The sequence below is a fragment of the Muscardinus avellanarius genome (genome assembly GCF_963383645.1).
Source record: "Muscardinus avellanarius genome assembly, chromosome: 9".
NCBI classification, from domain to species: Eukaryota; Metazoa; Chordata; class Mammalia; order Rodentia; family Gliridae; genus Muscardinus; species Muscardinus avellanarius.
The window spans coordinates 15,271,680-15,343,287 of NC_137795.1; the positions used below are offsets into that span (position 1 = coordinate 15,271,680).

The 71,608-nt window shown below is 46.4% G+C and overlaps 1 protein-coding gene across 1 annotated transcript; it reads right to left on the reverse strand.

Moving 5' to 3' along the window:
* Nucleotides 1-22,433: 22,433 nt before the first annotated feature.
* Nucleotides 22,434-48,502, reverse strand: LOC308266751 (protein cordon-bleu-like; the record flags this gene model as incomplete). The annotated part of the gene is made up of 12 exons (XM_080701167.1): nucleotides 22,434-22,707; nucleotides 22,798-22,991; nucleotides 26,541-26,792; nucleotides 28,393-28,512; nucleotides 31,034-32,910; nucleotides 37,494-37,591; nucleotides 37,872-38,106; nucleotides 38,224-38,475; nucleotides 38,775-38,959; nucleotides 43,777-43,975; nucleotides 46,744-46,829; nucleotides 48,180-48,502. 12 exons carry the CDS (start codon nucleotides 48,500-48,502, stop codon nucleotides 22,434-22,436), a joined length of 4,095 nt encoding a protein of 1,364 aa, XP_080557293.1.
* Nucleotides 48,503-71,608: the final 23,106 nt, after the last annotated feature.

A 71,608-nucleotide genomic window follows, 5' to 3' on the forward strand; every position in this document is an offset into this window, starting at 1 on the left:
GGACAGAGAGTTGAACCTTCATTCTGTGTTATCCTCAGTCCAAGGGGAAAACCCTGGTGGTTTTTTTTTTTTTTTTTTTTTTTTTGGTGTGTGTGTGTGTGTGTGTGTGTGTGTGTGTGTGTGGTACTTGGATAGAACCCAGGGGAATTCTACCTCTGAGCTACACCTCCAGCCCTATTTTTATTCTTTATTTGAAACAGGATCTCACTGGGTTGCGGAGGGTCTCAGTAAGTAGCTTAGGCTGGCTTTGAACCTGCAATCCTCCTTCACACACACTTTTTTTTATAGGAGTCTTAATAGTAGTGTATTAGTTTCCTAGTGCACTGCAACAAATATCTATGAACAAAGTGACTTAAAATAAATAGACCATGCAAAGTTATGATCTCAAATTGGGAAGATAGAATAGCCTAATTGAATGTGGGCAGGAAGGTGCTCCTCCTCTAGTGTGTTGGACAAGACTCCTCTTGGCCTCTTCTGGCTTTCAGTGGTACCAGGTGTTTTTTGGTTTAGGTGAGTCCAGTCTCTGCCTTCAATGTCGCAAGACCTTCTTTGGGTCTCTGAGTCTCAAATCACCCGTCGCTTTTCATTTTTTATTTTTAAAAGACATTTATCATTGGATTTAGGTATACCTCTTAATCCAGGATGATCAGATACCAGCAGTGCTATTAGCTAGCTGCATAAATGGGCTAAACGTGGCCCACTGCCTGCATTTGTAAGTAAAGTTTATGAGAAATCAGCCATGGCCATATGCTGTCAAATTGCTCATGGCTCTCTTGGTACCATGGTAGCACCGAGTCATTACAACAGGCCATATATCCTACAAAGCCCCAGAGAGTTACTGTCTGGCCTTTCTCAGGAAAAGTCTGCCCATCTCTTTTTTCAATAATTGAGCTCAGTTGATGGAGAGACTCATGAATAGCCATGGTAATCAGGGCTCAAGCCATAGCCTGCACAGAGATGCGGTGGCCTAACTAGCCAGCTGGAGCCCTTGAAGTGGAGAGGATAGAGCAAGGACTTAACGATCTGACTGGGGCCACTTGAAGCAGGATGCTAGTGGTTTTTTGCAGGGAAATAGGATGTTATTAGCGGAATAAACAAAACAGAGACAATGGACTGTATATTCTTAACATAACAGAAAACCAAGAGAAAGTATAGTTAAACAAATGAAAAACAGGAAGCAATTATATTCTTAATAGAAGTACCTATTATCCATATGATCAAGTCTTTGAAATGGAAGAAAACAGAATGAACACTACACTTGAACTGCATTCTTTAAACATCCCTAGAACAGGTGTAAAATCAGAGACGATAAAAGTCCCCAGCCCTCCAACAAGCCAGAGTGAATGACGCCCGAATTTAAAAACATTGTTAAACTTCTGGAATCCACTTTCACCTTCTCCTCCAGTCAATCACATTGGTCAATATATGATTAATAGGATTCGGCTAAGATTTCTGCACCCTTTGAGTCTTAAAAAAAATACCAAGAGTCCCTCCACCCTTACCACTGCCGCTTGTGTTTGCTGAAGCTGACAATGTGCTTTTTGAAGTCTTTCAGCGCAAAACCCTGCTGAGATCAAAGAATTTTCAAAAGGAATCCAGACACACAAATGGCACTAACATGCACACTTACTTTTGCTTGTTCTTTGCACGTTATACGAATCCAGACACTCTATACATGATCCAAGTGTCCCACAGAGTAATAAACATGTTTTTTGGAGACAAAGAAAAATGTGAAAAGTAATTTATCATTTATTTTGATATCACCCCTTGCTAAACATCCATGTTTTCTTCAGTGCTAAGTAATTAGTAGTTGCAAATGCTTAGCCAAAGAGGGATTAGGAGGAGGGGACTTGAGTGTTACAGAGCTGACAGAATGAATTACTCATTCCTCCCAGTGTTATGTGTGTTAAAATATTTATGGAATTTTTACCTACTTGTTATGGTGCCCCGTACCCTAATATAATAGGATATTGAGTTCAATTGCAATGCAGCCAGGTTTTAAAGACAATTTAGCCCAACTGAAGTCCTTTGAAATTGCTTTTTCCTTGTAGGCTGGTTGGTGACCATTTTCTATTCCTGGCCATGGTCAATATTGCTGACACTCTCTCTCGTATGGGTCTCCTGTGGACCGGGAGTTCTAAGCCACCTAGAATCAGTATCACCAAAGCCCTTGGATTCTGCACGCTCAATGCCTGACCTAAAGCCAAACAAAAGTAAAGGTCAACAAACTCAAGGGAATGTCTGGATCTGTGTCTAGGATCAAATCCTAAACTGTCCCTGGGAACCTAGGGCACAACCTCGGGGCTCCCGTGATATAGAAGGGTCATGTGGAAGCTCCTCATGTCTCCCGCAGATGTTCTGGGCTGAGCCCTGTCAATGGAAGTCACTATTCTATGGAAGACCTAAAACCATAGCAGAAGCGATTGCCATATTTAGGTATTGCTAATTGGTAAAAACAAATTTACTGAGGAAAATATTTACTCAGAAAACAACTGTAGCATAGTATTATATAAGTTGTTCTACTATCCCCTTTGCACTTAATATTTCGTACTTTTCCCTTTAAATAAACATTTCAGCAACATTTTCAGTGCCTAAACCATAATTTGTTTTATCAATTTTCTTAGTGAACATTTCATACATCTTTGCCTTTATTTCTTCACTTCTACAGATTTCTGAGAATAAAAGAAATATGGAATCAAAGGTATGCCTATTTTAAGGTTGAAATATATTATCAAACTCTCCAATAGAAGCATTGTAATAATTTACATTTCACCAGAAGTTACATGAGGTACTTGTTTCTCAATACCCTCAGTATTGTACTATTATTTTGCCTCTGATAATTTTATTTTTATTTCTATTATTATTATTTGCAGTACTGGGGATGAAACCCAGGGGTATTCTACCTCTGAGCTACACCCTCAGACTAATTTTTTATTCTTTATTTTTTTAAACAGGGTCTCACTGAGTTGTAGAGGGTCTTACTAAGTAGCTGAGGCTGTCCATGAACCACGATCCTCCTGTCTCACCCTCCAAATGCTGGGATTACAAGCGTGTGCCAACAAACCTGTCAATTTATGTTATTATTTTTTAGACAGGGCCTTAATATGTGGTCAGGGCTGATCTAGAGCTCTTAGGTTCAAGTTATATTTGGCAGTAGTGTCTGACCTGTGTAGACCAGAAAAAAGAGAGACAGCAAGTGACTCTGCTTCACCCAGGTATTCATGCACAACCATACACCCTGCTGGTGACTGTGAGGATCAATTCCAGGTGTCACTTTGACTGGGCTACGCAGTGCCCAGATAGCCAATGGGCCATTATTTCTGGGTGTGTTGGTGAGCAAGTTTGCAGATGATGTTAAACATCTGGATGGGCAGACTGAGAAGAGCAGATGGCTTTCCCAGTGTGGGTGAGCATTCTCCAACCCAACATGGGTCTGGACAGAATAAAAGACTGGGCAGGAAAGAGTGCTTTCTCTTGCCTGTCTTTGGCCTGGGGTATCAATCTTCTGCCTTCAAAATGAGACTTAGATTAGAATTTGAACCATTGATTCTCTTGGGTCTGTAACTCTGTCTCCATGATTACATGGGCCAATTCCTTATAACAGATCTCTTTATATTTTTATGTAGACACACACACACACACACACACACACACACACACTTGAATCTGCTGCTTCTCTGGAACACCCTAATGCATATCATCTTAAAAACGGAAAGTCTGTGGGATTTTTTGTAAGAAACTTACTTATCCTCCCTAAGCCTCAGCCTCCTCTTCTGTAGAGTGTGAATATAATACTTACCTCGCATGTGCAAAGACTGGAGGATTAGGGCTGATTAGTACTTGGTGTTAGTTTCCTGGTAAGAGTTTAATAAGCTGCAGCTTTTGACAGGAGGCTCCCAGCGCACACTTGATGTTCCAAGCATCCTCTCCAGGATCTGACCTGCAGGAAACCTTCTAATGCTCCTACTGGAGGCTCGCCATGGGCCAGGCTGATGGGGGAGCTGCTGGAAACGTTCCCAACACGCGGGGCTCTTGCTCTGTCCTATTTTGTTTCTCTCCTTGCTAAGTCAGCGCCTCTCCAAGTGCTCTCACTACACAAATGTACTGGAGGCACCTGTAGATACCCACACAGACCAGACATGCAGATTCTGGAATCCCATCCAGACCCCGGAGTCAGAATACCTGGCCAGGTGCCAGGGAATTTGCATTTTTAACAGGCTCCCTGGGTGACTCTAATGCAATTAAAGTTTGATAGCCTCTGCCTTGTGCCCTGCGGAGTCCCCTCGCTCTGCACACACATAATTAAGCCTCTTAATTACACTTTTTGCCAAGAATTAACAGAGTCTTAATTATCTGAGGAGCCAAGTGACAATAAAAGGCAAGAGATAGCTTGGTTTTTGTTCCAAGGGAAGGCGACCGGGATGGTGGCCATCTCCTGGTGGGGCCAGGCCCCCTGGTGAGGACATGGAGACTTCTGGACTGCCCCCGCTCGCCAGGTAGAGCCACGCTAGCACAATAGATTCCCGTGACAATTCCACAGAGCTCTCAGTGACTCACCGTCCAACAAGACAGCTCACCCCTGAAATAGCGCTCACTGCTGTGTGCCTACAGTTCTACTTAAGAGCCTGCCGCCTCCCGTTGTCCCCCCGTGGGTCAGCCTGACCACTAAGTATATGACAGCTGCCCCGGTGGAGGAAGGCCCATTTCAATGCTCTGTACAGGTCTTTTATCCAGTGCACGGCTGTCTCCAGGGGGCAGCCGCCATGACCCTGGTGTGTCAACAGAGGCACAGAGAAGAGGTATTGATTAGGGCCACGGCTGAACATCAGGTGCAGGTGCTGACTACAGGCTCACAGGGCATTGCTGCTCCTCCATAGACGAGTCTCCACAACTGCCAAGAACTGTTCTTTGGCCCAGATACTGAGGCACGAGGGTGGGAATGTGGTCCATGGGCCCTGCTCTAATAGGGCTCTGGCCCTGCCAGACTCAAGTGCCTCGTGCTTCCCAGCCAACCCCGACCTGGCTCTCACCCTTTTATCCCATCATGATGGAGACCTGGGCCTGGAGCAGGCTGCAGAGGCCCTGGGTACAAGTGCACAGGCATCTGTATTTTGAAGAAGCCCTGGAAGGTCCTTGGCCCTTTGAGGTTACTTACTCCTGTGGATCTGGTTTGCATAAAAGGGGGTCAAGCATGCCTTGCCCGGGAGAGAGGTGGCCCCTGTCTGCAGCCTCCTCTGTGGGGCTGATAATGCCACAGGGGTCTGGGAGAACCTCAGGGCTCAGGGGACCTTTAAATCCACCCGGTCAGCACTTTGAGACATGTGTATGTGGATCACAGCCACCATGTAACACAGTTGCTCCTTTACCCTGGACCTAGCCTGGAGGGACTTGGAGTGGCAAAGGTCATCACCCAGCGTGGGCGGACACTGGGTGTGTGAAGGGGGCTCACTTGCTATGGGGTACACACAGTTTGGGATGAAAACTTTTATGTGGGCTCTAGGCCAGAGTTTTCCTTCCTTCCTTCCTTCCTTCCTTCCTTCCTTCCTTCCTTCCTTCCTTCCTTCCTTCCTTCCTTCCTTCCTCCTTTCTTTCTCTTCTTCCTCTCTTTTTTCCTTTTTCTTTCTTCTTCCTTTTTCCAATAACTTAATAGTGTAAGTCAACAATATTACAAATATTTAAAAATTACTTAATATAGTTGGTATCAAGCTATTCCATTACAGAATTAAATTACCAGTACAAAAGAGACAGGAGATTTAGAGCCCTGGAAGGTAACAATAAAATAAACCAAAATATTTAACAAAAATCTGAAACCTAGGCATTTAGTGTCCATAAAGCCTGTGTTCTCTTTTTATTTAGAAAAATATTGTAAAGGGTTTTACAGCTCATGAGGAGCATGCCAGGTGGACATCTTCCGCAGTCCCCAGGCAGGGAGCTTAGGGGACAGGGCTGGTCACGCTGACCCCACGCTGACCTTCAGCAGGGTCTAGTGGCTGCTGGTGGAGAAGAATTTGATGCAGGGCCAGATAATGGCTGGCCCTGCATCTCCTTCCTTGGTCCCCAGGAAATAGGATATACCATCTCTACTCCCAAACAGGGAAGCTTATAAGGTGGGGGCGCCTCATCTCGACCCCACAGTACATATGGGGGGAGCCCTTCCAGTATGTTGTGTGGTGATTTGTGGGGCCCACATCTGGCAGCTGTCAGTGGAGGCCAGCTTGCTGCAGGGCTAGAAGGCTGCTCAGCTCGGACCTCATCTCTGGCTCCTGTGAGGATGGAGATGGGCAGGTGGTGGGTGGTCCTTCCCCCATCCCTCCTGAGACTTTGCTGGGGCCTTCACCTCTATTTCCTCTGGACAAGAAAGAGGGAGGTGACTGGCTGGCAAGGGGCTCCAGCTTGGTCTACCTGCTGGGGTGGTGAAGGTTTGCTTCTGCCCTGGAGAGGCATCCTGAGGGGTTCAGGGGGCCTCCAAGGGGAGGCGTTGCCGGTGGACCCCTAAGGCTGTATTGGCGGGATCTCTAAGCATGAATCCCAGAGAGCAGTGTGTAGCCGGCAGGAGAGGGTCTCTGCAGAGGCCAGATGGTGTAGCCACAAGGCAGAAGATGTCCAGAAACAAGCGGGTTCAGTGAGGTGTTCCCACTGGGCAGTGGGGTGCTTCTGCCCAGCAGGGGAGCAGGGTGGGACAGGGGACAGGGCAGGGCCTGGGAAATTGCCCACCAAGAAATTGGCCAATCAGAGTGGCGCAGTGGGTCAATCTAAGGAGAGGAAAAAATGGAGAGAGCTCTCCCTGATCCCCTTCCTGGACACCAAGTGTACTGTGTGCAGCTGGCCCTTTGTGACATTATTGGAATGTGTGGCGCAGGCAGCAGAAGGAGCCTCTGGCAGGCCACTGCAGCTCCTTGGGATGTTTCAGGAACTCTTGGGGCTGCTGGTGGGCGGGACCCATGGGGCTCCAGGGTTCCACGTGCTGGTCCTGATGTCTTCTGGGCGCCTAGTGCTTACTGGTCCCCAGCTCTCTCCTCAGGGTCTCCAGGTGTGCCATGGGGCTGGATCATGCCTTAAGCCTACTAAGAGGGCAACTGGGTTTGCCAGTGTCTCTTGGGAGCTCTACCATCCCCGAGCCTTCTGGATCGCTACGAACCTTTGCCTTCAACCCCTGATGCCACCAGCTGTGCCTGGGCATCCAAGGAGATGGATTGTATGGCATCCTCAGTTGACTGGCTCCTCCAACAATCCATCACATCCCTCCCTGGAAAACAGGATCTGTCTCCTCCTTCTCTTCCTCCTCTGATTCTCCAGGATCCAGAGATCTGGACAGATCCTGGATCTGTCTCCTCCTCCTCTCTTCCTCCTCCTATCCTCCAGGATCTGGAGATCTAGACAGATCCCAGATCTGTCTCCTCTCCCTCCTCCTCCTCCTCCTCCTCCTCCTCCTCCTCCTCCTCCTCTTCCTCCTCCTCCTCTCACTCCTCCTCCTCCTCTCACTCCTCCTCCTTCCTCTCTCCTCCTCCTCTTCCTCTTCCTCCACTTCCTCCTACTCTTCCTCTTTCACCTCCTCTTCCGCTTCCTCCTCTGCTTCCTCCTCCTCCACTTTATGCTCCTCCTCCACTTCCTCCTCCTCCTCCCCCTCCTCTTCCTCTTCCTTCTCAGATCTTCCTGGAGATCTGGACAGATCCTGAATCTGTCTCTTCCTTCTCTTCCTCCTCTACTCCTCTTCTTCCTCATCTTCTTCCTCCTCTTCCTTCTTATTCTTCTCTTCCTCCTCCTCCTTTATGTATTTGTTAAGAGCACTGAAGGTCAACACCCTTTCTTTCTTTTTGCTATACTGGGGATGGAACCCAGGGGCATGTGCCTCTACACCTCCAGCTCTATATTTTTATTCTTTATTTTGAAACAGGGTCTCACTGAGTTGCAAAGGGCCTCGCCAAGTAGCCGAAGCTGTCCACGAACTGCAATCCTTGGGTCCCACCTCCCGAATGTTGGGATTACAAGTGTGTGCCACCACACCCAGCTCAACACCCCTTCTGAGGTCACTGTCATGGTAGTGGCCCAAAAGACATAGGGCTCTTGCCTTCAACAGACCTCCATCCCTCCTTCTCTCTTCCAGTGGAGCCCTGCAGCCCAGGTTCCTTTCTGGTCTATTGTACAGGATCCAGGTGTGTCAAGTTAATAGTCTGGATTGATTCAGGTTTGTGCTGAATGAAATTTGGCATTTTTCCCTATATAAATAAGAAATATATTCCTGGAATATGTGTGGAACCCAAATATATTGTTGGTTAATAGGATAGTAATGTACTGGATTACAGTCAGATGATTGAAGCGTGGCCATCGTGTGCTTGCAGATGGTCCAGCTCCTCACCTCCACTTTACTAGGTTCCCTTCCATCCAAGGGTGGAGACATCCTCTTGGGCATCAGGACAAGGAAAGCACATATGGTTGTCCAGGAGTCAGGAGCTTCAGCATAGTAAGAAAGCTTTGAAAGCCCTATAGTAAGAAAGCCCATAGTAAGAAAGCCCTCCACATGACTTTATCATGTTTGATCTTATTTCTTTGACTTCCTTCACTGGAGTGTTTTTCTGTCTCACAGGGCTGGCATATATCAGCCATATTTGTAGGAGAAGTTTCAGAACCCAAACCCACATTGGTCAGTAAAATTTTTCTTGCATATATTTTAGTTTAAAAAAACTCTTAAAATGATATTGAGCATGTTTCATCTGCTGCAAAATTTGTTTCAGTTCTCCATTTATAAGTTTTCTTTAATATTTTGTAGGAGCTAATTTGGATTTTCATCTCTGACAGACTTTGGTATTGGTAGGATCCAAAAGGTTTGTTCAGGCTCAACTTCTGTTGAAAAAGTGGGAGGTCATTATATATCCATTTTAATCTCTCCAAGAAAAAATGATTTACAGTTTTGGCATGTAATGATTTACATGGATGGCTCTTTGATATCATTTCAATAGAGTTTAATATGAAACATGTTTTTTTTCCTTTAGTTTTTTTGAAAAGAAACAAGTTGTTATAAAATTATAACAAAAATTTCCTTCAGGAATCCTGAAAATGACAATTGTATGTCAGTTTATTTAAAACAAAAGTTAGTTTTTTTATTCCCATTATTTTTGTCAAAAATAAAAATTCATAACCATTTGACGAATAGAGGGCTCAGGACAATAAAAGGACATTTGGCCAGGCATGGTGGTGCACGCTTGTAATCCCAACATTTGGAAGCCTGAGACAGGAGGATCAGACAGCCTCAGCTACCGTATATTTAGTGAGGCCCTTTGCAACTCTGTGAGACTCTGTTTCAAAATAAAAAATTAAAAATAGGGCTGAGGGTATAGCTCAGCAGTAGAATAACCCTGGCTTCCATCCCCAGTACCACAAAAATAAATAAATAAATAAATAAATAAATAAATAAATAAATAGGCATTTAGACAAGTGTCCCAGAAAAATCCAACTTGAATTTTCTTGACAAATGGGGATAGATGGAAACAATTTTTTGTTTGCTTGTGATACAAAATATTCTCTTGTACTTGCAAAGCCAAATAATATTAGATGATATGTGATTATTCTCAGATAATTTGGCTTAGCAGAAGCAAAAATGTTGAGGTAAAATTTGTTAAGGCAAAATATTTTTAGTAGGTGGCAAAAATCTTCTCCTCTACTGTAGGTTATTTGTAGACTCTCGATGATTTCCTTTGCTGCATAGATGCTTTTTAAGTTAATGCTATCCTATTTATTAATTCTTGTTTTAATTTCCTGAGCTTTCAGGAAAATATTGTTTCTACCAGTACCTGTAAGTAGGAGTGTTGGTCCTATCCTCTCTTCTAGCAGTTTCAAAGTTTCTGGTCTCATTTCCAGGTCTTTGATCAACCATGAGTTGACTCTTGCACAGGGTGTGAGGTTAGGGTTTAATTCTATTCATATGGATAACCAGTCATCCCAGCACTATTTTTTGAAAAGGCTCTTTTCTCTAGTGTATGTTTTGGAAATCTTAACAAGAATAAACTGGATTTGCTTCTGAATCTTCCATCATTTTCCATTGGTCTATGTGTCTCTTTTGTGCCAATACCATTCTATTTTACTACTATTGCTTTGTAAGTGTTACTTTAAGGCAGGTATTACGATGCCTCTGGCATGTTCTTATTGGTAAGAGTTGCCTTGGCTATTCTGGGGCCTTTGCTTTTCCATATAACTTATGAATAAGGATTTTCTAGATCTGTGAAGAATGATCATGGTATTTTAGTACAGATTGCACTGAATATGTAGTCTCCTTTAGGTAGGATGGCCATTTTGATTATATTTATTCTTCCTATTGAAGAGCACGAGAGGTCTTTTCATCTTCTAATATCTTCAATTACTTTCTTTAGTGCTTTATAGAGTTCATTGTAGAAGTCTTTTAATTCCTTGGATAAATTTACTTTTAAGGAGTAAGTTACTCCCCTACACCCTCCCTTTGGGTATAGAGCTTTAATCTAATATCTGTTCCTTCTTTTTGCCTTTGTAATAATAAAATTGCTTAAGCTTACAGCAAAAAATATTGCTCAAGTTTACAGCAAAAAAATTTATGTATTTTTTTCAGGCCTTTGTGAATGGAATTGTTTTTCTGGATTTCTTTTTCAGTGGATTCATGATTGGGCATGTAAGAATTCTAATGATTTTTGTAAGTTCATTTTGTGTCTGGTTCCTTCTACACCTCTAGTAGTATTCTAGTTCATTTGTTTAGATCTAAGTAAAGGAGCATATCTTCATGTAGCAAAGATAATTTTAGTTCTCTTTTCATTTATTGTACTTTTATGTGTGTACTCTGAATAGAGTTCATAACTCTGTAACATCATAATGCAGTTCACGACGTGGTGCACATGCACACAGCACTTGGTGGGTTTTCTCCCAGTTCCCTCCCCAGTGCCCCGTTGCCCATATAGGCATTGAGGTTGGCAATGGTATCTCACATATGGACATAATGTCCATGGTAGTGATCTCTTCACTGATTTTCACTCTTCCATCTCCCTTCCCCTAAAGCACCTCCTTGCCTCCACTGCAGTTTCCCCTCCATTATCTGGAGTCCCTCTGGTATCCCAATTACTCTCTAGCTTCTGCATATTAGAGAAAACATATGACCCTTCACTGTCTGTGACTGGCTAATTTCACGTAACATAATGTCCTTCAGTCCATCCATTTTATGACAAGTGACATTATTTTATTCATCTTTATTGCTGGGTAGAATTCCATTGTGTGTATAATCCCATAATTTTGTAATCTATTCATCTGTTGATGGACACCTAGGTTGGTACTCTAATTTGGCTATTATGAGTTGTGCTGTTATAAAAGTGGATATTCATATATTACTATAATTTTCTGATTTCATCTCCTTTGGAAAGCTACCCAAGAGTGGTATGGTGGGGTCGTATGGTAGATCCAGTCCCAGTTTTCTATGGAATCTCCACACTGATCTCCATAGTATCTGCACTACTTGAATAACCATTTTGATAATTTTTATTCTCCTTATCCAAGAATAAGAAAGATCTTTCCATCATCTAAGATCTTCAATTTTTTTCTTTAGTGTTTTGTAATTTTCATTGTAGACATCTTTTACCTCCTTGGTTAGACTTATTCCTAGATATTTTATTGTTTATGAGGTTATCGTAAATTTGTTTTCTGGATTTCTTTTTAGTAGATTTATGGTTGGGATATAGAAAAGCTACTTATTTTTTTGGATTGATTTTGTGCCCCACTACTTTTCTAAATTTGTTATTCAGCTCTAAGTAGCCTTTGGTTGAGTTTTTGGGTATTCTAAAAATAGGATAAATGTAGGATCATGTCATCTGCAAATAGAGATAATTTCAGTTCTTATTTTCTATTTGAATTCCTTTGCTATCATTCTCTTACCTTATTGCTCTGGCAAGAGTCTCGAGGACTATATTAGCAAGGAGTGGTGAAAGTGGGCATCTTTGTCTTGTTCCTAATTTTAAAGGGAATTCCTGCAGTTTCCCCCTATTCAATATAATATTGGCTTTGGGTTTATTGCATCTTTTCTTAGTGGTGTTGAGGAAAGATCCTTCTATTTTGATTTTCTGTAGTGTTTTCAACATGAATGGGTGTTGTATTTTGTCAAATACTTTTTAAGCATCTAAGACGATCATGCGATTTTTGCCTTTAGTTCTATTTATGTGGTAAATAACATGTATCGGTTTGTCTATGTTTAACCAGCCTTGTATCTCTGAGATAAAACCAACTTGGTCATGGTGTACACTTTTCTTGATGTGGTTTTGAGTGAGTACTGCTAGCATTTTGTTTAGAATTTTTGTATTTATATTCATCAGTAATATTGGTCTGTAATTTTCTTTTTGTGAGATATCTTTACTTAATTTTGATATTAAGGTGATACTGGCCTCATAGAAGGAGTTTGGAAGAATTTTATTTCTTGTGATTTTAGGGAATAACTTGTGAAGTATTGGGTTTACATCTTCTGTAAAGGTCTTGACCTGGGCTTTTCTTTTTTTTCTTATTGTTCTTTGTATCTCTTTGCTTGTTATCGATCAGTTTATGTTTTTGTATCTTCATGGTTCAATTTAGGTAGATTGTGTGTAGATATGTGTCAATTTCGTCAATGTTTTTCAGTTTACTCAACTGTACATTTTAAAATAGTTTCTGATAAGCCTCTGGTGATATCTCCTTTTTATTTCTGATTTTCATAATTTGGGTTGATTCTCTCTTTTTGGTGAGGGGTTTTCAATCTTGTTAAACTTCAAAGAAACAGCTTTCTGTTTTGTTGATCTTTTGTGGGGTTTTGTTGTTGTTTCCTATTTCATCAATTTTGGCTCTTATTTTAAATATCTCCCACATTCTTCTGGCTTTGGGATTAGCCTGTTCCTATTCTTCCAGGTCCATGAGGTGTGCTCTTGAATTGTTTATTTGGTGACTTTGTTTTTCTTATGTGGACTCTCAGCACTATAACTTTTCTTCTTAAAACCACCTTCAAAATGCTCCAGAGGTTTTTGGCATGTTGTGTCTCTATTTATGTTTAATTCTAGGAAGTTTTTTATTTCTCTCCTCATTTCTTCTTGAATCCAATCCTCATTCAAAAGTGTATCATTCTGTCTCCATGTATTTATGTCATTTCTTTTGATCTTTTCTGTTGTTAATTTCTATTTTCATTCCATTATGATCTGAAAATATGCAGGGAAGTGTGTGTGTGTGTGTGTGTGTGTGTGTGTGTGTGTGTGTACACTACTGGGGATTAAACCCAGGGGCATTCAACCTCCAGGCCACACACTATTTTGCATTTAGTTTGAATTGGTCTCTTTAGGATAATGATGAGTCTCACTATTTGCTGAGGCTGTCCTCAACCCTGCAATCTTTCTGTCTTAGCCTTCCAAGTATTGTGATTATAAGTGTGTGCCACCATGTCTGGCTTTTATTACATTTTTTGAGTTTGCTGATACTTGCTTTTTGTCCCAGAATATGGTATATTTTGAAGAAGTAGATTCACAGTAGTCTTGACAAGGCGTATTTGCCTGTTAGCCACCGGAGTTTGTGCTCAGAAGTTGCTGCTAGGTTTCTGGAGTTTGTGCTCAGAACTTGCTGCCAGTCTTATTGACAGAAAACTGTGTTCCTTTCAGTCAACACAGATGACATTAGTCCTGTGTTCCCACCCTGAGGCTCCCACGTGAATAAGACATGGCCTGCAAAGCCCCGTCCCAAGCAGCATGGTCTATCTGGCAGTGGGTGCTTGTGGGAGGTTTCCCATGGGAGGCGGCTGGGTTTGGAGGGTGAATAGGAAGGAGTTCTGCATACAGCATAGAAGACTGAACCCACGTGGTGTGTTTGGGGAAACACAAGCAGTTCCGTGTTTTGGAGTGTGGGGAACGGTGGTCTTGAAGCCAAGCAAGAGCTGGAGCTTTGAGAGGCTGCAGCTGAGAGGAGAGAGCACCAGCCGCTGCCTTGCTGTGTGCCTGGGACATACCTTGCCTTCCCTGGGTGGGTCTTCCCTGCAGACAGCTCCATGCAGTCTGGAGAAAGCAAGATACAGGGGAGACCCAGGAGTCTGTGCATGATGTGGGGACAAACTGTGCCCTCTGGAGCCTGTTCCCTGGAATGGGCCCAGGGTGGTACATGGTCACTGCCACGCTGAGAATCTCACTTTTTACCTGCCTCTGGCTGCTCAAAAGCCTCGGCATCCACACATAGCCCAGGATGTGAGCTCGGAACTATATGCATCCCCACCCCAAACATTTGAAGAAAGGAGTGGACCGTGGCCAGGGCTGGCTTTCACCAACCGCTCTCACCTAGTGGGTGAGGCCAAACCACTCAAGAGCGGGGGCCAGTCAGGTGAGTCCTTTCTTGATCCTGGCAGCCTCAACTCATTTGCATCTCCAGGGAAACAGATTCAGAGGCAGCAGCCTCAGTGGAAACATCTCAGTAGAGGAAACAGCAGAATCTTCATGTCCAGAAGCACATCTCCCAGTGGCCCTGGCTTGTCCTGTTCTTGCTAAGCTTCATCCACCTGTGCTGCTCAGCTCAGGCACACACTCTAGCCTCATCTCTAGGACCGCCCCCCTGGCCTGGTGTCTCCCAGCCCAGGGACCCTTGTCATGCTCATTGTGATTGGCCATTCCCATGGGGGCCCTCTCCTTGGGGGCTTTTTGGAAGCCAGGGACTCTATTTAATTCACAGTTGTACTTAGAACCCAACACAGAGTATGGCTTAGAGAAGCTTTCTTAATGTTGGAAGGAGAGAGGGAAAAAGGAAGAAAAGAATTGAAAGAAGGAAGGAAGGAAGAGAAGAAAGAAGAAAGGGAAGAAAGGAAGGAGGGACTAATGAATTGAGAAAAGAAGGGAAAGAAGGAAGGGGAAAGGGAAGGAAGGGAGGGAGCATGGACTGAAATCTCTGATACCATAGGCCCAAACTAACCTTTCCTTTTTTTATGCCATTTATCCCAGGTACTTTGTCACAGTGATGGACAGCTGACTAATAAGGCAGCCAAACATATTTGTTGACTGAATAAATGAATCCTTCCCTCCCCTTCCACAGATGGGACATCCACACAAATTGCAGTACCAAATTCCCAACACAGCTATGATTTGATTTTTGTTTTATTTGTGGCACGAAGAGAAACAGTAGACAGTTGTGACTAAGAGCAATTGGCCGGTAGCTCTTGCTTTGCTGAGAAAGTTTAGCAACATGAATCAGATTGCAAAATTCCCATCCTGCCTGATACCTGGAGCTAAAACAGTTGTAAAACCTAAAGAGGATTTGCACATATGTGTGTTTTCACCAAGATATTTATTTCGTGAACTTCTCTGGATTTCTGCTACTCTCTTTTTTTATTTTTAAGTTTTAGAGATACAAATGAAAACCTACTGCTGTGGTTAAATATTTTTATAAATAGTGGTGACTGAGCACCGTGTGCTATGAGACAGTTCGATAATACAAAGGAGAGCTGGCAAGATGCCCAGAGCAAGTCCACATCATGAAACCTGAAGCATGACTTTGATGGCATCACCGTGACCTGTGGGCACCCAACTTCCCTTTGGGTGCTCCTTGGCACCCTGCGGGACTTCAGAAGGCTCCAGGCCCATGAATGGGCTCAGTACACAGGCTCCCTGGGGGGCCTGCTGCACGTCACAGCCATCTGGAGCTCAGCTCTCCACGTGAGAACCCAGAACCCACTGTTGTTCTGCTCTTGTCACCCACCACCTTTGGTGGATTTGGAAATGTCCCCGAGATAGAGATTGTTATTCTGGTCTGGTGTGGTGGCACACACCTGTTTTTCCAGCTATCCAGGAGGTTGAGGCAGGAAGATCATTGGTTAGAGCCCAGCCTGGGCAACTTAGCAAGACCCTGTCCCAAATTTAAAAAGTACAAAGGGTAGAGTGCCCCCGAGTCTAATCTCCAGGATTACCACACACACAGAGATTGTTATTCCGGGTGGTCGTTGTTAATTTTTAAAGGCCTGGTTAATCAGATCAAGGTCTGAGACCTTCTGTGAGGTATTAGCTTCAAATATTTGAGAAATAAGATCTAATAACGTTATAACCCAATGCATGTCATCTTTGAAAAAAGCCTCCTGAATCTCTTTTTAATCCCCAAACATACAGCCTCATGATACATGTGACATTCGGATTATTCCTGTTGATTTATATTTTTTCCCTTACAATTCAAAAAAATTTAAACAAGTATATATTATTAACCATCTACATGTGGCCAAAGTCTCAAAGGTCCAAAATCAATCTAAGGCATGATTCTTTTCCCTGTGCCCATGAAGACAATTTAGTGTGAGTGCTGGGCTCTGGTGTTTATATTCCCACGAATCTGCCAACAAGAATAGTTTATTGGCAACTGTAAGTATTCAGAGGCAAAACACATTTCCTTGGCACACAAAAACAAAGCAGCATTTCTCTGTCCTCTGAACCATCATTCAGGAACACTGAAACTCAACTGCATGGGTTTTGGCCTGTAGACAGGGAAGTAACCCAGATCTTGATGTTTCTTGCCACGTGGAGTCATCGAGTGGTGGTTATGGATGTCTTACAGGTGGTTTCTGCAGCTCTCTGATCCTTGATCGGCGATTCACACAAGCAGAGGCACCTGCAGTAAAGACAGATGGAGTCACTTGGTGCCTGTTGTTAAGCCCAGGCTCAGGTGGGCAGATGTGTATAGCCATGCTGAAAATGTCACTCGCGGAGCACACTGCGCTCCTGTAGACTGCTATCCAAGGAGTGATCTTTCTAAAATCAGAGTATGCTTAAAAGCTTCCAACAACTTGAATGGCATTCAAGAAAAAAAACAAACATGAAAACCATCAGGGAGTCTATGGATCATTCGTAGTTCTTGAAAGGCAAAAATTAACCCATGTTTAAGGAAAGAGAACAGACGTAGGTGAATTGGACACTGACCATCTCCTTGTTGCACTGGGGTCAGTGCATTCTGCCTGCTTTGGATCTGTGTTTGGTCCTGGGGGCAAGAAAGTCACAAGTAGGGGACAGGCATGCCTGTGTTGGCCAGTGCTGTGTGGGCGTGGGGACAAGGCACAAGTTGGAGCCCTGTGAGGAAGCTTAGGCCACCATCCTTGCCAGAGCTGGACTCTGAGCACTGTGGATGGCTAGGAAGCGGGAGGAGAGGCTCTCAGGAGCATAATGACCAGGGCCTTCTGTGTCCAGAGATGCCCAGCAAGGGTGCGGCATAAGGGCTCGTGGGCAGTGCCGGCCTTCACTGAGAAAGGAAGCTTGGGGTGGAGAGGATCTGAACCTACTGAGCCTGGGCTAGTACTTGGGAACTAAGCACAGTAGGAGCTTCTGGTGTGTGGGGATGAAGAATGTGGGGTCGTCCACTGCGGGCCAGCAGCAGGAGCCACAGAGGCAGGCGGGTCTTCTTGGGGGTGGGAGTAGACTCAGAAGATAGAGAAGCCAAAGGACTTGGCACGGTGGGGGTGGCACCCAGGTGGGGTGGCAGAGGGAGGCAGGGCCTGGAGGGGAAGGGACAGGGCGACATCCAGGTTATTTATGGGCGGGAGCTTAGAGGTTTTTTTTTGTGTGTGTGTGATACTGGGGATGGAACCCAGGGGCATTCTACCTCTGAGCTACATCCCCGGCCTTATTTTTTATTCTTTCCTTTGAAATAGGGTCTCACTGAGTTGCAGAGGGCCTAAGTACCTGAGGCTTCCTGAACCACTATCCTCCTCTCTCAGCCTCCCAAATGTTGGGATTATAAGCATGCGCCACTACACCTGGCTAAGGAAGCTCAGATTTTTAAAAATTACACTTACTGGGTTTAACAGTTTACTTGACATATGATACATTGAAGTATGATGCATATTTAGGGTGTGAATTTGCTGTGTTTTGATATTTGTACGTACCAAGGAAAACAGTACGGGGATCAAGAAAATTAGTGTATCTCTCAAGTTTCTCCTTCCTCTTTAGAATCCCTCGGCAGCTATGCGTAGCCTGTCGCTATTAATTCGGTGTGCATCCATACAACTGTGTAGAAATGGAACAACATGCGTGTGCTCTCTCTTTGGTCTGGCTTCTTTCTGTCAGCATAAGTACTCTGACATTTGTCCCCTGCTGCTGAAGGTATCAGCGCCCTCTTTAAATCACTAAGTCGTAAAAGATGGTATGGTCAGAGCTCCATTTCTGTGTTCATTCTGGATGCTGATGGAAACTTAAGTTGATGGAAACTTATCTCCTATTTTCGGGCAACTGTAAGCGAAACTGCTGTGAGCGTCGTATGTGAGCCCGTCTGTCCCGTCCCTTCCTTATCCCCTCCCTCCATCCCTCCCCTCCATGTTTCTTGCCTGCTTGTCTGGCACAGTGTCTAAACCTTCCCTGTCCACCCTGAGCAGGACCAGTGGGAACACGCCCGTTTTGCTGTGGGTCCGGGGAGTATCACTCATTGTTCGCTGGGACGGCAGCTGAGGGTTCTTCTTTGATATCCTTTATCACACTTGAGGAAGTTTCTTTCTCACTTTACAGAGTTTTAAAATCAGAAATGGCTGTTGGGTATTAGCGAAGGTTTTTTTTTAATGTTCTGTTGAGATGACCACACGACCTTTTCTTGTTTAGTTTGTTACTATGGGGAATGGTTATTTTTAAATGTTAACTAACCATACACTCTTGGGACAAGAGTCTCCTGGTCACCAGAAACTATCCTTCCTGTATTCTGCTTGCCTTCTTATAATAGCTTTGGTTTTGGAATCAGTAATTTTGGCTCCATAGAATGAACTGAGAAATCTTTTCTTCTCTTTGGTTTTGGGATTGGTTGATGGGGTAGTTTGGCTACATGTTTGTGGAACTTGTCATTGAAGTCATCTGTGTGTGTGTGTGTGTGTGTGTGTGTGTGTGTGTGTGTGTGTAAGGTTTTTGACTTAAAATTAAATACTTTAGCAGATATAGAGCTACTCAGGTCATCTGTTTCTCCTTCAGTGAGCTTTGTGTTCTGCAGTTTTTGCAGTTTGTGTGCTTAAAATAAACATGTGCATTGCAGAAGTTGTTCATGATAATACTCCCTTCCAATGCCTGTAGGATATAGAGTGATATCGTCTCCTTTCTGATTTTACCAAATTATCTTTTTTTTTTCCTGCTAGGTCTGACTAGAGGATTATTAATTTTATTGGTCTTGTTAAAGAACAAACTGTTGCTCTAATTGATTTTTTTTTATTACTTCTTTTTATTTCATTGATTTCTGCTCTGACCTTTACGGTTTGTTTATTATTTTTTTCTGCTTACTTTGGATCTTGCTTTTGCTTTTCATGTCTAGTTTCTGAAGGTAGAATTGCCCCCGTCCCACTGGACACCTTTTTTTTTTTTCGATACTGGGGATGGAACCCAGAGGCTATACACCCCAGGCCTATTTTTTATTCTTTATTTTGAAACAGGTCTCACTGAGTTGCAAAGGGCATCATTAAGTAGCTGAGGCTGACTGTGAGCCGTGATCCTCCTGTCTCAGCCTCCCGAGTGCTGGGATGACAAGCGCGCCCACCATGCCCGCTGACGCTTTTCTAACAACTCAATGTGGTTCTGGGCGCTCCGCCAAGCACTGCATTAGTGGCACCACACACAAATGCACATTGTGCTCAGGCTTGCGTTCACCTCAATGGACTTTTTCTAACTTCTTCTTGGTTTAGACCGTTCACTCGTTTGTGCTTGGGAGGTTATTTTCCTGAGGTTGTTTTGTTGTTATTTCTGATTTCACTCAGTGTCACTGCAGAACATCTTTGCTTTGTGTATACTTTATATCCAGTTATACAGTCTGACTGTTCTTTTGTGCCACATCTGAACACACCTGTGTTCATTTGAAGCCTGTATTTTATTTTATATTACCCTACAGTTGGCCTAAAAGCAGCCACCAGTTAAAAAAGTGCTCAAGCTCAGCACTAAAATCATTCTTAATCTGTAACTCCTTATTTAACTCCTATTTATTACACTGGGTTAATCTATTAAGTAATAGGAGAGAACATGTTAATATAAGTAACAAGAAAAAAATTTTCTCCTAACATAAGCTTATATCAGACTGAATAAGTCACTGATAGTTAACAGCCCAATAATATGAATTTAACCTAAATCCTTATTAGTTATCCCTATTAACCCAACACAGGTATGCATATCAAAGAAAGATGAAAAGAAGTAAAAGCAGCTCAGCAAACACTAACCCCGCCTATTTACCAAAAACATCACCTGTAGCATATCAAGTATTAGAGGCACTGCCTGCCAGGGACACGGGTTTAACGGCCGCGGTACCCCGACAAGCAAAGGTAGCAAAATTGTTTGTTCCTTAACTAGAGACTTGTATGAAGGGCTTAATGAGGACTTAACTGTCTCTTACTCCAATCAGTGACACTGACCTCCAGTGAAGAGGCTGGGATCCGAAAATAAGGCGAGGAGACCCCAGGGAGCTTAATTAGCCTTACACACAATTTATATTAGTACCCTATGGGGTACTCACCAATTACTATTCTAGACTAACAATTTCAGTTGGGGTGACCTCAGAGCAAAAATTAACCTCGGAGAGATAAAAGCTAGACAAGTCGAAATTGATTACATATCCCATTGACCCCAAACGACCATTCCATGGCAGAGCAAACCCAGAAGCCAAAGGAAAGCAGAAGCCTGGGGGCCCAATCTCCCTTTGCGTGTGTACCCCCAGACTGGAAGACCTCCCCCAAGGCCTCCTAATGTTCCACCTGCCCCCCAGGACCTTCATCACATGGGCCTCTGGGGGCCCTCCGTATCTGAACCACAGCGCAGAGCCGGGCTGGTTTAGTGAGGATCAGTGGAGGGCTGGGGGTGGGAGGCTGCAGGCAGCTGATGATACCTGGCTTATCTAACGCCCAGCCCATGGATAGCCTCCTTCGGGAGGCTGTCTCACCTTCCCAAGGCAAATCCCTCGGGCTCCTCCGTGGGAGAGTGACCAGCCAGGGAAGGGAAGGGCCGGACAGCGAAGGAAGTCTGGTCCGATCGTCCTTGTCTGATCTCACAGGTGCCCCAGGATGCTCTGCTGAGTCAGGCTCCAAATCTGTGCCTGGGCTAAAGCCCTGGGGAGTAGCTCACCCCCACCACTGTCAGTCTGATGGTGGAGGTTTAGAGAGTACTGAAAAGGGAAAGTCATCCTCTGGAAGTTGCGTATAAAAATGCAAGAGTATTGGGAGACAGTGAACCCCCACCAGAGCTGGGTCCTGTGCTGACACCCCGGCTCAAGCCATACCTCTGGGGGGACAGCCCTGCAGACGGGCGGCCAGGAGGGTTCTCTGCAGGAGCCTGCTTCTGTGACCAAGGGATCAGCACCAACACAGGGCCACGCAGGGACCAAACAGGGCCACAAGAAGAGGAGAGAGCCGTGCCTGTCCCAAGGGAGCCCCCGCTGCAAACTCAGCCAGGACATGAGGGTCAGGGGTCAGGCTCTATAGAAGAGTCTCTTGGGAAAAATAAATCCAAGTATGGTGGCACACCCCTATAATCCCAGTACTTGGGAGGCTGAGACAGGAAGATCGCAAGTTCAAGGACAGCTTCAGCAAGTTGTAAAACTAGTCATCAAGGCCGAGCAGCCCAGCGCATGGGCATCATCTGTGTCTGTTAAGTCCTACAGTGGGAAAACGGGCACCTGGGGCCCGCCCGGGGGCTGGAGCCTGGCGTGGCTCCACGGGGCATTTCCCAAGTCAGTCAGTAGCTGATAAGATGTCTGGGCTCACAGAGCACTGACCTCGGGAAGGGCAGGGATCAGCCACTGCGGACGTCTGCTCTTGTCGGTCCACCTGCCACCGGGAAGCTGCACCTTGAGGAGTTGGCTCACTGTGCTCCCTCGTGGGGTGCAGATTGAGCTTAGAGGAAAGGCACAGGCTTTATACCAGGCCCTTGCCCTCTTTTGAATAGTCCCCTGCACTCCTACCTTGAGCAGGCACCCCAGCAACCGGACCCTGGTAGGTCTCTGGCTTATGGAATGAAGTGCTAGACGCATGTCTGCTTTACGTGTAAACACAGGTTAAGAGGGTGCAGGGTATGTGCGCCAGGCGCTCTGAAATAATCTAAGGTGGAGTTGGGTGAAGGCTGACAGGTGCACACGGGCTTACCTTTCATGTAAACCGGGGGGACTGACGCAGGGAAAGAATTGGAGGTGTGGCTGTGTGTCGAGCGCTCTTTGGGAAGGCTGGGTGCTCCTTGATGGAGTGGGAGCAAGCCGCTGTGGGGCTGAAATGTCCTTGTGTGGAGCTGGAGGAAAACCCAGAGAGCTGGAGCTGTCCTGACAGCTTCACACGCAGAGAGGCCAGAGCACAGCGCCGTGGGCAGCGGGAAGGCGAACATCGCTGCCTGGCAAGGTCATTTCAAGGTTATGTTCCTTCTCCCTGTGGCTCACCACAGTAGCAGTACTGTGCTACAGGTGGGTGACCAGTTGTCCCCATGGCTCATCACGAGATCCCAGCATAGCATCCTGAGATGGTCAGCACCCTACCAAGGAGGAGGTCGCGCTGCTAAGGCCAGGAGGAGAGCCTGCAGGTGTGCACAGCAGGCCCTATCAGCCCCGGGGCCAGAGCCAGGCTGGCCCTGAGCCTGTGCAGGAGCCCCCACTAAACACCCAAGAGGAGAAGTGGAGTCTGCGTTGTCTGACTGCGTAGGGAGCTTGAGCCACACCAGGGGCCCCCATTCCCCAGCATCTACTGCATTTCTCCTCAAGGTCAGCTCTACTATCAAAGCCCAGAGGTGGAAGGAAGCTAACGGAATCCTACGAGGTGAAGTTCAAGTGATTTGATGTTCTGGGGCCATAAAGCTCACCACAGCCTATTTGCGGCCAAGAAGACACAAGCGCCCGTACGCCAAGTATGGCAGGGAAGCGCCTTTTAATTGGCTCCTTAGAAAAACGACAAATAGCTGCCTGGATTGCAAAGGCTTCCCAGAGGCTGCAGATCTCTGTGCAATGCAGTGAACAAACAAGGTGGGCCCTGAGAAAGGAGGCAGGTGGACGCCCCGAGAGCCATCCTGGGCTCTGCATGCAGGAGCTGTGCATCCCTGAGAGAGGCCATGGGGGGGCACTTCTGGGGGGGGCTGTCAACCTGTGGCTGGATAAGCCACTCTTTTTTCTTTTTTGTGCTTTTATTTATTTTATTTCTGTTTTGTGCTTTTTGTGGTACTGGGATTGGAGCCCAGGGGCTTTTCTACCTCCAGGCTACACTCCAAGATCTTTTTTATACTTTATTTGGAAACAGGGTCTCACTAAGTTGCTGAGAGCCTCACTAAGTAGCTGAGGCTGGCTTCTAACCTGCGCGATCCTCCTGTCTCAGCCTCCCAAGCGCGGGGATTACAAGCGTGCGCCACCACGCCCGGCTTATGGGTACATTATAGTCCCACATCCTAATGTAGATCATGTCGACAGTGACATACATGCACACACTCTTGGTGCCCCCCATTTCCTCCCTCCCAATAATACAGCATACCCAGATTGACGCTGGTGTATATTCACATGTACACACAAAGTCTGTGGTAGTATTTCTATTAATGAACCTAAGTTTTCCTCTACCCTTACACTTATATCTCTCCCTGGCTCCCTGAGGTTGCTCCTCTTCCTCTGGAGTGCCTCCTGTATCCCAGGTACTCCCTATCCTGTGCATATTAAAGAAAACATAGGACCCTTCACTCTCTGTGACTGACTAATCTCACTTAATATAATGTTCTCCAGGTCTGTCCATTTTCTGCAAATGATGCAATTTTATTTTTCTTCATAGCTAAGTAGAATTCCATCACGCGTGTTTCCCATAATTTTGAAATCCATTCATCTGTAGATGGACACTAGGTTGGCTCCATACTTTGGCTATTGTGAATTGTGCTGCTATGAACATGGGCTTGCAAATATTACCGTAGTTCTCTGGTTTCAACCCACTGGGTAAGATACCCAGTAGTGGTCTGGCCAGATCATACGGTAGATCCTTTCAGTTTTCTAAGGCCTCTCCACACATCTCCCTAGTGGCTGAATTAATTTTTAATACGACCAACAATGTAGAAAAGCTCCTATCTCCCCATAGCCTAACCAACATTCATTATTATTTGACTTCTCAATGTTTGCCATTCTGGTTAGGGTTAGATGGAATCTCAGTAGAGTTTTAATTTACATCTCCCTTATTACTAATGATATTAAACATTTTTTTCATGTATCTTTTGGCCATTTGTACCTCTTCTTTTTTGAAATGTCTATTCAATTCAGTTGCCCATTTCTTGATTGGGTTATTTGTTTTTCTAATGTAAAGTTTTTTTTTAAGTTCTTTGTATATTCTAGATATTAAGCCTCTGTCAGAGAGATAGCTGGTAAAGACCTTCTCCCATTCTGTAGGCTTCCTCTTGAGACTCTTGTTGATTTCCTTTGATGAACAGAAACTCGTTGGATGCCATCCCACTTGTTAATTCTCGTTTCAATTTCCTGATCTTTGGGGAGTCTTGTTAAGGAAGTTTCTGCCTGTGCCTATGTGTTGGAGTGTTGAACCTGTGCCCTCCTCTAACAGCTTCATAGACTCTGGTCTAACTTCCAGGTCTTTGATCCATCTCAAGTTGATCTCTGTGCAGGGTGAGAGGTAAGAATTTAGTTCCACTTTTCTGCAAGTGGGTAGCCCGTTTTCCCTGCACCATTTATTAAAAAGGCTGTCTTTTCTCCAGCATAGATAGCTAAGCCACTTTGCTTCCGCAGGTTTGCTGTGATGGATCATGCAGGCGGAGGGCTCTGGGTCACTCTGCACATTAGCGACAGAGTGGCCTACTTGATGTTCCCCTTGCCCCTGTAACTCAGGGCCCGACTTTCAGACTAACCGCATTCTGGAAGTTGCTCAGGGAACCAAAACCTCAGAAGAGCCAGGGCAGTATCTGTGAGCAGAACTTCGCAGGGTGGATGAGACTGGGTCACAACACTCAGACTCACTCCAGAAACAATCACAAACTGGGCTCCTGGATGCCACGTGGAAGCCAGGCCTTCCTAGCCCCGGCACCTTCGCTCCAAGCACACCCAGGGCTCCTGCCCTCTGCGTCCTCCTCGCCTAAGACGAGTGCCAACCTCGCCTAGCCCGGCCTATCATCTGCTCCCTCAACTCCTCATCTTTCTTTGTCATACCACAACTTCCTCTGTTTTTTTTTTTTTTTTTTTTTTTTTTTTGCGGTATTGGGGATGAAACCCAGGGTCATTTGACCTCCGAGGTACACGCCCTGCCCTATTTTTTATTCTTTATTTTGAAACTGGGTCTCACTGAGTTGCAGAGGGCCTCACTAAGTAGCTGAGGCTGTCTGCGAACTGCAATCCTCTGGTCTCAGCCTCCCGAATGCTGGGATTACAAGCGTGCGCCACCACGCCCAGCTCCCTCTGTTCTTTTAGACTGTTCCCACACTTAATGTTTTTTTGAAAAAGCAGATGAATACAATCTCAGGGAAAGAGTCCTCAGTTTAAATTCCTAGTGCAAGTGGTGATGCACGCTTGTAATCCCAGCATTCGGGAGGCTGAGACCAGAGGACCATGGTTTGTGGCCGGGCTCAGCTACTTAGTGAGGCCCTCCGCAACTTAGTGAGACCTGGTTTCAAAATAAAGAATAAAAAATAGAGCAGGGGGTGTAGCTTGGAGGTAGAATGCCCCTGGGTTCCATCCCCACCCTCCACCCCATTCCTAGCCCAATTCTTGACTCCCTAACCCCTAGAAGAGAGAAAAAGCTCCGAATGCTGGCCAATGAGATGTATGGGAAAGCAATGGGCAAGGCAATGCTTCTAGAAAGCGGAGGTCTGTCCCCAGCCTCCCGCCAGAGGCCTGGAGCCGTATCTGCTATGTTTTTTTCTATATCCACATACTGATGTTAACATTTAAGAGTAGGCAGTTAATGATAGCAACTAATAATGAAATAGAAGAGTTGTAGCGATATGCTATTAATACACGTTCTTTTAAACTTGTGCATTGCTTAAGGAGAAGGTGCCCAGGAGACTTCAGTTTCAATCATAGTCAACCATTACACTGACAGAGGGAAAAGGGGCAGGCAGAAAAGAGGGGAGGAAGGAAGGACGGACAGAAGGACAGACAGAGGAAGAAAGGAAAGAAAGGGAGGAAGGAGTCAGGTGTGTAGGTGTGTCTGTAACCGGTACTTGGGGAGGCTGAGACAGAAGCATCGTAGGTTTGAGGCCGTGCTTAGCAACTTAGCAAGGCCCTCAGCAACGCAGTATGACCTTGCTTCAAAATAAAACACAAAAAGGTTGGGCTGTATATCAAAGGTAGAAGCCCCTGGGTTCAATCCTGAGTACAAAGGAGGAGGAAGGGGGCAGGAGGAGGCAGGGAGAGGAGGCTGGCCAAGCTCAGCGGCTGAGGACCACGGTCTGTGAGTGAGCTCTGCAGGGCCGGACCAGGGCATCCCCCCACCAGAGCCCACCATGCGTCAAGGTGCAGCTGCTCTTGGGCGCTGACGTGAGGTGTGGGCCCATCTGCCATGTGTGCAGTGTCTGGCAGCTCACAGGCAGGCGCTGGCTCTTCCCTTGCCCCACCTGGCTGAGATGCTCTGGGCACATCTCAGTTTCTCTGCCCCCACCCTTCCCCTACAAGCTCACCTTTCTCAATCTTGCGGCCCCTGTGCCGGAGCGGATGGCATCCATCAAAGCTTGCCTGGCATCCACTGGGTTGCTATTGAGCGTGCCCTGGCTGAACCTAGCAGCTGCCTTGGATGCAGGGAGAGGCTGAGGGGCTGGAGGGGCTGGTGGGGGCAGAAGGCCAGGATCTTTCTGCTGAGGATTTTCCAAACTTGGATCTTGAAGCGTGGAATCTCGGAAGCCCCGGAGCTCCTCGGAGGCAGAGGAGGACACCTAGCAAGAGGAGAGTGAGGTGACCGTTGGAAAGAGAGCTCACATCCGCCCTTATCCAGATGTAGACCCTATAGATGTACTCTCAAGACCACAGTAGTAGGAGGAGCAGCCTTCGGAGGGTGATCAGGTCACAAAGGTGGATCCTCCATTATAGGATCATTACCCTTATAAAAGGGACCCCCCAGCCGGGTGTGGTGGCCCACGCTTGTAATCCTAGAACTTGGAAGGCTGAGGCAGGAGGATCACAGGTCCATGGCCATTTTCAGCTACTTAGTGAGGCCCTCTGCAACTCAGTGAAAACCTGTTTCAAAATAAAAATAATAAAACAAGCTGGGCATGGTGGCGGACAATTGTAATCCCAGCATTTGGTAGGCTGAGACAGGAGGATCTCAGATTTGTGGCCAGCCTCAGCTGCTTAGTGAGGCTCTTTGCAACTCAATGAGACCCTGTTTCAAAATAAAGACTAAAAAATAGGGCTGGAGGTATAGCTTGGAGGTAGGATGCCCCTGGGCTTCATCCTCAGCACCACATACATATAAAAAAATAATAAAAAATAAGGCTGAGCATGTAGCTTGGAAGTAGAATGTCCCTGGATTCCATCCCCAGTACAACACATGTACAAGAAAAAAAGAATAAAAAATAGGGCTAGAGATGTAGCTAGGAGGCAGAGTTAGAATGCCCCTGGGTTCCATCCCCAGTACTGAAAAAATTCATAAATACATAAATATAAATAAATAAGAGTCCCTGGGCCTCCAACCATGTGAAGACTCATGGAGCAGGTGTTATCAGAAAGTGACCCTCATCAGACTCCAAACCTACCAGTGTCTTGACCTTGGACTCCAGCCTCCCAAACTCTCATTGTTTATAAGCTGCCAGGTCCAGATCTTCTTTTAGCAGCTGGATGGACTCTGTGACAGTGTCCATAAAGGTCCTCTCCCAGAGGAATGCACACTGTCTCACCTTAGTCCTCTCTCAGCTCCTTGGTGGTGAGCCTGGACCTCCCTCCGCCCTGCACCTTAGATGCGGCCCCAGATCTGCTTCATCTGTGAGTCACAGATGACAAGGACCAGGACTGGCAGCGATGTCTAGCCGAGAGCTCTCTGATCTCAGAACTTGTCTTGGGAGGCTGTGTGCATCTGACCAAACACATTCCAAGGCCCACGAGGAGCCTGCAGGCCACGCTGCTCCTTGGATGCTGTGTGAGGAAGCCACGGGGACACTGTGCCCCTGAGGCTCAAGTCCGAGTTGGCCCGGCAATTGTGTGAAAGCCAGCACTTTGCTCACACAAACACCGAATTCCAAGAGCTGTGCAGTGGCTTATGTCCCAGTCGCCTAGTTATCTAAGTACTGAAGCCAGGCTGTCTGCCCTAAGGAATCTGGGCAGATGCAGGGAAGGTTGGGTGAGTCCTGGAGTGCTCGCCCTTTCTGGAGCAGGGTACCTGCCCAAATACCAGGGTGCCAGGGAGATGTGGTGGCTGTCCTGAAGATGGCTAGCTGTCCACTCAAAATGATAAGAGCTCCAGTAGCACCTGCCCAGGCTGCAGGCCAGAGCATGGGTGGACACCAGAACCTGCCCACCCACGGGAGGTGCCCAGCTCACCTTCCTCAGACTGCGGGTGCCACTGTGCCCCCGGATGGCTGCCAGGAGCGCGGATCGCTCACTCTCTGCCTCCGTGTAGGACGGTCTCTTTGGCCCTTCTTCTGAGCTGTGCTCTGCAGTCTAGAATATTAATAGTGTCAAAATATTTTGTTCTTATGATGGGAGAAATGCTAACAGTAAGGCAGCCTGAAAGAGAGCCAGCATGTTGGTCGGGCCCTATAGGATCAGGTCCCTGTGAAATCAATTCCCTCAAGACTACAGAAGGTCCCCGACTTCCCCGACTTGTCCTGGTTCAACTTCAGAGTTTCCCCCATGGCCAGGGACACACGCATCTGACCAGTGTGTTTTTTTGCTGCTCCATCAGGTATCTAACATACTTTATAAAACAGGCCTTGAGTTAGAAGATTTACCCAAATGTAGGCCAGCATGAGCATTCTGAACAGGCCTAAGGCAGGCTAACCCACATGGTGATATTTGCTGGCGTAGGTGCGCTAAAGGCTTTCTCAACTTGGGGCAATTCCAGTTTTCAATGGGTTGGTCAGGATGTAACCCATCGGAAATGGAGGGTAATCGGAACAAGAATAACGGGTTGTGTGTTCAGGCAGCACGAAGCGCCTCTCAGCGTCAGACCGCCCCGCTACCTAGCCTGGCTTTCCATGGCTGGGATGTGCACTGGAGCCGTGTAGACTGGATGGTGGTCCTGGCTCCAGCTAGTGAGTGGCAATAGGCCAGGCCGGGGCCCTCAATACCCCTGCTTACTTCTGTTTCCTCGTCTGCAGTATGAAGGAAGTAATTCCTAGTTGTTAGTACTGCCTTCACCCTTAAACAGCTGCTTTGGTGCATTAAATGCCTATATAATGGGGGAAGAGTCATGGACTTGTTCCTTTAGTTACTGGAGAGTGACAGTGTTCTGATGGATGGTACAGAGCAACTAACGTGGCACGTGATGATGTTGCAGTAGATGAAGGACCACCGACCCAATGCTGGCTCCATAGGCTGTGGTAGGGCTGAGACATTCCCATCCTCTAGCAACATGGCCATCCTCCATCCTCCCATCTGGTATCTGTCATCCTGTCCCACTGTGACTGCTCATATGGTACTGAGGTAAACACACTTAGGAGTTCCCAGTTCTACAGCACATGCAATTATGAGCAGCACCTGATTCTTTTTTTTTTTTTTTCCTGCAGTACTGGGGATGGAACCCAGGGACATTCTACCTCTGACCTATATTCTCAGACCTATTTTTTATTTTAATTTTGAAACAGGGTCTCACTGAGTTGCAAAGGGCCTCACTAAGTGGCTGAGGCTGTCTGTGAATTGTGATCCTCCTGTCTCAGCCTCTCAAATGCTGGGATTATAAGTGTTTGCCACCATGTCCAGCCATTACCTGATTCTTGATGCTGATAATAAAAGGCTATGTTACTGGTTTATTTATTTACCATACTATGAGATTATTTTATTTTTTAATACTGGAGATTGAACCCAAGGGCCTCCTACCTCAAAACTACACCCCCAGTCCTTTATTTTATTTTGAAACAGGATCTTGCCAAGTTGCTGAGGCTGGCCTTGAACCTATGAACCTCTCTTCTCAGCCTCTTAAGCACTGGGATTACAAGCATGCTCCACCATGCCCTGTTTAAGATGATCTTAGCCTAAAGTTGTACTTCTGAAATGAACCATTCATTGTTACACTGGCAGCAGCCTGAGGTCTCCTGTCTACCAGGCCTCTCCATCCCAATGAGAGGTCTTGTCGAGGCTGACCTATGTCACCTGGGTTTATGTGAGCACAGGCCACTGTGTTTGCACAGTGATGAAACTGGCTAGCAACCCAGTTCTCAGAATGGCCCCACTGTTAGGTGGTCTGTGACTATACAGGAAGGCAGTGGCCTTGGCCATTTCAATTTGCTATAGTTTGGATCTTGTGTATCCCAGAGGTCCACCTGTTAAAGGCTTGGTTCTTTGCTTGGTACTACGGGGAGTGGGGAAGTATAGGAGATGGGATGTCCAAGGGTGTGCCCTTGACAGACACTGTAGGACACTGCTTTCTCTCTCTCTGTCTCTCTCTCTCTCTCTTTTTCTCTCTCTCTCCCCTCCCTCTTCCTCTTCCTCTTCCTCTTCCTCTTCCTCTTCCTCTCTTCCTCTCCTTCTTGGTGTGCTGAGGTGAGTAGCTTTGCTCTGCCAAAAATTCCTGCCATGACAAACTGCCTGCCCAAGGTCCAAAATCCAGGGGCCAACTAACATGGACTGAAACCTCCATACTGTAAGCCAAAAGCCTTCCTTCTCTTTAAATTGATTGTCTTGGGAATTTTATTACAGTAATAGAAAGCTGACTCACACACAGCATTCAAAGACCAGTGTGTGTGTGTGTTGGCTCCTACCCGGTGGCTTCTCCACTTTAGCCCAGTGGCTGAACATTTATTGGCTGTCATCTTTTCCCCTGGCTGGTGAGACCCAATGAGCTGAAATCCACTAATCTTAGCATTTTTAGTGGGCCTATCCAAATATGCTGGAGGAAAGAGTGCAATAGAAATTGAACTAAAATCATCCCTCCTGCTTGTCCTCCAGCCCTAGTCTAAGAGCCAGGGCCAGGTGGGAGTGCTGGCCCAGGTCCCCTGTGCCTCCTCTGAGGCCACCCATTCACCTTGCGGAGGCTATCCTTCCCCCCTGCAGAGTGGATGGCTTCCATCAAGGCGCTGTGCAGGGATGTATCTTTGGGAACTGGCCTCTGGACAACAGGCTTGAATTTTTTCTTTGGCCCAAAAATGCTGGGTGGCAGAGTCCCATCTGTCTCCTGCACATCTGCAGAGGACGACTCGGGGGGCTTCTGCTCCGTTTCTAGGATGATGCAGCAGCGAGCGCTGGGCGCTTTGGGGGAGGGAGGAGGAGGCTCCCTGCTGCCTGGGGCCCGGGTACAGCCATTCACCAACACCCTGCTGCTGGTGCTCTGAGCATCTGCCAGGCGCTGAGAGGGAGCCAGCGCCCTGTCCACGGTATGCGTGGGCTCAGATGCTGAGCTGGTCTTTTGGTTACCAGTGACACTTTGCTTTTCGTGGGAGCCGTAGCCCTGGGTCACAGAAGCATGGCCCTTCTGGGCAGCTCTGACAAGAGGCCTGTAGGTGCTTCTGTGGGTGGCAGATGAGCGCTCCTGCAGGGCGCTGCCCTCTCCTCTCGGAAGGACTCCCACGGCCACCTCCCTGCCAGGCTCATGGGGAGGGCTCTGGCAGGGCGTCTGCCTTGCACCGTGCCTGTGTCCTTCCTCTGGATGTGGTTCAGGGCCTGGGTCCTCTTTCACAGCGAGGGGGTGTCCCGGAAGTTCCACGCTGGCTCTGCCTTTCTGGCCCTTCTCGGCATTATTGCTTTGCCTCAGCACATCTGCATGGACTCTGGGGGGCCCTATCCTCTTGGCAATGGCAGAGGCCACGTACTGGCTGGACGTTCTTCTCTGGGGCTTGAGGAACGTGGCTTCTGTGGTGTGAGCTGCTGGCACTTTCAGGGGACAAGTGGGCGCGGAGGGCGGCTGGCTTCCTCCCTCTTCTGTGAGCGTCCGGTGTCTTGGGGGGCCGCCTTGTTGCTGCGGCGCGGTCACCATGGGGGCTCCCTTGGGCCCAGCCTCCTCCTGCGGCTCTGCTAGCGTGGCGGTGGTGGTGGTGACGGTACAGGGGGTCCGCTTGGCCGAGTTCTCCATGGGCTGGTTCAGCTGCTTCTCGGTGGAGTTGCACCGCCAGAACTCCTTGACTTTCCCAAGGGGTTGAGTTTCTGCTTCGGCCACAGAGGATGAGGACAGGGCTATAGTCCTTCTGTGGTTACCCTGGGGATTCACCAGGTTTCCCAGCTCGTCGATCTTAATGGCGCCCGTGGAGAGTGATACACCCCGGTCGTAACACCTCATCTCTGACTTGGGAGGGACGATTTTGTAAGTGGTGAGGCCGCACCTAGGACCATAACTCCCTGCTGTGGGCTGGCCCCGCTGATACCATGCTGGTGCAGCTGGGACACCGTTTGTATCTTTGCCTTCCTTCTCGCTTGCTGGTTGTAGAGCTGCTCCCTGCAGGACGTGAATCTTGTTGCCATTAGCCGGACCATGTGCCTGGCCTTTCGCCTTTGTATTTAGGTCACCTGCATGAGGCTTGCCAGCAAAAGAAGTCACCTTGGGCCCTGCCTCAGTAGAACTCCCATCTTTACAGATGCCAGATAAGGGCGCTTGGATTCCCTCTCTGATGTCCTGGGAAGGGGTGCTGGGGTCGGGGGCTGGTTTCCCTGTCCTTCCGCAAGGCTGGCTGTGCTCAGCCTGAATGGAGGCCAGGCAGGCTCTGCCGCCGGCCACGCTCCCCAGGTCAAAAGAGCCAGCGTTGTTGTTGCTGTTGAAAAGTGGTCCCGGATCCCCGGGATCGTCCAGGACTTCGCCGATGAATGTGACGGGGATGGCTTCGGTGTCACTGTTGGGGACACCATGACTGGGCACGCCAGGCACGGAGCTAGTTAGCGAGCTGGTGTCTGTCTCATAACTCTCTTCTATCTCTACAAAGAAAAGCAAACACAAGTCACTGGGTGGCTGCTTCAGTGATGCCTACCATGATGACCTCGGGCAAGTGTGGTCATGCCTTTGCTTCCCTGAGGTACCTTTTGCGAATGTTACTTACACTTGTGTTGAATTATTACTTTGATCATAATCTGCATATACCTGGGACCAGAATCCCCATGTTCTTTTTTTTTTTTTTATTGGTGCACTGTATTCATACATCATAGTGGGATACAAACTTTTGTAGACATACGTGCACACATCACCCAGTCAGCCCCCACCCGATCCCCACCCCATTCCCTCCCCATCCCTCCTTCCCATGCTTGGCTTAGTGGTTGACATCTAGTATTATAGCAATTTATCCAAAATTAAAAATGATAATCTCACATAACAGTTTCATTTGTCTGATACCAAGCTTTTGATGACTTAAAGATAACATTTCACTATTTCTTTTTGCTTTCTTTCTTACCAGAGAATATTTTTCCCTATTTTTTTTAGGTGATACTATCATATATTTATATATTTATTTTTCAGAAAAAATCTATCCTAATACGGAATATGGATTCTAGATACCCAAAACAATCTTGAAAAAGAACAAAGCTAGAAGATAAATATTTTCTGATTTCAAACCATATAAAGCTACAATAATTGAAACAGTGTAGTACTGTTCTAAAGGCAGATATATAAACCACTAGAGTTAAATACAAGCCTAGAGCTAAATTCTTCCCTATATTATCAAGTTATTTTTGACAAGGTTTCCACAAACCTTTGGTGGTGGAAATAATAATATTTTAACTAAATATTGTTGAAAAATAATAATTACATGGAAAAGAATAAAATTGGACCCTTACCTATCTCATATACAAGTATTAACTCAAAATAGATAAAAGACCTAAATATAAATCTTAAGACTATAAACTTTTAGAAGAAAATCTGGGTCATAAAACCTCACAACATTGAAATTGGCAGTGATTTCTTGGATATGATTTCAATGGCACAGGCAACAGAAGAGTATACAAACTCCCTAAAAAATAAAAAAAAAATATTGTATATCCAAAGACAACGTAAACAGAGTTAAAAGTTACTAATAGAATGGGATAAAATATTTCCAAATGCTATATCTGAAGGTATATTAATATTCCAACTAGAAATCCTAGAAATTAACAACAATAAAGGCAAACAATACAATTTAGAGATAGGTAAAAGACTAACATTAGTAATGATTCTCCACAGATAACCAATCTTAGTTGACTGTTGGATGGAAAATCTTGTTTCTCTGGTTCTGGTGTTTGTTACCTATTTCTTCTTTGTAGTTTATCTCTTTGAGTATTTTCTCTAGTGCTGGTTTTGAAGACATAAATTCCTTCAGTTTCTGTTTGTCATGGAAGCTTCTTATTTCTCCATCTAATTTGATAGAAAGTTTTGCTGGGTAGGAAATTTTTGGCTGGAAATTGTTTTCTTTCAGAGTTTGGAATATGTTACTCCAAGCCCTTCTGGCTCTCATGACTTGGTTTGGGAAGTCTGGAGTGATTCTAATTGGTTTGCCTCTGAATGTCATTTGGCCCTTTGCTTTTGTTGCCTTTAAGATTCTCTGCTTGGCTTCCACATTGGTCATTTTGACAATTACGTGGCATGGGGATCCTCTTCTCCGATCCTGTCTAAAGGGAGTTCTATAAGTTTCCTAGACTTGTGTATCGACCTCTTGCTCTATGTTTGGAAAATTTTCTGCTATTACTTCCTTGAAGAGATTGTTGATCCCTTTGGTTTCACCTTCTTTTCCCTCCTCTATTCCAATTATTCTTAGGTTAGCTCTCTTAAAATGGGCCCATATTTCTTCAATGTCAGATTCCTGCTGTTGGATATTTTTTCCTAGATTAGAAACTATGCGTTCATTTTTGGAATGATCATCTTCTAAGAGCGAGATTCTGTTCTCCATGTGGTCTAATCGGTTGTTCGTGCTTTGAATTGAGGCCTTTACTTCATTAATTGCATCCTTTATCTCTTTTTGGCTCTCTGAGTTCTTTTCTAAGCACCTCTATTATTTCTACAGTTATTTTCCTGATTTGATCTTCTAGAAATCTCTAATTTCTGTTTTATCGGGTTCTGATGTTGTGGGGTTGTGGGCATTCATTGCTCCAGTGTTATTCCTCTTTCCCATGATTTCGGAAGTTTGTGCCTTCTCTGGGTTCTTCCCTTGGGTCACTATGACTTCACTTAAGGTGCTCTGGATCTCGAGTCTGTAGTATCTCAGACCCCACTACTCCTTTACTGGGTTGTATCACAGAGTCTCTGACCCAGGAAGTCGATAGAGGCTGCTTTAGACTGTGGGGGGTGCCAGGTTGCACGTTCTCCTATGGTGTGATATCTCTGCCACCACCACTCCCCCACTGGGTCAAGTCCCAGGAAGTACAGTACTGGGATTTCTCCTCTGTGGCCCGCAAGTTGACTCACTGTTCTTGAGTTCGCAGATGTAGCTGTACTGAACTCGGTGAATTCCCTGCTGCTGCTGCTGGTGGCAATATGGCGCCTCTGCTACGCCCTCGGCCGTGAAGCTGGCTTTTTTCTTCTTGGTTTTGAATTCCACTCTGAGTCCTCACAGCGTGTGCTGAGCTCAGCCACTGGGAGCTTTAGATGTTCCCTGTGCTGAAAAATCCTGCCTGGCTGTTCCGCAGCGGCTCACCTCGGCTTGCTGTAGCCATCCGGTGATTTCGCCGCTGCCGCAGGCAGTATGGCGCTGCTGCCGCGTCCTCGGGCGTGAGGCCGGTGTATCTCCTCTGTGGCTCTGAGCTCTGTTCTCAGTCCGCTTTCTCTCTGGAGCCTGGTGATTTTTTTGTTTCTCCGGTGATGTTGTTTTCTGGCTATGAAAGGCGCTGATTTTGTGGTAATGGAGATTGGTTGTTAGCGGGGCTCTTAAGCCCCGCTTTTCTCGGTCGCCATCTTCCCGGAAGTCTCCCCATGTTCTTAATGCAACACAAAGCCCGTTTGAGGATCCATGGTACTCCAAGGGGTGGGGCTCACCTACCATATTTTGCTGATACCCTAAGTTTAAGCCTCTGAGAAATCCATCCTTAGTAGAGAAAAGTAGAAATGAACTTGGGCTTTGACCTTCATGCTCCCGGACCCACCAGAAGTGAGGCCAAGCAGGGAGGGTGGCCCTCTCTACCTGTGGCTTCTCAAAGAAAGAATAACTCAGTTTCCAGCCCCTCAGAATCATCAGCCCGTTGGGGCACTGGATGACCAGTGGGTCAGGTCACAGGCTCTGGGGCACTGCGAGACTGCTGCAGGTCTCTCAGTCAAACACTCCAAACGAGAATCCAAAAAGTAAACGGGGGCAAACTACTGATGAATCTGATTTCCTTCTCTCTCTCTCTCTCTCTCTCTCTCTCTCTCTCTCTCTCTCCCCCTCCTCCCTCCCTCTCTCCCTCTTCCCCTCCCTCCCTTCCTTCCTTTACTCTTCTTTGTACTGTGGATTGAACCTAGGGGCATTCTGCCTCTGAACTACTTGTCCAACCCTTTTTAATTTTATTTTGAAATACAATCTCCCTGAGTTTCTGAGGGTCCTGGTATGTTTTTGAGAGGTTGGTCTCTAACCTTAGATCCTCTTGTCTCAGCCTCCCAAGTACTGAGATTACAGGCATATGCTGTAGTGCCCAGTTACAGATCAATTTTTTTTTTTTTTTTTGGTGGTGGTACTGGGGTTCCTGAAAACCCTTCTACCTCCGGGCTACACTCTCAGACACCTATTTTTTATATTTTTATTTGGAAACAGAGTCTCTTACGCTAGCGAGGCTGGCTTCAAACCTGCGTGATCCTCCTGTCTCCACCTCCCAAGCACGGGGATTACAAACATGCGGTATCACGCCCAGCTTTATAGATCAATTTTATTTTAATTTATTTTCTGATTTCTTAATATCTTTATTCCCCAATAAAATAGAACACAAAATTATTTCTTCATCTTTTATTTTAAGGCATGGCCGATACTTAAATTTTGACTTACTTTCAGTGTGTGCCTTAGAGAATATAACATAGCTGCTTTGTTTGAAAAATTTCCCACTTGTTTACTCAAATTATTTGCATCTGCCATTATAGTACTTTTTTCCCAAAAATATATAAATAGAAGAATAGTTCCACAGCACGTTCCATCGTAAATGGGTTATGTGGGCAAAAGGTTACGGATTTCCCGTTGAGAGATAAGCCATGTCTTAGCAAAGATTGGCAAAACTTAATAAAGATACCTACTTATTTCTGTGCACTCTGCTTCCCTGCTTATTTGGGTATTCTAGACCTCTTTTTGTTCTTTCATATGTGTGGGATATGGCTTTCTGTGTAAAGCTGGTTTCATCTGCAGCACACTTTGACCAGGGATGCAGAGGTCCCCGCAGTGCCGCCCAGAGCCCAACATCAATCCGCCTGCCAGGAGGCGCCCAGCCCACAGGCGCAGCCCTCAGGTTCTAGCTCCAAACCCAGCCGCCGCTTTCTCCAAGACTTCTTGCTCAGCTACAGAAGCATGCTCGGTAGAAGTGGCCAGCAGCATCCCAGCCACGCCAGCATCCTGAGAACAGTGGGCCGGGGGTCGTCTCACCTTCCAGGTCTAGATCCAGCTCTGCCAGGGTTCTGTGGAACTGCCCAGTCACGAAAAGGTCTTCATCAATATTGGAGGTTCTGGAGGCTTTCTCAGATCTAGGGACGACCAAAGAGAAAAGAATCACCTATTCATCTCCCTCACTGTCGATTTGACGAGCTAGAAAACATCTGAGGATGGCCCAGCTTATATTCCAAGTCAAGCAGGCACATACTCACTGGACTGTGGTCGTTGGGACCACTGAGGCACACACACTGTGCGTGTGTGTGCACACGCTGTGTGGTGCATGTGGTATGTGGTGTGAATGGGACGGTGTGTTAGGGGCTGTGCCCGTGGCCTCAAAGTGTCAGCAACGCCAAAGCCACACACAGCTCCCACTCATTCTGCAGCCTGAGGTCAAAGTTTGAATTCTGCTGCACAGAGACACCCAAGCCAGCGTGCAAGGCACCCTGGCTGAGCGCCTGTGCCGCCTGACAGCGTGCACCTACCCCTTGCACCACCTGGAAGTCAGAGTGGTATCTGGATCCGCGGCCTGCACATTGTGAGTGGCCGTGGGCAGGTCCACCCTGCTCGGCTGGGCTGTCGCTGAGCACTGGGCTTTCCCTCAGAGTCCCTTGAGGCCAGGGACAGGGCTGCAGCCTGTGCTATGAGGAGAACCTCGGGGAGGGCATCCCAGGCTGCCCTGGGGATGTCCAGAGCCTCTGCCTGAGCCATCCCTGGCAGTGAGCACCCACGGGGGCCTGAGGACAGACACAAGAGCCGCTCCCATCCTCTGCGATGCTCCCTCTCATACAGTCCCTCTGCCTTGGCCCTGGGCAGAAGACTGCGGAACAGGGCGGGGGCCTGATGGTGCCGCCTACACATCTGTGGTCCCTGTTCTTTTCACTGGGAACCAAAAGGCACTGGTAAAGTGACAGCAGCGTGATGACCGCTGTGGGCGTGATGGCAGCTTCTATTTCTGCCCTTTTCTCATAGGAGGAAACTAACAAGAAGCAGGGGCCTCCCCGTGCCTTGGTGCCGGAACATGCAGCTTGTGTGCCAGGCCCTGAGCGGGCCTCTCATGTACAGACTCTATTGTAATCCTCTGCAATGACTTAGGGAGTGTTATCATCAATGTACAGACATGAAACTACACAGAGATGACGAACCCGCTCCAGGTCATCCTAGCACTCGAAGCTACGGTCCTCTGTGTTTTGCTAAGCAGGTGGCCTGGTCATGCTGGGGCCAAAGAGGCGCAGCGTGGCCCCTGGTGGCATGGGGTCCCAGAAGATGTCAGCCTACCCTGCGTCACGGGGACAATGGCGTCCACAGGGCAACTCTGCCAAGACGATCCGGGAGCCGCCTTTGCAAGGGCAGCCGCCTCTATTTGCCTATTGTGCAGAAAACACAGGCACGTCGGCAGCAATTGTCTCTCCTCCGTGAACGCTGAAGGTTCTTTCTGCTGATTGTTAAAATTTCCATCACTGCTAATCAGGCCCAGATAATGATGCAGAAAATACGCCGTGCACAGTCCTCACTTACGTACTAAGTTTTTTATTCCGATAAATGAGTCTTTCTTAGTGACTATGTCCATTCAGGAGCCAAGAAGTGGCTTCAGGATTAGTGTCTGCTAATATCCCCTGACAAGCAGACAAAAGCGTTTGCTTGGAGATGTGTGCGCATGTGGACCAGTTAATAAGGACGGCGAGGGCGCATGATTGTCCTTCCTCCTGCGTCGGCTGTGGACTGCAGCTATTTGAGTGCATTTTACCAAAGCGTTTGCTCTTTCACAGGATGCGATGGCACAAATAAGCTTACATATTTAATAAAGTGCAGGGCAGAGGAAAATAAGAAAATTGAATGGAAAAGTAATATTTGTGATGGGCTTGCTCTTAGTTGAGGATGCTCGAAGCCCAGGCCAACAAAACTCTATACATGCCTTAAGGACTTGCCTTACTGTAGAGGACGGATGATCACGTCACTCTGGGAGACACTGAAAATAATAATATTAAGAAGATATAAAGACAAACTGAAGATAAGATTGCACTGATGTTTGTCACTGTTAAAACTATCAACAATAATAATAATAATAAAACACCTGAAACTGATGAAGATAAAATGAACCTGAGACACACATACTGCTACCATTAGCTATAACAAGAAAGCACTGTGGAAATCTACACCAATAAACAAAGACACAAAAATCACTTTCTCTTTGCAACAACGCCAGTACCTACATTAGCCTCGATTTCAACAATTTATCTTAAGGAAACAGTCCAATAAAAGGAAACAAACCAAAACACAACAGCATCCATCACAGCACGTGAAGAGCTCTGACGTGTCCGGCGGAGGGAGAGTGGCCTGCATCACAGCGCAGGTGTGCGGAGCTGAGGCTATTAAGGGTGACACCGTGACGCCGATGCCTCATCTTGCAGGGCCTGTGAGAACACCACGCCGTGGAACACTCTGTCAGCAACTGTGACGTAAAAATGGCCAGGCCTGTGGACGAGGGGGCCGAAGCCTCGATGGCAATAAGCAATGTGACGCATTGCAAAGGAAAAAACAGCAACTATTTTACCCTTTGACTTCAGAATTGTGCGTATTGTAGTACTAAACAGCGATAAAACTAATTTTTTTTTGGACTTCCGGGAAGATGGCGACCGAGAAAAGTGGGGCTTAAGAGCCCCGCTAACAACCAATCTCCATTACAACAAAAACAGTGCCTTTCATAGCCAGAAAACACCATCACCAGAGAAACAAAAAAAATCACCAGGCTCCAGAGAGAAAGCGGACTGAGAACAGAGCTCAGAGCCACAGAGGAGATACACCGGCCTCACGCCCGAGGACGCGGCAGCAGCGCCATACTGCCTGCGGCAGCGGCGAAATCACCGGATGGCTACAGCAAGCCGAGGTGAGCCGCTGCGGAACAGCCAGGCAGGATTTTTCAGCACAGGGAACATCTAAAGCTCCCAGTGGCTGAGCTCAGCACACGCTGTGAGGACTCAGAGTGGAATTCAAAACCAAGAAGAAAAAAGCCAGCTTCACGGCCGAGGGCGTAGCAGAGGCGCCATATTGCCACCAGCAGCAGCAGCAGGGAATTCACCGAGTTCAGTACAGCTACATCTGCGAACTCAAGAACAGTGAGTCAACTTGCGGGCCACAGAGGAGAAATCCCAGTACTGTACTTCCTGGGACTTGACCCAGTGGGGGAGTGGTGGTGGCAGAGATATCACACCATAGGAGAACGTGCAACCTGGCACCCCCCACAGTCTAAAGCAGCCTCTATCGACTTCCTGGGTCAGAGACTCTGTGATACAACCCAGTAAAGGAGTAGTGGGGTCTGAGATACTACAGACTCGAGATCCAGAGCACCTTAAGTGAAGTCATAGTGACCCAAGGGAAGAACCCAGAGAAGGCACAAACTTCCGAAATCATGGGAAAGAGGAATAACACTGGAGCAATGAATGCCCACAACCCCACAACATCAGAACCCGATAAAACAGAAATTAGAGATTTCTAGAAGATCAAATCAGGAAAATAACTGTAGAAATAATAGAGGTGCTTAGAAAAGAACTCAGAGAGCCAAAAAGAGATAAAGGATGCAATTAATGAAGTAAAGGCCTCAATTCAAAGCACGAACAACCGATTAGACCACATGGAGAACAGAATCTCGCTCTTAGAAGATGATCATTCCAAAAATGAACGCATAGTTTCTAATCTAGGAAAAAATATCCAACAGCAGGAATCTGACATTGAAGAAATATGGGCCCATTTTAAGAGAGCTAACCTAAGAATAATTGGAATAGAGGAGGGAAAAGAAGGTGAAACCAAAGGGATCAACAATCTCTTCAAGGAAGTAATAGCAGAAAATTTTCCAAACATAGAGCAAGAGGTCGATACACAAGTCTAGGAAACTTATAGAACTCCCTTTAGACAGGATCGGAGAAGAGGATCCCCATGCCACGTAATTGTCAAAATGACCAATGTGGAAGCCAAGCAGAGAATCTTAAAGGCAACAAAAGCAAAGGGCCAAATGACATTCAGAGGCAAACCAATTAGAATCACTCCAGACTTCCCAAACCAAGTCATGAGAGCCAGAAGGGCTTGGAGTAACATATTCCAAACTCTGAAAGAAAACAACTTCCAGCCAAAAATTTCCTACCCAGCAAAACTTTCTATCAAATTAGATGGAAAAATAAGAAGCTTCCATGACAAACAGAAACTGAAGGAATTTATGTCTTCAAAACCAGCGCAAGAGAAAATACTCAAAGAGATTAACTACAAAGAAGAAATAGGTAACACACACCAGAACCAGAGAAACAAGATTTTCCATCCAACAGTCAACTAAGATTGGTTATCTGTGGAGAATCATTACTTATGTTAGTCTTTTACCTATCTCTAAATGGTATTGTTTGCCTTTATTGTTGTTAATTTCTAGGATTTCTAGTTGGAATATTAATATACCTTCAGATATAGCATTTGGAAATATTTTATCCCATTCTATTAGTAACTTTTAACTCTGTTTACGTTGTCTTTGGATATACAATATTTTTTTATTTTTTAGGGAGTTTGTATACTCTTCTGTTGCCTGTGCCATTGAAATCATATCCAAGAAATCACTGCCAATTTCAGTGTTGTGAGGTTTATGACCCAGATTTTCTTCTAAAAGTTTATAGTCTTAAGATTTATATTTAGGTCTTTTATCTATTTTGAGTTAATACTTGTATATGAGATTAGGTAAGGGTCCAATTTTATTCTTTTCCATGTAATTATTATTTTTCAACAATATTTAGTTAAAAGATTATTATTTTACCACCAAAGGTTTGTGGAAACCTTGTCAAAAATAACTTGATAATATAGGGAAGAATTTAGCTCTAGGCTTGTATTTAACTCTAGTGGTTTATATATCTGCCTTTAGAACAGTACTACACTGTTTCAATTATTGTAGCTTTATATGGTTTGAAATCAGAAAATATATATCTTCTAGCTTTGTTCTTTTTCAAGATCGTTTTGGGTATCTAGAATCCATATTCCATATTAGGATAGATTTTTTTCTGAAAAATAAATATATAAATATATGATAGTATCACCTAAAAAAAAATAGGGAAAAATATTCTCTGGTAAGAAAGAAATAGTGAAATGTTATCTTTAAGTCATTAAAAGCTTGGTATCAGGCAAATGAAACTGTTATGTGAGATTATCATTTTTAATTTTGGATAAAATGCTATAATACTAGATGTCAACCACTAAGCCAAGCATGGGAAGGAGGGATGGGGAGGGAATGGGGTGGGGATCAGGTGGGGGCTGACTGGGTGATATGTGCATGTATGTCTACAAAAGTTTGTATCCCACTATGATGTATGAATACAGTGCACCAATTTAAAAAAAAAACTAATTTTTTTTTTTTTTAATTTTATAGTACCTGGGATGGAACCCATGGACCTTCTACTTCCAGGCTGCACTTCCAGAGCTATTTTATATTCTATTTGGAAACAGGGTCTCACTAAGTTGCTGAGAGTCTTACTAAGTACCCGAGGCTGGGTTTGAACCTGTGATCCTCCTGCCTCAGCCTCCCAAGATATAGGATTATAAACACGCACCACCATGCCCGGCTTTCAAGTTAACTTTTTAATGAGCCAAACTTAAAGTAATATTTCCTTCCTCTAGTTAACAGTGATTCTTTGGCTGGTCAGGAAGTTCACATTTTTCTTATACCAGGCACAGTAGGCAGGCCTTGCTTTCTTACCGAGAGCCCAATGATCCTGGAAAGTGGCTACTGGCCTGGCCACCATCAATGCAAAGGCTGCCTCAGACCCACGATGTCCCCTCCTACCCAGGCCCAGCTTCTCTGCACAGAACAGCAGTCGCTGAGACGGGGCAGCTAGTGCCAGCAGCCCTTATTTTGCAGATGGGTAGAGGGAGATATCGGTGATTTTCGCTTGTCTCCTCTTCCCACAGGGCTGGCTACCTCCCTGGCAGATCCTTACCACTCCTCCCTCTTTGCAACACCACCCGATTTTGTGCACTGAGTCACTGGGCTTGGAGCGCAGTTCCCATGGGCTCAGCAGGGGAACCCCCGGCACGTGTCTCCGAAGCCAAGAATGTGTAGGAAGTGTGTTCCCCACTGGTGGGTGGAGCGTGAATGGCCCAGAGGTTTCCCCCTGGGCCTCCTTTTTTATCCCCAACCTGCACCTAGCCATATTTTTATTATCAGTTTTTTTTTTTCCCCCATCAAAGAGGCATTTTGCTATCAGGCTTCCCTTGGTGACTAAACATGGTTGAGCTGCAGGGAATGGCCTCATACTTCATGCCACAACTGTAGGGAACCAGAGGCAGGAGAGGTGTGCTGGGGACTTGCAAACCAGTCTGCCCTGCTGCTTCCTGGGGTCCACCCTCTGGGGGCTCCCAGGTCCAGGCAGGGGGCAAACGATGGCCCCAGCTGAAGGGCACTGGCCCTGTAACACCAGCTATTGGGCCAAATGACCACAGAACACCATCCTGTCCTGTTAGCAATCAGGAGAAACTGGGGCTTTTAAAAGCCAATCTGAAAGGTATAAGATTGATAAGATGTGTCCATGTGTCCATGACACCTTAGATTATGCTTTTTGTGTGTGTGTGTGTTACTCGGGATGGAACCCAGGGACATTGTACCTTTGAGCTATACCCCTACCTTTTTTTTATTCTTTATTTTGAAAAAGGGTCTCACTGAGTTGCAGACGGCCTTACTAAGTAGCTGAGGCTGTCCGCGAACCACGATCCTCTTGTCTCAGCCTCCCGAATGCTGGGATTACAAGTGTGTAGCACCACACCCGGCTCATGCTTGTTTTTGATGTGGCTAAAAAGGTTTTCTTTAATAATGCACACATGGCAGATTTAATGGAAAAGAATGTTGGAGAATACAAGGCTTCCAGGGAGTAACTCAAGTTGCTGATGACAAGCAGACCCACCCTTGTGATGTCTAAGTGAGTACCAGAGGAACTGAAGCTGGGAAGCCAGAAGGCAGGGTGGCAGTCACGCGTACCGACCTCCCACTAAAACGGGGGCCACATATGCAATTTAAACTCTTCATGTACTCACACTGAAAAAGGGAAAAGGAATTGCTGAGGGTGACCTTCATTACACTCATCTAATTTAACTTTGCTTCCATATATAATTACTGTGATTTCTGTTTGTTTCTATACAAGATTTGTTGCCTATTTTACACTCAACGACACATCTTAATTTGGACTAGCCACTTGGCAACTGCCCAGGAGTCAAACACGGACAGTGGCTATGGTGCTGGACAGGATAGCTCTCCAACATCCTATTCATGTTTTAAATGCTCCTTTGGAAATGTAGTTACAAAGTTTCAGGTTTCTAAAAGTTATCTAGAATATGTAATGTGCCTCTAAATATTAACAAAGTCACCAGGTTCTATTATTTATGAGGTTCCGGGCTCTTAGAGGTATTAAATTTTTTTTTTTTTTTTTGTGTGTGTGTGTGTGTTTTACTGGGGATTGAACCCAGGAGCATTTTACCTCTGAGCTATAACTGCAGCCCTATTTTTTATTTTTTATTTTGAAACAGAATCTCACTAAATTGAGGAGGGCCTCGCTAAGTAGCTGAGGCTGGCTGAAAACCTGCTATCCTCCTGTCTCAGCCTCCCAAATACTGGGATTACAAGCATGTGCTACAATGTCCTATGCTCCTGTGGACCCCCAATTTTCTAGCTAAGGGTTTCAGAGTTCTAAATGATGCTTAATGTTTCAAAATGTTCCTGTGGTCACAAACTTTGTAAGTTACAAAGTTTCAGAGTTCTGGCTGGTGATAAATGTTTCTAAATGCTCCTAGGGCTGCTGAGTTCTGAAGGTTACAAAGTTTCAGGGCTCCGGAGTGCTCTAATCTAGACACTCTACAGCCTCGTGGTCAATCCATCATCAGAAGGGCTGAGAAGGAACTTGGGTCCACAAGAGCATTTGAAACATCTAAGCCTTTCATAGCTAATGGTGCCTTGTGACTATGTTTCAACATTTAGAGACACATGACCTGTTTCAGACACCTTTCAGGGCCTTGAAACTGTGTAACTACATTTTCAGACTCTGTGGGAAGTCTAGCTTTACCTGGAGAAGCTACACTGTTCGTTCATCTTTGGGATGTGATTTCATTTGACCCTCTTGTTAAGCAAAACAATTAAGAGGAACCCCCATGAAACCTGAAACTGTTCATTCACTCTCTTCTTTATGTCTTATACATTCCTATAGACCGATACTCCCAAAAGGAACCCCAGGCCTCAGAGTTCCACAATATTTATGCACACATAGAAAAATTGCCTGATGACAGCAAGATTGTCTGTGCAAACTCCAGTGTTTAGAAACAGTGCTAGCTGCACTCTGATTTCTCCTCAAATAGAAGGAAAGTCCTCTCTGCCTCTCCCCCATTAGCCTGCCTGCCTGTCATTTCTTTCCAATGACGTTATAAAGAGTTTAAAGAAGAAGACAACGAGTTAGATGCTGCTGGGAAGATTACCCAGCACATCAAACGTCTCTCCTTTCTCACATCAGTTGGAAATAGCAACAGTAACAATCATATCAGTTATCAGATTTGAAAGCTGGCAAGGTGCCTGTTGCTATTCTGGTGTAAGGGGATACTGAATATCTCAACTTTACTGACCAGGAAATAGAAGCAGGAGGTAAAGTCTTGGGCCATCATCCAACGGCTCTAAGTAAGGGGCAGCCTGAAACCTGGTGACGGTCTAACTGCAAACCTTCTAGTTTTAACATTAGGCTGTTTTTAAGGATCAGGAATGTTGGCCCAGGACATGTACAAAGGGCAGATGGCTCTGAGGAGAGATGTGTAAGTCCATACACTATGAATGGCCGCTACCTGCCCAGGAAAGAGCTATCAGAAAGCTCTAGTGACTTTTCCTAAGTGCAGCTCTTCCCCAGCAGGAGGGGCAGCCACAGAAGCTGCTGTTTTTCTGCCTAGGTGACCAAGGTTAAGGACACATTCTCCATGAATAGCAGTGGGTTCTGTTCTCATGCCTATTTCTGTTGTATGATTGACTCTTGGACTGAGTTCTTCTCGAGGAGTTTATTTACTGACTGTCCTAAGTTTTGAGGAAGACTATGGAAAATCAATGTTCCCACTTAGAGGGTCAGGTTTGAATTGAGGGTGCAGACTTATTTTGCGGTGAAAATTTATAGTTGGAGCCAATCAAAGGAGTCGGTGGGATGCATACCCTCCCTGGGCCACAGAAACACAACATATTGTGATTGTGACCATGCATTCATACTTGCTCTTTCTAGAAGACTGGGTTGACTCTTGAGTGTCTTCACTTGGAATCCTGGGTCTGAACGTATTGGGTGGTGCTGGCCAGTGCTGTAGTCAGAGAAGCAATTGCTCTATTATCAATGGGCACAGCCTCTATGTGCAGCTGGGCAGAGCCATGCTGTGTACTTGGAGTGAACAAATAATACAGCAAAAAGGGCTTAGCTGAGGCCAACCCACAGGGCAATCCTTGGACAGAAGGCAGGAGTTCTGGGGGAAACAGTATCTGCTCCTGTTTGTAAACGTGTGAACCCAAGTGCTCTTCACCAAGACTAGATGTCTCAGAAAACAGAAAGAAGAAATAGCTGAGAAAACCAGACCTTACCTACACAGGCTTTGCACCCTTGGGATTTCTCAGGCCACGCAAGGTCTTAATGTTATCCCCAAACAATATTCCCAAGTAAAGAGCGGCGGCACTACAAGTCCCTGCTTTGGGATGTGAGACACCAAGAGGATACGTTATTGTCCTGGTGACTGGCCCTGGAGTGAGAGTTTCTGCAAGCTGAGAGTGTGGATGAGAGGTGTTTTCACAATGCACTGGAATCCACTCCCAGTTGAGAGACTCACCCTTGCCAGTTTTGGCAAAGGTAACGTGCTTTGCCTGCATCCCTAGGGTTGGCATTCAAAGGGAATTAGAGGTAAGACTTCTGGGAAGATGGCGACCGAGAAAAGCAGCGTTTATGAGTCCTGCTAACATTCGATCTCTATTGCCACAAAATCAGTGCTTTTCATAGCCAGAAAACACTATCAGCAGAGAAATAAAAACTGTAAATACAAGGGACAGAGAAAAAGAAGACTAGAAGAACAACCAGAGACCAGAAAAGAAACGAGCCCGCATTGCAGCAGCGGAGCCATGCCGGCGCCATCTTGCCTCACAGCACCAGGCTCCAGAGAGGAAAGGTAAACAAGGAGCTGGAGTGAGCAGCTGTGGATAATTCGGGTGTAATTCAGCAGTTCTATCAGCACAAAGAACCTCTAAAACTCCCAGTGGCCAAGCTCATCACACTCTCCAGCGACTCAGAACGGACCTCAAAACCAGAAAAGAAATACGCCACCCTCACAGTCGAGGGTGTGGCAGTGGCGCCATATTGCCAGCAGTGGTGGTGAGTTCACCACACCCACAACAACTCCAGATCAACACACAAAACAACCGTAAGTGAAATTGTAGCCACTAAAGGAGAAATCCCAGCACTGCATCCCCAGGGACTTGTGTAGCATCAATAATCTCCTTGGGTCTGAGATTTTGCAGTCCAACCCAGTGAAGGAGTACCAGTGGCACAGATACCACCTGTGGAGGGCGCCTGGCACTCAGCGGTCACCCGGCCAAGACCCCTCCTTAGAGCCGTGTGCCTGCCCCGGGCAGCCTCCCTTCCCGCCTTGCCTTCCTTTGCTGGGACTCACCTCAGATGCCCATCTGCAGAGTCATTTCTTTCCCACAAGGGGCTCTTCTGGAGGCCCACTTCTGGAGTTCCCACAAGGTCCTGGTCACTGCAGTCTTCCTGGTCTGTGGCCCACTTGTCCTTGGATTTCAAGCTGTCGTGCTGTGAATCCAGGGAGATGATATCTGACGGGGAGCTCATCACCCCCGAGTCCTCCGTCGTGTCCTCGGATGCAAAGCAGCTGCTCACCGACACAGTCTCCTCGGCCTCTGGCGGCACTGGTGGGGTCCCGTCCCCGCTGCAGGGGCCACCGGGCCCCAGGGGCAGGCTCACTGAACGAGACATCGAGACATCGTAAGAACAAGTCAGAAAAAGCCACGCCCGGCCCCAGGCTGCCTAGTGAGCCGCACCTGCCTGCCTAACTTTCCCAAATTGGGGGATTCTGGATGCCTCGAATAAGGAGGTCCCTTGTTCCAATACCCAGCCTTCCCTGGAAATGTTCTTGGGGAAGGAGACGTGTGTATGAATGATTGAAAGCAAAGTTCTTCCCGCCAAAATTTTCCATATTTGATTAATTAGGCATTTAAATGTGTATCCAAACACATCTATCCAAACACATCTAAATACATCAAATGAGTATAGAGAGAATGTAATTGTTCCTAGTCTATAAGGGGAGGATGCAATTGTATCTAGTCTGACCCTTGGTTGGACTAACCTTTTTTTTTTTTTGTGGTACTGGGGTTCCTGGAAGCCCTTCTACCTCCGGGCTACACTCTACACTCCCAGACCTATTTACATTTTCATTTTGGAAACAGGGTCTCCTAAGCCAGCGCGCGCGGCTGGCTTCGAACCTGTGCGATCCTCCTGTCTCTGCCTCCCAAGCGCGGGGATTACAAGCGTGCGCCACCATGCCCGGCTAGGACTAACGTTTTAAAATGAGTTCTTGAACGAAGCTTTAAGAACCACTAGAGTTTTTAGAAACAAATTTGGAAAATGATAATACTGGCATGGAAACTTCTAAAACCTATTTCACAGCTACGTTTGAACAGTGGCCTAAAATACGGATGGTGCTGATTCTCAGCACTGGGTTCTCCCTTCATGTTCATATGAGAGACATGCCACTGGATGTCAATAAGACATGTCCTTGGGGGAGAACCTTCAGGTAAAATTAAAAAAGAAATCATGTGATCCCAGCATTCGGGAGGCTGAGACAGGAGGACCGTGGTTTGCAGACAGCCTCAGCTACTTAGTGAGGCCCTCTGAAACTTAGTGAGACCTGGTTTCAAAATGAAAAATACAAAATAGGGCAGGGGGTATAGCTCAGAGGTAGAATCTCCCTGGGTTCCATCCCTGGTACCACAAAAAAAAAATAGAAAGAAAGAAAGAAAAGAAAGAAAGAAAGAAAGAAAGAAAGAAAGAAAGAAAGAAAGAAAGAAAGAAAGAAAGAAAGAAAAGAAAGGAGAGAAAGAAGGAAAGAAAGAAAGAGAGAAAGAGAGAGAAAAAGGAGAGAGAGAGAGAGAGAGAGAGAGAGAGAGAGAGAGAGAGAGAGAGAGAGAGACCACTAAACTGCCCGTGGTGGGGTTCTCCGCGCCCTCCATGTGGTTTTGAGGCAGGGAGATGCACAGTGGCAACTCACCCTCAAACTTGAGTTTTGCCCATCATTAATCCTTAATATCAGAGGTCACCTCGTATTGAGACCTGACAGAGGACACTCTTGCATTCTGCACAGCCATCTGACTTTTCGGAGATAGGCTGAATTCAACAGTGTGGGTTCATTGCTCTTTTGTCATCCAGAGTTTCTAGGTCCTCTATGATCATAGGAAACTGCACAGAGCTGGAATCTCTGCTACTCTAGACCAGCCATCTACTCTAGACTGGCTGGTATGTGGGTTAATGTGCAAGTTGACTTTAAACTGCAAGCTACTTCAAGCCTTATGACCCAAACACTGCTTACTACAGCTCAGGAAAGAAGTGCTGCTCCTCCTGGATGCCAGTGCGCTTTATTCTAAAGTCACCTGCTCTCTGGACAGAGAATGCCATAGTTACTAGTCTATATAGGGAGAATGCAATTGTTCCTGGTCTGTATGAGAATGCAATATTTCCTAGTCTGACCCGTGGTTTAACTGAAGTTGTTTTAGAATGAATTCTTTTTTTTAAAAAAAAGGCTTTAAGAATGACTAGAATTTTTAGAAATGTCTAAACAGAATTGGAAAGTGATAATACTGGCGCGGGGACTTCTGAAACATATTTTGTGGCTATGTTTGCACAGTGGCGTCCAGACGCCTCAAAGGCTGTGGCTTCAGAGTCACACTCAAGCGCAGGGCAGCACTTCACCTGCACAAACACTCTTGTGTTGCTAGCAGGGCCAAAAAAACTCCCTCTAGGATATGTTTATATGAGATCTTGAATAGTACAATAAACATAAAAACAAACATTTTAAAGAACACACATTTTACAAAAGAGCTGAAAAGAGCAGGAAGTAAAGGAGGAGGAAGAGTAGGAGGAGGAAGAGGAAGAGAAGAAGGAAGAGGAGGAAGAGGAAGAGAGGGAGGAAGAGGAGGATGAAGGAGAAGAGGAAGAAGAGGAGGGGAAAGAGGAGAAGGAGGACAAGGAGGCAGCGGAGGAGGAAGAGGAGGAGGGTAGGCTCAGAGAAGCGGGGTGTTCAGGGCAGTCTAGCTGAACACAGAGGATGCTCTCAGTCAGATGGTGGCCCAGCTCTTGCAGTAAGACTCAGGCCAAGTTTGAAAACGAAGCACTGCCTGTGGATACACCCCAAACGTGTTCTGCTCAGAATTTGGGACAGTTGCTGGCGGCTCTGGTCTCATGGCCTGTGAATCCACACTGAGCTGTCCTAATGCAGACCACACCCCACTCAGTCTGACCGCTGGAGCCGCCCACACCTCCCAGAGACGCCCTGCCCGCTGCCCGCTCACCGCCATTTCTCACTGAGCACGTGGGCCAAGTAAATGCAACACTTTTTTTTTCCTGCCTCTGTTGTATGTCAACAGCCAGCATGGTGCAGTGAAAACAAGCACCCAGCTTTTAGGTCAAGAGACCTGGGTTCAAATCCCAGAAGAGCAGCTTCCCAGTGGGCCCTGGAAGGCAGGGTAACAGTGATGCTCACAGGACTGTAATGAGGACCCAGCACCATCATGGTCTCCACCGCCAAGTGGCTGCCAGGATACAAGGGACCCCAGGATACCTGCCTACTGGAGTCTGGGCTCTCCAGGAACTCATTTTATAAGGGGGCAGACAGAGGCACCCAGCACAGCCATGGGTGTTGGGTCTCACTCTGAGTGTACTCCCCAGGCAGAGGGGCAGGCTGGCCCAAGGGGGATGTGTGCGCATGGTGGTCCATACATGACAGATCCCTCTGCGGGCTCCCTCTCCTCCCCTCCTGGAGTTATCCCTTGAGTGTGAAGCCATCTTCTCTGGTGGCCCCTAGTGGACTGTTCTGAGTGGCAGGGGCCAGAAGGTTTTCCTGACTCCCATACCCCTCAGAGGCTCCGCGCAGCAGCTTGTGGAGAGGAACCCAACGCAGCTCCACCCTCCTCGATCCAGTTTTGAGGCTGTGAGGCTTCTTTGGGCTTGGTTTAAATCCCTCAGATATTCTGAGGCCAAAGAGTTTGCCAGAGGATTGAGAGTCATGGTATACATTAACAGTCGCAAGCCCTTAGGTCAACCTGATTCAAGAAGCCATATATTCAGGCGCTCCACCTCGTGCTTTTAAAACCATTTGATGCCTGTGCCCTGAATGTATGGGAAAGTCCTTCGTTGCTCCTGGGGATCTTCCCACAGGCCCTTGGGGCCTGCTCAAGACCCTGTCTCTCCATCTGAGACAGACCGCAGGACAGGTGCGGGCAGGGACCACAGGAGGCGTCCTGCATCTCTGGGAAGGTGCCCCAGCAAAGCAAAGGGCACGTACCAGTGTTCAGAGGAGTGAGAAAGAGTGGAGGGCTGCACAGGGCAGACCAGCAGGAAGGGATGTTGGGCCCAGGAAAGCTGTAGAGGAAGGAGATGCACCCGCAAAGGCTGGGTTGGGGGCAGCGTTCTAGAAAGGCCTTTGGAAGAGCTGTCAAAAAATATAAGTTTAGGCCGGGTGTGATGGCGCAGGCTTGTAATCCCCATGCTTGGGAGGCGAAGACAGGAGGATCACACAGGTTCGAAGCCAGCCTCTCTGGCTTAAGAGACCCTGTTTCCAAATAAAATATATAAAAACAGGTCTGGGAGTGTAGCCCAGAGGTAGAAAGGTTCCATCCCCAGTACCACCTACCACACATACAAAAAAAATACAAGACGGGAGCAAATATTCGTAGGAGAACCAGTCCAGCGTAGCTTGCGGGCAATTTCCGGTCACTTTACTTCATAGCCACTCCATCAGGAGGAGAATCTTTGAATCAGAAGCACGGATCTGCTTACTGCCACCCCCACCACACATCCCAATTCTATTTTCTACTTTTGGCTGGTTCCAATGATTAACCTCATGAGCCACGACAGGCTGTGACCGCTTTTGAATGAGATCATGGTGCAGAAGACCTGAGGTTATTTTTTTCTCTCTCCCTCATCAGTTTTAAACAGAAACCCCCAATGCAGAAGGAGAATTTGGCCATGAAGAAGCTAGGGCCCATCTAGAGGGTCCTGTGCCCCACCGTCTCCCCCATGTGCCTGCATCCCCCCACCAGGGGCTCCACACAGCCGGCAGTCCAGGGACCCGCCTGGAATCAGCGCCAAGAGGGAAGCGCCGGTCCAGCGGTCCATGTCCCACATCAGGCACAGCTCACCGTGAACCTCTCGCCTTCTTCCCCTCACCCGCAAAATGAGCTAGTTGGTCCAGAGAAGCTCTCGGATGCCCTCCAGAGAAGATCTGCAATGCTCTGTGTAGTTTCAGATCAGACTACATGTTCTTTCACAATCAGCTGGTGACCGATGAGCGATCTTAAAAGGCCACCTCTCTCCTTGAATCTTTCTGCTGTTGTCTGTTTGCCCTGAGTCATTATGTTTGAGTTAATGTGCTGGCAAGTTGACTCTCCTCTTAAGGTGTGAACAACCTTCTCTGGACTCAAACGTTATTATTGCCAGATATTTGCAAATGCGAAAACATGCACTTACTTTGTGTTTGACAAAAGCTTAATAGAAGAGCTTGATTAAATTCCCTTCCAAATGAGTAATCACAGAGCCTATGTAAGGAATTTTAACCTTTTCATTGCCCACCTACATCATAGAATCCCACTGTTAAATGCCCCGGTATCTAAATGAGAGCTTTGTAAAATCCTCTAGCTCAGGAGAAGAAAATGTCAACACCTAGAGCCTCAAGTTGAACAAATTCATTCTCTTGGCTGCCAGTTCATTTAAAATTTTTCTTTTACAGAGTTGTCCAAGAAAATTTCAAACATTAAATATAAACATTAACATTTAAATGAAATATAAGTATCTTCCAAGGACAGACAGGCCTTGACTTAAAGACGGTTCAGCTCACATTTTTTCTAATTTATCATGGTGCAAAAGTGATGGACATTCATTAGAACCTGCATTTTGAGTTCTGCTTGCTGTGGGGGCTAATGTGATGTGGCCTGATACTCCTGGGCAGCCACAGAGGAGGAGAAAAAACACAAGCTCTATACTGTTCACGACTATGTTGCTGGGCTAGGATGTTGGTAGTCAAGGTATAGTGTATGAATTTTGCCTTACAGTATTTTCAACTTATCATGTGTCACGTAAAGGAGCATCTGTACTTTTAAAAAAATTTTTTGGTGGTACTGGGGTTCCTGGAAACCCTTCTACCACCGGGCTACATTCCCAGACCTATTTTTTTTTATTTTTATTTGGAAACAGGGTCTCTTAATCCAGCGAGGCTGGCTTTAAACCTGTGTGATCCTCCTGTTTCCGCTAGCCGGGCACACGCTAGTAATCCCCGCACTTGGGAGGCGAAGACAGGAGCGTCTGTACTTTTTAATGGGTTCATTTTTTTTTCTGGTCATTAAGAAAAGAGATTTCTCAGACTTAGACAAGAAGATCGCAAGTTTGAGGCCAGCCCCATTTTATTTGACTAGTTCAAGATGAATTTTTGCTTTTTAGAACTAAAGAGTACTGTTTAATAAATATCTAAATTTCCCTGATTTTTGCATATTATCTATATTTATTTTACATCACTGTACCTCTATTTTACAAAATTTTATCCTAAACTATGAAAATTTGACAGCAGCATGTGGTGTGTCTTTCTTTTTTCTAGATATATTTATTTTATTTAGATTATGCACCTAAATGTAATCCAACTTAGGGGACATCAAGGGTAAGCTTAGAGAATATGCTCTTCTGGATCTCTTGCATCTGAAAATTAGTCCTGTTTAGTCTTTGTCCTGACTATAAGTAGGGTTGGATACAAGTAAGATTCTGATGAAAATCCTTCTTCCATTAGATTGGATTCTCAGTTCCATTGTTTTCCAGTATCTTGTACCTTGTAGAAGAGAACTTGCATGCTAACAAGATTTATTTCCATAACTTTTATTGGAAGCCAGTAAAATTTTTCTATTAACCTGTAGATATCAAAACTTTTACCAATGTGTACGTTTTTATGAATAAATATTGAATTGCTAAAAATGTTTTTATGTTTTGTTATTTATTTTTCAATAATTGTCTGCTCTTGTTTTATGTATGTGATATTTTATTGAAAATTCTCAGGCCATGACTCAAAATATTTAAAGTGCCATTCTGTTTTCTAAGTTCGGATGAACTTAATTCCTGTAGAGTTAAGTCCTCTGATCAGTTTTTTGTCTCTCTTTTACGCATGAGAGTGAAAAAAAAAAAAAAAGAAAAGAAAAAATCCAGGCACATGCCTATAATCTCAGCTACTCAGGAGTCTGAGGCAGTAGGATCGCAAGTTTGAGGCCAGACTGACTCTAAAATAAATAAAATAAAATAAAATAAAATAAAATAAAATATAGAAAGGAGATGTAGCTCGATGATGGTATAGCACCCTTGGATTCAATCCCTAGTACTGTAAAAAAAAAAAATGGCTTAGTGGTTCTTGGCTGTTAGTTTAAATGAGGATGTCAGCCCAGGGGGAGAGAGGGCTTGTCGCACACATGAATATCGCTGGCTCCTTACTTTGGGACAGAAAGTCTAATGACAGCTGACTTGAGCGTGGTGTATGAATCGGGACTGAGAGTGGATTACCGTGGAGGCAGAACAGAGGTTTGCTCCGTGGGGTGAGGACCACGTTGGCACAGAGTGGCAGGTTTGCCTCATTGGCCTTGATGCTGACTTTGATGGGTGGTGCTCAGACTCCGTCACCTTGAACCTGAACTGTCATTTCATTTTCTTGTGCCTTTTTAAGCAAACGGGTGAGCATGATTCCTCCTCTATGCTCAGGTTCTGGCTTTCAGAGTAGTCAAGAGATTAGAATACTGGTGAGTTACTATCAGATAGTCCAGATCAGCAGTGATGTTTGAATCCCCTCACAGAAGCTGGGCTTTGACCTTCTGCACTGTTCTCATGGGTAACATTGACCCACTTGTCTAATCCGCATGCTCTATGCAGCGTGGAGATTGCTATTCCTCTTCTGCAAATCATTAAAGAAGCCCCAGTCAACAAGTTATTTTAACTACGCCCGAGGGTAAGTGCGACAGGAATGTACTCTGCCAGGCTTGTAAAAGGGGCAAGTCCATTTGAAATCACAGGAATATCACTCGTCAGGCAAAAAGAAAGTTGAGGTTCTTTCACCAAGAAAACATCCACTGGATCTTCCCAAGAATACCGGCATTGGAACTTTCCTTCAATGTTCTATACAAGAAATCTTGGCTTCTTGTGCAGGGATTTCATTCTATTTGAAACTACTTTTTCATTATTCACACATTCAATCCTTGCTTGAATACTTTCAAGTCTCCCCTCCAAAGGAAGCAGGGGAGTTTGGGAAGTTTGTGGCAGTCTCAGCCGGCAAGAACAGAGTTAGTTTTAATTGCTGAAATAGAAGATCTGCCTTCAAGATGTCTCGTGTATTAAAGCAGGTGGGTTTTATTTAAGCAACTCCTCAGAAACCTTGACGTCCAGGACTTTAGACGTCTAGAAACCAAAACTGGCAGCCTATTTTTGCTTAGCTTTTGTTGAGGTGCTCTTTGGCCATTGTTTGATAAAGATTATCAAACAAGACCATCTTTGCATCTTACCCAGAACTTTTGTTGGAAATATTATCCACGAGGTACTCGATGTTTCTTTTTACAATTTGTCCTCAAGTTTAGGTCTTCCTCATCCCAGCCTTTTTCCTTTTTATTAAACTGAGGAGTGCTCTTTGACCCAAGGTCGTCTCCAACCCCTCTTTGCCTTGGATCACAGGAAGCTCGAGAGTAAACCAGGTTTTTATCACTACTTCTGCATGGATTCCTTCCCTCTCTCCATTCCTATAAAATATATTTCTGAATGGCCTGGTATTTATTTTTATTTTTTACTGTTTTAGGAAAAATAGGTTTTAAAAATAACACTAATCAGTATATTTTTATTTCAAATCATTTAAAATGAAAATGATTCCTTTTTCTAGATTTGAATGAGGCTGATGATAAACACACAAAAAAGCTTCCCCAAGTCCCCTTTGTAAGTCACTGTGGCTTCATTTAAAAAAAAATTTTGATTTGTAAAGAAGAAAGGAACTATTAGAACATCCAGTCCACCCACAGCAGTGCACACATTGGGCCAGCCTGTGTGCTCAGCCCTCTTGGCCCCACACTGCCTGGGGGCCACAGGCCTGGCACAGATAAACCCAGGGGCATTGGATGTGGGCACCTCACCCCTGTAAGGAGACCTCCTCACACAGACACACTATGTGACTTACATTCTTTTTTTATTTTTATTTTTATTTTATTTTTTTCTTTTGCAGTACTAGGAATGAAACCCAGGGGCATTCTACATCTGAGCTTCACTCCCTAGCCCTATTTTTATCCTATATTTTGAAACAGGCTCTCACTGAGTTGCAAAGGGCCTCACTAAGTAGCTGAGGCTGTCAAGGCACTTCCTCCCTCCTGTCTCAGCCTCCCAAATGCTGGGATTACAAGCGTGCGCCACCATACCTGGCCGTGACGTACATTCTTGACGAAATAACAAACATTTTCAGAGTTCAACAAGAGGAATGGCATTCTTTGACAGAATCTAAGAATCCTAACTCTTTATGCGGGAGAGGGGAAGACTTTCCACGACTCAGAGCTGACATCGGAGTCCTGTGGTTCTGCTCTGTGGAGCCAGATATGCTGGGCACCAAGTGGAGCCAGATATGCTGGGCACCAAGTGCCTGAGGCTCCTGTACCCTCCAGGCTTCTTCCTGGGAGTCCCCAGGGCCCCGCCTCTCTTGGCCAGAGTCTCAGTGTCAGCCCACATCTCTGCTCCTTCCTCAGTGTATCCAACGTGGAGGTCAGAGGTTGCCGATGAAGCCCACACCGCTCTTTATAAACTGTTGCTGTAACGTGCTCTGTCCAGCTCGGTGTGAAAATGCCTAAATCCCTCCAAGGCTCCGTGGAAACACTCCTCGTAAGCTCTATAAAACTGGGTTCCTCCTGGGCATAGTGGTGCACCCTTGTCATCCCAGTACTTGGGAGGCTGAGACAGGAGGATCACAGGTGCGCACTCGGCCTTAGCAACTCAGCGGGCCTTCCGCAACTTAGTGAGACCCTGTTTTGCACTATAAAATCACAGGGCTGGGGTTGTGGCACAGAGGTGGAACACCCCTGGTTCAATCCCAGTACCATGCATGATGGTTCTGGGGCTTGGCCTGTGTCAGAAACCCCTGGGGGGCCTCTTCCTAGAGTTTGTCTGGCTGCCTCTCAAGGAACTTCCTTTTTCTCTCTTTCCGGTGATGTTGGAGCTGCTGGCCCGGACACCTGGCCATTTCCTCTTTCTCCACTAGCTGAGCCGCAGTTATGAAAACCTCCATTTTAGCTCTGCATCAACAGAACTTCTTCTATCCTCCTCCTTAGTAAGGCCACATTTCAAAGGCCAGGTGTGGTGGTGCATGCTTGTAATGCCAGCATTTGGGAGGCTGAAAGAGGAGGATTGTGGTTCATTGACAGCCTCACCTAAACATTTAGGAAGGCACTCTGCAACTCAGTGATACCCTGTTTCAAAATAAAGAACAAGAAATAGGGCAGGGGGTGTAGCTTGGAGATAGAATGATCCTGGGTCCCATCCCCAGTACTGCCAAAAAAAAAAAAAAAAAAAATCCCCACAAAAACAAACAAAATAACCAGGGGTGTTTTCCTCTTTCTTACTTTAGCATATTCCAGTTCCCATTTCAGTGTTTTTCAGGTATCTCCATTTCATGGGAAACTGCCCCCAAATGTTTTTCCTCAACAGAATTAAAGGCAATCTTTTCCCTTGGTTAGAAGTAGAGCTGAAATAATTACACGTGGACAAAGGAGTATAGCTTTTAGAAAGGCAGACAAGCAAGGAAGGGACTTCGGAACATGGAACGCATCCCAAACATTTAGAAAATATGCTGCAAACATCAGTAACAGGAGTAATATGGTGGTTTTGATGAAGGGCAGGGGTAGGAGGCCGACGAGCAGCTGAGGTCTGAGTGGGGCTCCCCCGCGTGAAGTGGGGCCCAAAGGGGTCCTGGAGACCAGGAGCCAATGAGGCGGCGGTGGGACCCAAGGACCAGATGTGAAGGTGCAGGACTGATCGGGGACCCACCAGCGATGGCTGGCGTGATGCCCGCAGCCCGAAGAACCTGGAGAAGGTGGGAAGGATTCCCTCAAGCCATTGGGACCATGGCCCAGATGCACTTTGACTTTGGAGCCCTGCCATCCAGATCTGAGAGGTGGTAGATGTTTAAAAAAAAAAAAGGAAAAAGAAAAGAAAGAAATGTTATCATAAAGCTAGCAAGAGGCCTCTCTGAAAGCCATCTGGAGAAGATAAACCCTCATCAATGAGGTTTAAAACGTGAGGTCCAAGGACTGTCCCTTTCTCTCTGCTCTGTATGCCTGCACCAGCACCTCAAAGTGCAGCCTCAGCCTCCTCAGTCCAACTAGTCTTTTAATTATTTGTGCAAATTGCCTAGTGTTCAGGACAGAGGAAACAGCAGAAACTGTGAGGGCAGTTCACGCACACCGTCACCTGGGGCAGACCAACGGGCTAGGGGACAGGCATGTTGTAGACAGCAGAAGGCGTACTGATGGGAGCTTCTGCAAGACACACTCCTGCTCACTTCCAAAAAAATGTTAGAAATCACTCTATGCTAACGTACCATAAAAAGAGTGTTTATACACTGTGTTCTACACACACACACACACACACACACACACACACACACACACACACAAATCTCCACCTAGAGGCCACCCAATTCCATAGGGTGGTCAGTCCCAAACAATGAGAAATCACACCAGGACTTTCCCACAGAGCCCTCCCGGCCCACGTCCCACCCACTGGGTAATGCGCGTCGGCTTATGCTGGTGACAAGACCAGCATCCGAGCCCATCATTTGGGGAAACTTGGATAGAATCGTTTCTAGCCTTATCCAAAGTCAACAGACTACACAGCCGGTAAATTAAACGTTTCACACAGACCACCTGTCTAACGCACAATTATGGTGACTCAAAATAACTCGGGTTTATTGGCCAGAAAACACTCACCTTAGCAAACCCACCAATACCCAAAATAACCTGCATGAGATGCTGAGGTCTGTCCGGCCTTCCTTAGGATTTTAGGGTCAGTCACAGGGACTTGAAGTAGGATGGTATCTCTTCTTTCTCCTCCTGTCCTGATGGGGCAGCAAGCTTCCCCAATTGACTTGGGGTTAAGACAGCTGCACTCTACCGATATTTACCGGGGATTTCCTATTAGTATGCTTTTAGATTTTATTTTATTTTATTTTTTGTGGTACTGGGGGTGGAACCCAGGGGTTCTCTACCTCCAGGCTTTACTCCCAGACCTATTTTTTTTATATTTTATTTGAAACAGGTTCTCACTAAGTTGCTGAGAGCCTCACTAAGTAGATGAGGCTGGCTTTGAACCTTCACGATCCTCCTGTCTCAGCCTCCCAAGTGCTGGGATTACAAGCGTGCGCCACCACGCCATGCAGGATGCTTTTAGATTTTAAAATAAATTTTATTTTCCCCCACTGTAGCATACAAAGTAAGAAAAACACAAACAATTGGAATGAAAATAATCACTCAAACCAAGATCACCCATATACATGGGGTTGCTTTTGCTCATAATTGTAATCTTTTTTATTTATTATTGTTATTTTTGTACTGGTGATTGAACCCAGGAGCATTCTACCTCTGAGCTACAACCCTAATCCTTTTAATTTAATTTAATTTTTTATTTTGAAACAGCGTCTCACTAAGTTGTTGGTGCTGGTCTCAAAACTGTAATCCTCAGGTATACTGAGATTACAGGCAGTACCACACCCAGTTTAGAAGCTTTTAGGAGTACACCTATAAACAAATGTCTTATGTGCATGCGAAAAACCAGACATATCACCCAGCCATCATGTTCAGCCTCTCACTTTACACTCACTAGATTCAAGACAATTTTTTTCTCCTACATGGTTTGTGTCAGTTTCAACAATGATGTTACACTACGCTAATTCCACTGTGGCCTTTAGCGCATTAATCTGCAGGCTTCTGCTTGCTCATATATAAAACAGGGATATGGGTAATAGCAATGACTCACTCCAGAGCTGTCACAGAGCTCCTGAGCGGGTCAAGCAAGCACGAGCTGAGAACTGCACCCTTGGAGCAGGCTGCACACTTAGCAGCCTGGGACTGCTATGATGATTGCGGTCATTATTATTTTATCGGTCATTACTCTGCAGGCAGATAGAATCATTAGCAGGCGAGATCGCTAAGACATTGGCAAGTTGGAGAACAAATCTGCTAATTGGAGGCTTCAAAAGAACTTGGAAATTGTGAATTTTGCAGCTATGATCATGGATAAACATGCATTAGTTTGGCAGTTTGTTTTCCTTTCTTTGGGGTAGATACACAGAAGTGGTATTGCTGGATCATATGGTAAGTTCATTCCCATTCTTCTAAGGAGTCTCCATACTGTTTTTCAAAGTGGTTGCGCTAATTTGCAAGGGTGTGAGTTCCCACTTCACTTCCTCACCAGCATTGGTTGTTGTCTGTGTTTTGAATGAGTGTCCTAGTTGGAGTTGGGAGAAATCTCAGGGTAGTTTTGATTCACATCTCTCTGATTGCTAATGATGTTGAGCATTTTTTCATGCATTTATTGGCCATTTGTACCCCATTAAGATGTATGACTACAATGCACCAATAAAAAATAAAAAATATAAAATTAAAAAAAAGAATTTGGAGACTCATTCCTGTGGAATACACCTCTCCAAACCTCAGGACGTGGGAAAGACAGGAGGCCTTTGGATGTTAGTTCCCAGGAGGGTGGCCCCAGAAGCCTTAGAGATGGCAGTAATCTCTAGATCAAACAAGCCCGGCAGGATGGAGTCTAACACCATGAAGGTAAGCAAGTCCCAGCAGGCACCAAGAAATCGGCGAAAGGTGGACCCTGTCTGTCAGTGTGCGCCTGTTATTACCCTCCTTGTTCCCCAACCGCTTGGCCACCAACACAGTGTAGAAATGCGACCCAGGGGCGCTATCTTCTCTTTGCTACTTGCTTTCTCTCTGGGGATTCTCTGCTCCTCTGCATTACACAGTAGGGCCTGTTCTTTGTGTTCTGCTCCCAGGTTCATCTCGTCTTTGAGAACATCCTTGGTCCTCGGAGCCCTCGTAGGGTGGGACTGGAGACTCCACCCCTGCTAGTCTTTGAAGAGTTCTGTACAGGACCTGGCCTTGACCATGGCTCTCCTGTGACCTCTTTCTGTGAGGAGTCTTCTCTGGAGGCATAAAGGTGCCTGGTTGACCAGGGGCAGGTGGGCCATGGTTATTTTTTGAGTCACCTTGACAGGGCCGAGGAAGAAAGACATGATTTCTTTCTGTGAGGCTGTTTATGGAAGAGGCGAACATTTGGGTTGATAGATTAAGTAAAGAAGGTCTCCTTGACCAGTTTGGGAAGGCATCATGCAATCTGAGGGTCCCATATTGAGTAAAAGTGCCGGAGGAGGGTGCGCTTGCTGGAGGAGGGTGCACTTGCTGGAGGAGGCTGTACTTGCTGGAGGAGGGCGTACTTGCTGGAGGAGGGCGAGCTTGCTGGCGGAGGGCGAGCTTGCTGGAGGAGGGTGTACTTGCTGGAGGAGGGCGCACTTGCTGGAGGAGGGTGCCCTTGCTGGAGGAGGGTGCCCTTGCTGGAGGAGGGCGCACTTGCTGGAGAAGGGCGCACTTTTGGAGGAGGGTGCGCTTGCTGGAGGAGGGTGCCCTTGCTGGAGAAGGGCGCACTTTTGGAGGAGGGTGCGCTTGCTGGAGGAGGGTGCACTTGCCGGAGGAGGGCGAGCTTGCTGGAGGAGGGCGCGCTTGCTGGAGGAGGGCGCGCTTGCTGGAGGAGGGCGCACTTTTGGAGGAGGGCGCACTCGCTCTCTGCCTTTGAGCCAGGACATTCACCTTTTCCTGCCTTCAGAGATCAGAGTTCCTAGTTCAGGGGTCTTTGAACTCAATCTGCACCACAAGCAGATCAAAGCTTACCAAGAGATTCAGCAGCACCCCACTCCTGGCTATAAACCCCTGAGAATTGCAAGCTGGGTCTTAAAGGGCCATTGGCCTGAGCGGATTCCATCATCTTCATGCACACCACTGGGAGGTGGAGAAAACTTGGGAAGTTGAACAAGTGAAAAGTGAGAAAGTGGTGTATCCAGTACACCGGAATGTTTGCTCTCCTGCCCTACAAAGGACGGGGATTCTGTCATGTGTTAGAGGAACTCTGGAGGACATTATGCTAAGGGAGACAGCGCAAAGGGCAAAGGCTGGCTACTTCCATGTAGGCGAGGCACCTACTCTCATCAAACCCTCAGAAACAGGAAGTGGAAACGTGGTTGCCAGAAGCTGGAGGAAGAGGCAAAAGGGGAGTGTCGTTCAGTGGACGCAGACGTCAGACCTGGACGATGTCCACCACCACCACGGGAGAGCACTGCCCAGCCCAAAGACCTAGGATGTTATTTTATTTTTTTAAAATCACAAACCACCCCAATGCTAGCGGAATCAGCAGTTCATTTAAGCATGCAGGAAACCTACTGCAGACCGAGCAAGCAAGCCCCAGCAAAGCTGCGGGGCCGCGGGCCACGGGGCAGTGCCTTCTGCTGCGAGCTCTGCCAGGCAGCCGCTGGTTAACGCTCACACTCAGACCCTTTCTCCTCTTCTTTAGCTGAAAAAAACCACACGGCAGACTTCAAGATAGATAGACCTCATTACATTAGAACGGGACGAATTGCCGTGATTTCAGGAGGAGCGTTCAGAAATCTGTCTGTGTGAAGGATCTTCCTAGCACTCTAACAAACCCATCCAGAGGACAGAGAGAAAACAGACGCTAAGCTAATCATGAGTGATCTCCAAAGCCCCGGTATTTCAGATGCAGCTAAGACACAAGGCAGGTTTCCTGTGTGTGTGTGCGCATGCGTAAGCATGCACACACCTCCCCAGATGTTTAAAAGATCCAAGGGAAGGCTGGGAAGTGCTTGGGGAAAGGCAGAGACAAGACACAGGAACCCTGATTTGGGCATTGTGTATATAAGTGCAGCCGTGGCCTAGCCAGCCTGGAGGTGCGTCACCAGGGATTCTCTGAGTTGCCCTGCCCAGCAGTGGTGAGAAGCAGAAGCCAGCTCAGCTGTCTTGTCAGGGCTGCAGCTGTTCACTAACTGGGAGAAGCAGGGCATTCGATGGCCGGGTTCAGGATGGCAGGGGCCAGAGCAGCTTTGGGCAAAATTAGCGAGCGGGCTGAAGAGGTGGCAGCTGGTGGGCTCCGGGTGGGCCAGAGCCCTGGTGTCATGGCCTCCTGGGCTTCCTCTCTGGCCTCCCCAGGACCTGGAGATGGTGTGCAGCAATTGTGATGGATTAAACTGTGTTCTCTGAAAAGTCACACTTTGAAGACCTAGCCTCCCATCAGTTCGAAATGTAGCCATGTGTGGATAAGGCATTCAGAGCTGTGCCTACCATGCAGTGAGGTGGGCCCTTATCTAGTTGGATGGTGTCCTCAAACGAAGCAGAGATCAGAATCTAGACACATGGAGGGAGGAGTCCCTGAGGATACAGGGGACCTGCCTGTGAGCCACCGAGGCACGGGTCCTCAGCCCCCGGCACTAGGAGAGAATAAACGTCTGTTTGGGCCACCTGTCTGCAGTGGGACGTGAGGGTGGCCCACCCAGCTGGCGTGTTAGTGCACTCCACTGCTGTGGGGTCAGTGTTGATGGAATCCACACGCCCGTGGCATCCGGCAGTGAGGACTGCCTGGGTCTGTCTTTGGAGCCTCTGACCCCTCTGATGCCAGCCCCTGCTTCCTGGTGTTTGTGTCCATGTCAGTACTTGATTCTGGCCCAGGTTTTGACAGCTCCAGTGGTGGGTGTGCGGCTGGAGTGGTGAGCCACCATCCTCTGAGTGCGCCTCCTTCTGAGGATACGGGAAGGTTCCAGAGAGATGGGAACAGGCACTGGGCAGGAGCTCTAGTACCCGCCAATATCCAAGACAGGACGCAAGGAAGGGGTGCGGTGGGTAGAGTTTAGGTAGGTGTCCAGGCCAGGCTGGCAAGGGGCGAGTCCCTCCTCAAGTCTTAACTTGCTTTTGGCCGCAGGCAAATTTCTTAGCTTCTCTGCACCATAGTTTTCCTATTTGCGAGTTGAGGGTGCAATAGCGCCTACCTTGCAGGGCTGCGGTAAAGGTTACACTGTTGATCCATCAAGAGAGCAGGGGCCAGACTTAGACGTTGTCATCCTCTGCTTCACCCTAGGAGGGAATCTGCGCAGATCAAAGCCCTGCTCCTCCCTGGCTCAGCCCTGCTCTGCCAGCCTCGGCGCGGATGCCGTCTCCTCTGCGCAGGTGCCTCCAGAGGAGAGCTTGTGGATGGGGATGGCCAATGAGACAGCGTTCTCCAACCTGGGGCTGTGGGGCTTCCGCTCTATCCAAACTTGGATCATGATAATGCTTCAACTGGGACTTCCCTGTACTCCCCTTAGCTTTGAAGTCTCTTCCCAACAGTAAGCTAGACTCTAAAGAAGGGATCGGACAAGGATTTCTGGGAGGGGTAAGGGGATAAGATCAGGCCTCCAGCTCAGGAATATCACGTTGTGGTTGGCTGGCAGCCACACACTGTGCTTACTGTGGGCCTCGTGTTTATACACATTGTGTGTATACAGGTATGTGCGTGCATGTGTATGGCACATAGGGGAGTTCATAGATGTGTGCACATATGCAAACATGCACATAAAGTTTGTGAATATATGTGTCTGCATGCATACAGGACACTGTGTGTGCGTGTCTAAACACACATATATCCACGCACAGTGCGCAGGTGTGTAAGCATGCACACACCACGTACTGATCATGTGCATGTGCACGTATGTGGGGCAGATAGATGTTCCGATGTCTTCTTTTGAATCCAGCAGTCACCCAGCAAGCGTGGGTGGGGTGTCTGCCAGTCTGATCAGGAACATGACTTCGGGCCAGTCCCTGGACTCTTCAGCCTCCCTTTCAGCTCTGTGTAGAACAGAGAGGCACTGAGCCCGTTTTCTGTGTGACTGACTGCGACATAATTGCGGCAGAAAAGCAAAGCCCGGCGTTTATTTATTTATTTTTTATATCTTTGTTTCCGTTCTCTGCAGTGCTGTCCATCGCTAGGATAGCCAGAGCTCCCCCTGGTGGTTGGATTAGGCCGGCTGAGCCACTTGTTACTCGAGAAGATTCTTTCCTTTAAATAAAGAATCCGGCCCCTTGAGCTGCCTGCAGCTGGCAGAGAGGAGGTGGGGGCTAGCGGGCAGCTGGGCCGCTGCAGGGAGCCGGAGAGCCTGGCCCCGGCTCCTGCCCTGCCTGGCTGTGAGATGGGCAGCTGGTATCCTGGGCAGTACTCTCAAACCAGGCTAGGCAGCAAAGGGAGCGTGGTGGGTGTGCGCTTAGCAAACATGGCTTCAATAATACATTCATGACCCAGCGGCGGGAGACAGTGACGCTGCTGGCAACGATAGTGCTTCCTCTCGGGAACCTGACAGGGATGCAAGTCAACCACGTGTTGGCTGTGGGCTCTCACACACCCATATTTAACTAAAAAACGGCGCGTTTAGACTACTGCTCAGATGACAGGAAGGCCTTGGACAGTCCCCCCCCCCCGCCTTTTTTTTTTTTTTTTTTGGAATTGGAGTTGGAACCCAGGGACATTCTACCTCTGAGCTACATCCTCCGCCCTATTTTTTATTCTTTATTTTGAAACAGGGTCTCATTGAGTTAAGGAGGGCCTCACTGAGTAGCTAGGGCTATCTTGTAACCACGATCCACCTGTCTCAGCCTCCCAAGTGCTGGATGACAAGTGTGCACCTTTTGCTGAGCTCTGCACACAACTTCATTAGAGGGTCCTCAGTGTGAACACAGCCTTCTACAGTTAAACTCCTAGTTCGCTACAATGGGGTCTTACCTTTAATTAATTTGGAATTTGTCACTAAGAAGTAGATTTTGCTAACCTTCTCTATGCGATTTGCAGCTCTGCCATGAAGTAATAAGCAGCTGTGTGTATTCTGTTTTCCTTGTGCATATAAAACACTTACACACAGAAAAGACAGTTAAAATGATAAAAGGAAACTTTTGATGGATCTGCTTCTTCTCTTGATTGTATGGGATACAATTGTCTAAACTTACTAAGTATATACTTTCTTTCTACGCATGGTGTGAAGATCTGTTCAAGACAAAAGCTAAGACTTGCTAATTCCCATCAGTCTTCTTTCTGTAGATCAAATGTTGCTACTAGATATGAAAAAATCTCAATTTACAACCATTTACTATGATTTTGTAGTCTCTAAATGTAATGAATCCAGTCTACTCCAGGTCACGTGTCCTGAGAGTAAGGGTCATGCCTGCCACATCCTGGCCCTCGGCTGCCCTCGAGCTCTGCTGATGACACCACCGTGTGGTACACATTCGGAAAGAAGTCTAAGAGGGAGAAAGTCAATCGAGAGAGGCTGCCGGTGAAAGGCTGGGGGGCTTGGGCAGCAGACAGATGTCCATGGGAGAAGCCAGCTGGAGTTACACAGACGCTCCTTGCTTCCAACAGGAACTTCCAGCCCTTTCTCTTGTGAGCACTGCATCTGTGTCTACGTGTGATTTTTTTCACCCTTTGTGTGCTTGCAGGCAGGAGCCCGGCACAGACATAATCACTCTTCCGTCAGCTCTCTTACTGCAAAGACAGTAGTAATAGCCCAGGAGCGGCGGGCTCAGCATTGGCACCAGGGCCGTGGGCGCTGGGGTCACCAGCAGCGCAGGGACGGTAGGTCTTCCCACACTCTTAAAGCACTAGCACTGAGAGTCAAATGTGACTTTGAGCACTGGCATATTTACTGGGCCAAGGGGCTTATGCCTATGGGCCAGAGACGCCAACCCGCCGCCTGGCTGCCATCCTGGTTTAGTATTTGTGCAGCGCAGAGATCTTTGCATTCCACACCATCATTTCTTATCCGTAGGACCCAAGCAAGGATATATGCACTTTAACCCTCGACCCTGACACACTGCAAGAGACCGGGATACCTGTTGGCACTTCTGTTTTGACTCGATTTATATTTTGGTTATTTTTGGTTATTTTCATCTCTTACTTTTCTCCCTTAAACAACATCGAAGTTTTACCTCCAATCTAATAACCTCAAAGCTCTGATCCCCTTTCGACTCTTTTTCCTTTTCCTTCACTGAAGAATAGAGGCACTGATGGCCTTCTGACTTTGACACAGCCTCATGATTGTAGGTGATACAACTATCGAAGCTTACTAATTATGCCGGGCGTGGTGGCGCGCTCGTAAGCCCTGTGCTTGGGAGGCAGAGACAGGAGGATCGTGCAGGTTCAAAGCCAGCCGTGCTGGCTTAAGAGACCTTGTTTCCAAAAATAAAAAAAAAAGTATAAAATAGGTCTGGGAGTGTAGCCCAGAGGTAGAAGGGCTTCCAGGAACCCCAGTACCACCAAAAAGGTAAAAAATAAAAAAGCTTACTAATTATATACTTTCTTTCTATGCATGGTACGGCAGAGTAATAAGGATTATTTTCTTCAGAAGAAGGAAAAAGCCGGGCATGGTGGTGCACACTTGTAATCCCAGCATTTGGGAGGCTGAGTCAGGAGGATCACAGTTTGAGGACAGCCTCAGCTACTTAGTGAGGCCCTTTGCAGCTCAGTGAGGCCCAGTTTCAGAAATAAAGAATAGAAAATAGGGCTGGGGTGTAGCTCAAATATAGAATGCCCCTGGGTTCCAGCCCTAGTACTGCAAAAAAAGAAGAAAAAAAAAGGAGGATTTTTAAGCATTTAAGGAGAGGATTAACAAAGAAGTAAGGAGAGCTTGACATGGTACCACTTCTACTAGAGAGTTACTTGGTATGAGGGTACTGATACTGTGTCGCTATTGTTATAAGTACATCACAAAGCCCCCAGTACACAGGCAACCCCAGGGCCTCGTTTAATGTGGGATCTGGACCTTGGTTTTCATTTAGATGCTTGATGTTCTCTGGTTGTTTTACCATGGTGACTAATGAGGACCAAGCCTATTTTGAGTTTTTCTCCTGCTCCACATTTCTTGGGTACGAATATCTAAACATAACACACACACACACACACACACACACACACACACACACACACACGCATGCACCACTCTCACCTGACCGTGAGAGGAGGCAAGAGCTCCGGGTTCGTGTCTGCATCTTCTCATGATGTGCAGATGCTGGGACTCCTCCTCTGGAGTCCTGTCTTGCCACTTCTACGTTTAATCTCATCCTGATTTGTAGCAAAGGCTTGTTTTATTAAGGGAAACGTCCATTGGCAATGCAGAAGTGCTTTTACCTGATTACGTGGGCCATGGGAATCTTGAGCACAAGGTGTCATATTATGGATCCAAAGGGTTAGGACACTGAGAATTCGCAGCTGACAGCATCATAAACGCAGATGCCATACGTGCGATTGATCGCTGTCGACGCAAAAATGGAAAGCTACTGACGTGCGGCTTTGAGGTTCCCCCAAATGGTTTCACCCATGCAGCTAGGAGCAGTTACTTAAAGTGATATGTTATAGCCTTCATATTTAAGGGTCCAGAGTCCCCGTGAGGTGAGGTGACCAGCGTCATCATACGAGCTGGACTGCAGTTTGGAAATGACAGCATGGCCCCTGTCTTCTGCCCACGTGTTTCTAGAATTTGAGCCAATTTTAGTTAAACATAAGATGGAGGTAATTTTTCTTTGACCTTCACATTTGCTATAGAACTGATATTCCCACAGGTGCTTTTATTATTTATTTATTCATTGCCACACTGAAGATTGAATCCAAGGGCATCCTACTTCTTAGCTACACCCTCAGGCCTAACTTTTATTCTTTATTTTGAAACAGGATCTCACTGAGTTGCAGAGGGCCTCACTAAGTAGCTGAGGCTGGCCACGAACCACGATCCTCCTGTCTCAGACTCCCAAGCACTAGGATCTGAGGTACTTTTTTTGTTTTTGCGGTACTGGGGATGGAACCCAGGGGCATTCTACCTCCGAGCTACACCCCCAGCCCTATTTTCCATTCTTTATTTTGAAACAGGGTCTCACTAAGTTGCAGATGGCCTCAGTAGATGAGGCTGGCCACGAACCGTGATCCTCCTGTCTCAGCCTCTCAAGCACTAAGATCTGAGACACTTTTTTTTTTTTTCGGGTCTGGGAATTGAACTCAGAGGAATTCTATCTCTAAGCCCAGGGGAGAAGTGTTCCACTTAGTCTGATTCCAACAAGAGGCAAACTCAGTGTCGTGGCATATGTAAACCCACGGGTCTCCTTCCTCCAGTCTCCCTGAGCTCTACCCGACTGTTTATCAGGCCACTGGGAGCTGTGTCACAGGGATCAGTCAGGTGCTGGCAAAGACTGGTGTCTGAAAGATTTGTCTCTCCCTCTCCATTACTTAAATCCTGTATGTGCAGAGGCGCTCAGTATTCTCCTTGGCCCATTCTTTTGCATATTTTACCCAATAGTCCCTCACACAAGCGTTATCACACTTCCAGGTTGTCCTCCTGCGTGAGTCTGAGATCTTTGCCTCATCCTTGTTCTCCGGCCTCATAACTTTTCCCGAGACAGACTCTCATTGCCGTAATTACATGCAATCTTCTGCAGCCTTCAAAGTCTGGGTTGCAAGTCCTGATGCTTCCCACACACCTAAGGTAAACATTACTTCTTGTTTAGACTTTTCCCGCTTAATGATTGGAGGTCAGATGACTGCTACTTATCACACAAAAGTTCTTTATTTCAATGCAAAAAAAGAAAAAAGGAAAGGGAGGGAGGGAAGAAAGAAGAAAGGAAGGAAAGAAAGGAAGGAAGGAAAGAAGGAAAGAAAGAAAGAAAGAAAGACGCTTTGTAACTCGTTCCTCGCAATTTCTGTACCTCTCTCTTTTGCCCACCAATGCATGCGTTAAATTGGTTCAATGTAGCTGCAACTCATATTTCTTTATTATTTGTACCAATATCTGCTGTGGTAATGCTCACTGTAGCTGCTTTTACTGAGATCAACCCAAGTCCTACAAGTAGAACACATTTTCTGAATTCTTTTTTTTTTTTTTCCTACTTCAAGTACTAACATGTAGAAAAATCTTTCGGAGAGAAACATAAGGCACTCCAGCGCCAATGTGTCTTTGCATAAAAATAAAAGTTAATCAAGACAAGCAAGAGCTTTTGGCCTTGTTTTGCGGAACCACATATGGTTATTTGTACCCACTCCATTGACGGTGCTTCGTAACTGGAGTCATCATTTTCTCGAGGTCGAGTGGGATCTGACATCTAGGAGGTGCTGGCAGTGCCCTGCGAGGCTGCTAAACCCCTGGGCACTTGCACCACTTGTATGATCCTCGGGCCAAGTGGTTATCAAATGGAGCTATCATTGCTTTTTTTTTTCCCTGTGCGTATAAGGAGCCACAGATAAATAAAACCCATGTTTGCTATTTATTATTACCCCAAATGTTGGCATAAGGCCTAGCATCAGGTAAGAGCTCAATTAGTGTCTGGGAATAAATACATGAATAGTGAATGGATGATGCCAGACACACCCCTCTTCTCTCTCTCTTTTTCTTTAGGTAAACTGGCCAAACAGTTGAGAACAGGATAATAGAGAAACCTGAGAAGCCCAGTTGGGTCCTGCATCTCCTTGAATGGATGGGTCCACATCACAGGCTCTGTGTTCCTACTGGCTGTGCTTATGGTTCCCGTGTTTGGGCTCACACGCTTTGTTTTACCTGGTAGACGGACTATTTGAGCTCTATCCAACTTTATAACACTGAACAACTTATGTACACGATGTAGTTTTAAGGAAAATGGAGAATAAATTCTGTGACAGAGTAACCAGGAAGAAAAGCGTGAATTAATAATCAGGGAATTG